Below are 72,089 nucleotides of genomic sequence, written 5' to 3' on the forward strand. Positions count from 1 at the left end.
AATTGTACATGTTTATGTTATAAATGTTAAGAGATTATAGGATGATCCTAGCAATAAAAGATGAATCTGTAGCTCAATAAACACACCTCCCATGATAACTTTTTAACAAAAATTATTGGAAACAAATAAGTAAGATCAAACTTATTTTACCAAGGTATTTCTTATCAAGCTTACAGATTAACGTGCTCACTCAGAGCCAGTGCAGGCAAACAACTTTGCTGATTTATTGTGCCAACTGCCAGTTAAATAGTAATATACATGAGAATAGAAGTACAAAAAAGTTCAATACCATGCTAACTCTTATATGCCTCTCAAGGGCCCATGGTTGTGTACTTGTTTGAAGGTGCGAATTTGTCAATTTATGTGATCTTTCTCTAACAATACAGAACTTACAAATAAAAGTATGTGTTCTTCCTCGGCTGGTATTGCCCCAAGAAATGAAAATTTCCACCTTCTCAGGATACAAGTACTGTTGGGGAAAAGTGTAGACTCGATATAGTCAAGATGTTACCAGAGAATTGCCTGTTTCAATGTGTTTCCTTGAAACAAATGTACTAAGAAATAACAATAAAATTTGATTCTCTGAAAAGGATTTATTGGGCCAATATACTTAAACAAGCCTAAAATGTAAACTTATACTTCCAACGTGTATATATATATATATATGACAACAAGAGTAGTTCAAGTTATCTGCAAGTGGTCTCACATCTCTAGGAATTATCAAGAAGATATTTTCTGGAAGACCCCTTAATATAAAAATAAAGATTGAAATAATCACACCCTTATGTCACAAATCATTACCGTTCTACTGTGCAAAAAGTGAAACAGCACTTAGCCTACTGTCAAAAGCTTTCCTACCTTTGGACAGTGAAATATTATATATTACAGTGTCGTCTGTCCCATGGCGTGAAACGAATGCCTTAGATGAACCCGTAAAACACTGTGTTTAGAAATCATTACAATTCAAATGGGCCCCACATCTCTCCTAAGATATTAGGATGAAATTAGACAGATTAGGACAGATCACAAAGGAAACTTTCACAATTAACATAGTCACTACTAGTCTGCAATCTCCCTAAATAGTTTGCACGCCTTTTGCTTTAGTGATGAATTCCTGCTTGCCAAAAGACTTGTCAATGTTCTTTGAACTCTTTGTCCATATTTTTCCTTCATTTCTGACACCTTCAGGATCATATCAAACAGATCAACGCACTTCTCTGAACATATACAAGAATTCAAGTTTATCAAAGGAAAAAGATGTTCTATGGTTTCAAACTGATGCAAGACTTGTACCCCATTTATAAGCATGTCTCCCTCTAACAGTGTTTCCAAAACCTCCATCCCAGCCAAAGCAACACCTGCATCATGGTCTTTCAGAGTTTCCACAATATCTGGAACTATTCCTGCCTCCACAATGCAGAAAGTGTCTTTCAAACTGCACCTCCCACCGTGAACCTTGCATTTGATAGAAGATTTCCTGCTAAGTCTGAAACTCCTCCTTTGAGGCTCTATGCTTAACCTTGGAGTGTTTCTGGAAATATTTGTCAAGGCTATGCATGCCTTGATTTTTGCTCCTTTTCTGCCAGATTGCAATACTTGTTTAAGATGATCAAATAAACCTAATTCTATCAAGACTCGTTTTGCTTCAACATGCTCCGAAGTAGTAAATCTTATCAGAGCTCCAAGAGCATATTCTTGGCCTTCCAAATCTTTCCCAGAAATCATCTTTACTAATGCTGGAAATGCATCTTCACCAATCATTAACTTGTCTACAGTATTGTTAGACGGAATGCTTGAAAAAATTCCTGCCGCCGCTGCCCGTAAGTCCATCTTGACCGAATCCTCTTTAATTAAAAACAGGAGTGCTTTTAAGAAGTCCCTATCATCACTGACAAAAGACACAGCATCCGTGTCATTGCTGCACAAGGAAAACAGCAATAGTACAGAAACATCCCGTAGGGAGGGCTCTGCAACTTTGGCCAAATGCAAAAAGGTTGCAAGACACTGATCACTGGAGCTTATTATTTTTCTGACATCATGAGAATCGGTAGGTGCTGCCAAATTCAGGAGGACCTTAGCTGAATTTGTTCTCAATGTTAAATTGCCAAAAGACCTTATAATTTCAATAACTAATTCCACTATCTCTTTGATATGAATTGGTGTTCCATTTGCATCCACCAGAAAACTTTCCCCATGGTTTGCTGTTAAATCTGCTAAAATAGCCACAGCACTGCTCTTCAATCTTTGCTCTGACCTGTGTACAGAATCAATTACCCAAGGAACTGCACCAGATTCTACAAAGTGCCTTTTGGCTTTGTCATGGCATGAAAGCTTTTCCAAGGCTTTAAGAGATGCAAGCTTTGATTCAAGTTGCCTTGATTTCAGGATGTCAACTAAAGCCTCTATCACATGTGCATCAATTAATGACTCTCTTCGGCTGTCATCAAGGTCAAATTTTGCAAGTGCTTTCGCCATTTCCATTTTAGATTCAGCTGACCCTGTTTCAAGAAATATTTTAACATAGCGTCTAAATTTCTATGGTTCTTGTAAGTTTATTCAATTTTTTAAAAAAATCATATTCAATCTGTATGGATGAAAGTGATGAAACTAATGAAAATTAATAATTTTGTTTTAAATGTAAAAAATAAAGCCAAAGTAACATAACGTCACTAATCTTAAGGATTCCCATTCTCAAACCAAAAAATGTTCAGAGGTTAAATTTGCCAAAAAACACAAGGAAGTGGTACAAGATGTCTTACATTAGCAGAGCATTTACTAGCTAGGCAACTTGAATTGCAAAGGAACTAATATTTTGTGATCATTTGAAATTTTGAACTGCTAAAAAGAAAAAACATCTGCAAGTAACACTACTATATTGTCACCAGAATATCTGGATTGTTTTTAAGGCTGATAGCAATGGCAACATACATAAGTATATTTCTACAGTCTGGACAAAATACATTGGCTTTTTACATCCAAAAAGAAGCACCTTAAGTTTTATAGGGGCCACACATCAAGTCTCCTTTGGATGCCACAGTTGCCAGCAACAAAAATGACAAATCGGTAGGACCACATGCTCCATGAGCCTTCCATATCTCATGCTAGCCCTTAATTGGCAATTCTTTGGCCTAGAGAATCTACAAGCCCTCTTTCACATTCTAGAAGATTCTGTCAGACATGTATATTCAGCTTCCTATCTACAATTTAAGGACCATCGATAATGGTCTTTACATTCCTCCAGATTGCCTAGTTAACAATTCTTACGTTGGTACAACGTGACGTTATCTTCTCTCCCATGTTTAGGATTTATAGATTCTAGATTCAGCTAGGCCGATAACTTACAATCTTTACTGTCAAGTCTTTAGCTTTCAGCTTGTAGGCATGTATTCTTCTGAATGTTTTCCCTTTTTGGTTCCATTGTTATTGCTTGAAGTCCCATTTACCTGTTTAGATCATTTGTGGACATTAATATAATTTGTTTATTTTTCCCATTAAAAACTCTGTATCATTGTTGGTTTGAGTGCCAACATCAATTTTCATCCACTTGATCGTTGTGATTGTACTTTCAATCTTTGCAAGTTTATTCACTTTGATTTGCAAAGAAATGCACATGTGATTATCTTGCATTGAAATTCTCGATGTGTGGCTTGATGATATGTTTTCAACAAAAAAATGTCACAATCAACAAGCAAAATTGTCTCAAAGTTCCATCTATCTGTATTTTTCAGTCTTTCATCCATTTGAGTTTAATTGAAAAAAACTAGTTTTTAAGGACAAAAATGACTCCATTTTTATATGATAAATTATAAATATGACTTTAGTTATGGAGAGATGGCTCAAAAAATTTAGGTGCAATCAAATGATAGAATTTTTATATGAAATTTTGTATACAATAGGCATCAGATATATTAATAGTTTAAAAACTTTTGGTCATTGAAAGAGTGGACACTAATTCCACTTGCAGTGGACCCACTAGGTCTATTTCAGGATATCTGTAAAGGGCACATAAAAGATAGAGTATTATATTATAATAAGAAAAGGATGGAGATGCATTGTCTCATACAAAAATCAATAGACATGAAATGTGTGTAAGTCATCCCTATAAATTATCTCAAGATCTATTCATTACATATTCAGCATACAATCCTCAAAACAGTCAAAAAAAAACAATTTTCCTCACCATATCCAGGTACTTTATGGGTCAGTCCTCATGGGCAAGACAACCATCCTCTTAGTTGTAAGTTTGTAACAAATTAAACTGCCCTAATCTTCCATGTAAGGGCAGGTAGGAGTTCAATCTGGCTTTAAGAATCTATTTGGACCCATGATCTTCTGGGAAACCCTACATATGTGAAACAGGAAGATTAAATCAGGTCAGGGTGAACAGGCACTGCACTGTTATGGTTCACAAGTGTTGGAAGGAGTCAGCACTCACAGAACATTCACAGAGCTCAAATCATCACATTGGCATTAACAATGCTAAGATTATTGCCAAAGAAGACCACTATAGAAAACTTCAGAAATGAGGAACTCTCAATATTAACATCAAAACAAACATGATAAAATAATAGCAGTTAAAAAAGGGAAGCTTGGAAAACATATATAAACCTGAGAATTATAACAAATTAATTAGAATATGAATCTTATTTTTTGGCCCATCTTATGAATAATAGTTTCCTGAGTGCCTGTAGAGGCAATGATATTTTCCATAGTTCCACGGAGTTTCGTGACAGGGGAAGCATGGATGTGGGAACGGGTTTCAAGGACAGGGGAACCAAGAACCTAAGTTGATGGACAATGGGTGGATGGCAGTGGTGAGGGGGGGCGACACTGAAATGTATTGAGTACTTGAAAAATAGTTATAAAAAGACGTATAAAAATTACAAATGAAACTTTGGCAAACTAGTAAAGCTTAGAAATTACTGAACTTTTAAGTGAACATTAACAATTTAACATTGAACCATAGTTAAAAAACTTGGACTCGGCAATGACTCGGCTAGCCCAAAAATTCTAAAAACTCGGGACTCATCAAAAAACTTGGGAAAAAATTGGCAATAACTACGTAAATTTATCAAACATTTGAAAACATATAATTTCTTAAAATATTTTTAAAAAACGTACATATACACCGAATTTGTAAAACTTGTACTGATTTCCATCATATATAAATCAAATTTTGGGTTTAATAGATATCTGTTGATGTGTTTTTTATGCACTTCATAGACAGAATAAAACACCAAGTATTTTATCCTCTCTTTAACAAAATCCTCTCAAATGCTTAACTATGTGATCATACAAGGTGACTCAAAGGTTTCTAATGTCAAGTCTTGACGTGTGGATAACTCAATGGTTTGATGTGATATTGCTGGAATCACAAGGGGGACTTAAGTTTTGCTCAAACTTAAATATGGCTGGAACGTGGAAATTTACTTGATTTGAAAAAAAAAAGACAAAAGGATTGAGGGTTTAGATAAATCTAATCTAATTCTAAGAATTTAAGAGACTGAATGACTAGGTGAAACTCAACCATGCTTTGTTTTTCCATGCAAGGAACAACTAGGAAAAGCTGGTTTGATCTTCTAAGGAGAGCTAATGATGTTCAAATTACTACCAACAACATAGACACCATTAATGTAATGCATATCAATGAGTGAGTACCAATTGAAGTTAAGATTATGTAAGGAGTTTAGTTGACCACGCAAAGTATCTAGCAATCAGCAAAATACAAATAGTATGAACATGCAAATTTCACCATTAATCATCCACAATAACTTCCATCCATCTAATCAACATCAAAACAAATGAGAAGTAGAGAACATGCAAAATGTTGAATCAACACATGAAATTCACCATGTCTTCAACGAAAATACTATGTTTCTTGCAACGAAGTCTTGGCAACGATTCTCCTTTTCTCCTACTCTACTCTATTTCTAATTGCCTTCTAATATCTATTAACCATTACAAATGAGGAGAGCAAGCCTTTTATAGACTTCCCTTTACAAATGAATGGCCGGGATCAAATCCAAATCAACAACCAAGATTACAAGATAAAAGCCTAATTGGGGTTAGTTACAACTAACTATGCAATACTTTTAATGCTTGACCAATGATAAAATTACATCTTTTGGACACGTCCTTCCTTGAATTATAACCAATAGGAATCGAAGCTAGGTAAGATAAACAATATTTGATGAAGTGGCATGTCACTTGTTCCACCTTTGAATGAGCTAGGTTCCCTAGACTTGGACATGTTGACCTTGATTGATGAATGGAGGTGAGTTGTCACCACCTCAGCATGTGCCATGTATATCCCTTTGATCATTGCAAGTGTTTGTGGTTGAGCAATATCTCTTGATACTCAACATTTCAAAGCCCGTGATGATGATCTTATTGCTCAAGTCGACCTCGTAACCTTGTTTGATTCTTTTAACTTGTCTTGATCACTTTCATAATTTATCTTTCTTGTATGTTGAACTTTCATCTTGCACTTAACATTTGGGTATCTTCATGACGTACTAGTCTTGGATCTTGGATTTCCGGAGGAAAATCAAGATAATTGCAAAATTTCCTCATCTTCATTGCAATATCTTGATGTTGTTCATCTTGATGCTAATTTGCCTTTTCTATGCCAGTGAATCTCGACCCCTTCACCATCTTGCTAAGCCTTGCATCTGGATGAGCTGCACCTCTTCAAGCTCTTGAAATGGCCTTCTTCATCATTACTCAATCAGTCCATGCACTGCCCTTGCACTCCTTTATTTGTTGATGAAGCTCTCCTTGAATGTTCATCTTCTGTCTTGATGTTGATCGCAGCCTGCTCCTTAACTCCCTTTATTAGTCACCTTCAAAACAAACAAGAATGCTATCAAACACACTTAATATATCTGATATTCCACTCTAAGTTTTCTGATTTTCATGTCTAGTTTTAGTCACTTCAAGTCTGATTTTCCATCATCTGAGATCTGATTGGGGTTCTAAATCTAAGATTTTTAACATTTTGAAGTCTGATAGTGGATATTGGCAATTGGTGGACAAATTGTTGCACTTCACCAAGAGGTCGTGGATTTCTTCAAGCCATGGATGATCTCTTGCTTCCTCAAGATGGCGGTCTTTAGCACTTCATCACTTCAAGCACTCATTGCCATGTTGCTGATTTAGCTAAGGAAGAGATAAAGTTGATTTCCAGCCTCAAAGTCAGTGATCCAACAAGGTCGTGAATTTGAGCATCACTCAACTACGAAGGTGGGGGATTTTGGAGACCCAAGGATAATTTCACTTGCCTTCCTCAAGTTGTGGATTGCTTTGGTCGCTTCACTCTTCATCATACTTAGTTGCCTAAAACATCAAACATCATCATGTTGGGAACATATTCATCAAATCGTGGATTTTATCCACCCAAGGATAAAATTGCTCACATCCATCTCCAAGTCGTGGATTTAGGCAAGTGGAGGATGATCTCGCTCACTATTTAATCTTGCCAACTCCAACACTTAGTCTATCAATTCACCCTCAATTTGATCTTCATCTTCATTCTCCAAGCAAGGATTGGGTTAGTTCATCGTTTCTTCTTCACTTCATGGATCAACCTTGCCATTTTCATGCTTGAGGCGTGGATTTTAGCAACTTAAGGATGTGCTCAAATCATCGATTGATTGTTGTCATTTACCTTCAACATCAAGGTCTCTTTATTCAATTCGCTTCAAGACATGTTCATCATTATTTATCAAGGCATTAGGATAGCATTACTTCCACTCATCATCGCTTTCAAAGTTCTTCAAGCATTGGACCTCCACAAGTCGTGGATTCAAGCAACTCGGGGATAAAATCATCACCTCGTCATCTAGGTCATGGATTTGAGCAACTCAAGGATAAAAGTCACTTAGGTTGTGGATTTGAGCAACTCAAGGATAAAAGTCACCTAAGTCATGGATTTGAGCAACTCAAGGATAAACTTTATCACCTCCACTTCAAGTTGATTTCGTCATTCCTTGCTTCATCATTTGTCTAAGTTGACCATTTCAGCGCCTTTGCTTGCAAACTTGGAGGATTTGAGGGGGTAAACTCACTCATTGCTACTTCCATTTAACCTCATCATCAAGACCTTTAAGGTCGTGGATTTTGGTGAGTCATGGATAACTCCCTTTGACCTCCTCACTTACTGATTTCACCAAGTGTAGAGTGACTTGTTCATAGGGTTGACTTGGTGTATTCTTTCCTTTCATCATCACTTAGACCTTGAATTATCTCACTTCCTTATCTTAACCTAAAGGCATCCACTTGTCTGCTTGACTGCTCATCACGCCTAAGACTCATCTTGACCTGACCTAGAGGTTGCATTGTGAAGCATCACCCAAAGACTACCTTGACTCTCACCTATCACTCAAGCACTTAGAGTTGAGAAGACTCCAAACTAGCATAGAGGGGACCTGAATGCTGCTAGATTGCCCGACTTTATCACATCCTGAAGACAAGGCATTGCATCCCCTCACAAGCAAGAGGTTAAAGACTCGAACTATTGCCAAGCTAGACAACTAAGCTAAAACAACAACACTACCAAGCAAAAAAAAGTAGGGGTCCCCATTTGCAATTGGATGATGTGTGAAAATATCACAACAATATCATAGACCAAAAACAAGTGCAACATCTGAATAAGTTTGAATTAAGAGTTACAACCTCTTAATACATACCAATGAAAATATTGTAATAATTGAATAGAAAATAAAAATATGTATTCTGTTTGTCTTCATATAGATAAAACTAATATCAATAAAATATTATTTTAAATAAATAATTGTTAAAGAATTAAAATGTATGAATAACCTCTACCTCAAACATAATAACATAATCTATACAAAAATACAATCTAAAAATTATAAAATTAAATTAAAAGATTTCTATATAGATTTCTAAATAAAATAATTTAGAAAGATTTTTATATAATTTACACTTTACACAAAACAAACATAATTGTTTACTGTTAATGCATGATAGCCTTGGTAAGATAAATTATTGAATGAGAGATAAATGAAGTCTCTCATTCAAACATTTGTTATCGTGAGGGGGCACGATCAAGTGATATCTTGATCAGCCATGTCCAAAAGACATGGCCGGTCAAGGCATCGCTTGACCGTACCCAGCCCACTACATATACCAAATGAAATGTGTGAGAATGGACATCGAAATAAAAATGCTCCTCCTCTCCTGCAACATAAAAGAAGACAATCAGATTTATACAACAATTCAGTGATAGATAATACATAGAACAAGATAAATGTTAATTCTGATCCACAAAATTAACATGGTATCAGAGCCAGGTTTCCTTCTATAAAGCCTAACCACCTGAAGGAAGATCCGATTAAGATCAGATTGATATCTCCTTGAAAGTCTCGAATATGGCCACATTGCAAGAACTTGTCCTCTCAAACTTAAACTACAAGCGTCCCTTGCTGAAGTCAGAAATTCAGACGTATGTTCAGAAAAATATGTTCTCTAGAAGAAACTCAAGATACCTTGTGATTGAGAGGGAGCTTACTAATCAAGATTGAGCACTTCTGAGGTAAAAATTGTAAATATTGATTATTATTATTAATACTAATAATTATTTTATGGGCCTTGTGTAAATCATAAGGAAGTGACGACTTCCAAACGATTTCCACTTGTATTTTTGAGGTTATTGGAAGGTGACGATCTTACAATAACTCAAGATTGTGGATAGAATCGCCGACAGAGGCAATCCACACAAGAGCTCATGGATAGAATCGCCGACTAAGGTAATCCACGTAAGAGCTTGTGGATAGAATCGCCGACTGAGGCAATCCACACAAGAGCTCATGGATAGAATCGCCAACTAAGGCAATCCACGTAAGAGCTCATGGATAGAATCGCCGACTGAGGCAATCCACGTGAGAGCTCATGGATAGAATCGCCGACTGAGGCAATCCACACAAGAGCTTGTGGATAAAATCGCCGATTGAGGCAATCCACACAAGAGTTTGTGGATAGAATCGCCGATAGAGGCAATCCACTCAAGAGTTTGTGAATAGAATCGCCGACAAAGGCAATTCACATCTTGAAACTATGGTCCCAAGATAAGCATCATACGATTTATGAATATTGCTCCCAATACCTTTTACATTTATCTTACCTAGCTAAGAGGGAGTGTTAATGCATGATAGCCTCGGTAAGATAAATGATTGAATGAGAGATAAATGAAGTCTCTCATTCAAACATTTATTATCGTGAGGGGGCACGATCAAGTGATGTCTTGATCGGCCATGTCCAAAAGACATGGCCGGTCAAGGCATCGCTTGACTGTACCCAACCCACTACATATACCAAATGAAATGTGTGAGAATGGACATCGAAATAAAAATGCTCCTCCTCTCTTGCAACAGAAAAGAAGACAATCAGATTTATACAACAATTCAGTGATAGACAATACATAGAACAAGATAAATGTTAATTCTGATCCACAAAATTAACATTTACAATTAAATAATTGAAATAATAATTGCGAAAAACTATATAGATTTAAATCTTTTCAAATATTTGAAATCTCAGATCTATTGTTTGCATTTTTGATCTATCGTGCTAAGCAACAATTTTTAACTATGCACTGCTCTGAACACAAAGTCCATTACAAACAGTTGTTGGACTTCTACTCCCACTGCCATGCCCTAGGTCCCCATCACGCATTAAAAAACCTCTATGCTGCTGTTAAAAACGATTGAATGAGCTATCATTAATTTTAGGTTTTCAAAAAAAAATTATTTGGTTGTCTTTATCAGCGAGTTTGCAAGCGATTGGAGACAATTTTTGGCGATTTTTCAGCACAAATCGCTGCGAGTTTTAATAAAAAATCAGCTGCAAGTATTTCGGCGAATGACTCACCTGGAGATATGCCTCACAAGTAGTCGCAATTTCTGTGAGTCGGCCGAATTTTTCATCTATTCATTGAACAACGAAACTCTCAAATTTAAAATTTCTATTAAGATTTTATAATAATGATTACAAATGTTCAAAAGATATCAAAATGGAGTGAAGTGACGCCTCTAATCATCCCAAAACTCCTCATCACTGGAACTGGTGATGCATCTTCTTGCTCTTCTTCTTGCTCCTCCTGAACCCTCTTGCACTTCACTCTCACTCTTTCACCTTGCACTTGCAGCTTTCACTCTCGCACTCACATTATCAACTTGTTGATTTGTTGTTGTGAGTTGAAAAGAGGATTTGAGGGTCCTTTGTAGGGCTTGTGGTGTTTAGGTGGGGCCCATAGGCCATTAGGGTTCAGCCTTGGGCACAGGGATTGAAATTTTTTTATTATTTTTAAATGCCTTTTCAGTTGTCTAGTTGTAAGAGACTTTGAGGCATCCCTGATACTTTTGGGAGACACCTAGGAGTCCCCCGAACATCTCGAAGTCCCTGAGGTCCCAACTACAAAGATGGTGGCAATGTAACAGGGGGAAATTCCCCCCCAAGCCCCCATGTCCTAAAAACATAGGACATTTTTATTTTTATTTTTTATTTTTATGGGGGGGTGGGTGGACGGCAGGGGAGAGGGACACATCCTCGTGGAACACTAGATTGTTTTCCCTAGATCTCAAAGTAAATGGGGCATCTAAAGATTAAGTGCTCTTCAATCTCCTCCTTGAGGGAGCAAAGACATCAGTCTAGTCCTATAGAAGAATATGATCCATCTCAACTTGTAACTAGTGGGAACACAACCACAACTGACAACAAGGAAACCTCAAGCCATGGGACCAATGATGTTGGAGATAGTGAGGGCAACGTAAAATACCCATCCTCCACCTATAAGAGATACTCTATATAAAAAGAAAGCTTTGAGTTCAATGGCACAAGAGGCAAGGTCTAGGTGTCCTAAATGTATTACTAATGTCTATAAATGTCTTCTCTAATAGCTCTCTCGTGATGATATCCTTCAAAAGGAGTTGAGTAGGAACATCCAAAAAATACATGAAAAAAGGTAGCATATCAACAAAGATACCAATAAAATAGAGCAAGCTAGTCTCAAAGTACCAACAATGTTGGCATTTACAAATGCCCAATGAAGCAATCCAATTAAAGGAATCAAGAGCTAAGTGTGGATACCTTTCATGACTAGAAGCTAAATCTCCCATTGAGCTAAGTATGTGGATGTATGAAGTAAGTTTGCATATTGTCTCTAGACGTAGTGGCTGGGTGGCAAACTTGGTATGGACTATGGTCTAAGGAATAGTCCACCTGCAAATGATCGTTTGCTGCAGCATGAGAACCTAGACCCTCTCAATATGTGCCCAATGGATTGATCCCAAGTTAGGTCCCCAAACCTAAGACCCATATAAGCCCATAGAGAGAACAATAAATCTGATAAAAAACCAAAAACTCATAGAGAAGTACATTTTTTTATCAAGAAATACAGTATTGCCATAACTAAGGTATCGTCATTTTAGGAAACAATAAGACTGCATTTAAGACAATCTACAAGCCCGGGGCATTAAAGAGACGTGTATTAAAAGACCCAGTCATCCATGCAATTATTTCATGCAAACAAAATACAGATTGGCAATATTTAATTGTAAAACAGGGCTAGAAAATTATGATTTCAGCTACACTTTCAAAGGGCTAAACAAATACTTTGAAGGACTCTCCAAAATCCTAACACTTTCTGCTCATTACACATATGTCCGAAATCCAGAATAAGTCTAAAACTAAGCTTAACAAAACTTAGAATTGAGTATGGTTATCATATAAAAATGCAATTTTCCAAACATCCTAAATAAATACGTGCATTTTATTGAAAATATATGCTTAAGCTTGCAGAAAACAAAAAACTCTCTAAAATTCTAAACTTAAAAATCAGATTTTCAAACCCCATTTAGCCTAATACATTACAACAATGATTTTACTGGTGATATAACAAATTTCTATGAATGGGAACATCTACTACTACTGAAAATTCATTAGTGAGTGTGAGAACTTTGTACAAAAATATTACAGATGGTCAGACTAGCATTTCAGTCCTAAAGAACTAGTATTTCCCTTATACATGCACATGAAATCATTAACAAAAATATTACAGATGGTCAGACTAGCATTTCAGTCCTAAAGAACTAGTATTTCCCTTATACATGCACATGAAATCATTAAGGGGCACAAAAATTACAAGTACAATGGACTGCCATACTCATGACTATTTCCAATAGGATTATACTGGCGTGATAACAAATTTCTGTAAGTGAGAACATTTACTACTACTTAAATTCATCAGTTAGGGTCATAACTTTATACAAAAATATTATAGGTGGTCAGAGTAGCATTTCGGTCCTAATGCACTAATATTTCCCTCATACATGCATATGAAATCATTAAGAGGTGTAAAAAATTACAACTACATGGATTGAAACTATATGCTTAAGCTTGCAGAAAACAAAACACACTCTAAAGTTCTAATAAAATCAGATTTTTAAACCCCATTTAGCCTAATACATAGCCACAATCATTATACTGGTGTGAACAAATTTCTGTGAATGAGAAAATTTACTACTACTGAAAATTCATCAGTTAGGGTTAGAACTTTGTGCAACAATATTACAGGTGGTCAGACTAGCATTTCAGTCCTAAAACATTAATATTTCCCTCATACATGCATTTTCATACTAGCATTTTTATACCTCTTAATGATTTCATGTGCATGTATGAGGGAAATATTAATGTTTTAGGACTGAAATGCTAGTTAGGGTGGAAACATTAATATCTCCCTTTCTGGAATTGAAATGTAAAGTTTCCAATGGCGGAAACAGAAACATTGCCAGAAAAGTTCCAGGTCATTTTGGTCAACAAAATCCAAACCCAAATAAAGGAGAGGGAAGAGAATGAAGAGTTTCCTACAACTTATGATGCAATTAAGACAGTAGTTTACATGGATCAGAGTATTTCTATTACCTTCTAAGGCCACCTAGCATCTAACAATGATATTTTACATATTTCAATGTTATGTATATCAGGGTATCAATGAGATCTAACTGCATAGTATAAGCGTTTCAATAATATATCTAAGTTACTGCGTTCGCTGGCTGGGCAGCTCGATCCAGGTCCGGTTCGCACCGGGTCCGTGGTACCGGTCCGGTTTGCCAACGGGTCTGTATATTTACAGTGTCATCTGTAAAAAAAAATTGCACTCATCCATCGGGAAATTTTTAATCATTTAAGTTAATTTTCACAGCTATGGAATCCATCATTCATAGAACCTCTATAAACAGAAGCCATCATTATATATTTTATAAGCTACTACTACCAGCATTGACTCAGATACTAGCATTGACTCAGATACTAGCATTGACTCCAACTTGGATGCCAAGAAAGGAAACAGAATGCAGTAGGATTGGTCCCCACCCCTCCCATTCGGTTGCTTGGGCGGTGGATGGGGAAGGACTAGCTACCGATGAGCTGGACCCCTACTATTTGAAGGGGATGCCATCAATGTCAATTGAAGGAGTCAGCATCTATGCATGGGTGATGGCTTCTGTTTATACAGGTTGGCTATCATTATTAAAATATACGAATGCACCATGGTCATTCAATTAAATTAAATTAACTTAAATTAAATTATATAATATAATAATAATATTGTATATTAATGTATATAATATTATTAATTTATTTACATTGTTTTTGTATTAACGAACCCAAACCCTTTTAAAAATTTTGTTGAATCGGTGAACCAGGTTCTCGAACCCGAACCCGCAACTTAGCAATATATGAAAATCTTGATAATATTGATAATAATAAGGAAAATATATACAAAAGTTAAATGTGCTTAATATGGGATGGGAACAAAACATGACATGTATTTACAAGTTAAGCCTATATTATTTAGTATTTACCACTGCAAAAAATTTAAAACATGTATAGAGCTCATACAGAAGTTTAGATAACCTCCTTCTAAGAGATTGATCACTTGATTTCATTCTAAATTTGGTTGTACCACAATCAACCACTCAAAAAAAATCGATTGGATAAAGTATAACTATAAACCTAGATTAACAAATTACCAGGAAAACCCTGTGTTTCTGGGTGCAATACATCCCGGAATCAGTCAGTTGCAATTCCACTGCGGAAAAGAGTAGGGTTTAATTTTCAATGTTTAGAATCGCATGGTATCATTTGAGGGCATAGTCAAATAGGTTTTGAGTGTTTAACTGCTTGCAGCAACAGCAAACAGGGATTTCGTGTGTGATAACACATTGCAGAATCATCAAACAGACATTGCCGATTTTGTGTGAGGAGCACTAACAGATACAAGACACAGATATAACAGAACCTGACTATATATAACTTAAAGTCTTGATACATATCGTGTGTAACTTTATATTTTCTACAAAATGGATTTGAAAGAGGTAAGGACCTAATAATTAAATATTACATTATTAATCATAATTAATTTTATATGTTGTTAGGATATATATTGTTTTATATCATTATTAACTTTAATATTGATCATAACGTATTTTTATCATACTAATATAAATTTTTCAGTGTATTTTAATATAAATCAATATAAATTCTATGATAAATATTAAATTAAATTAATAAATGGTACATAAATGAAATAAAAACAGTATATATTTATGATTTTTATATATTTTTTATATGGATGTACCCAAAACGTACCCAACCCTCAAATGTTTTTTGGCATAACAGTGTACCATAACCACATACCCATACCTGATTCCAATTACAATTCCGTAACTTAGCTATAAGCCATAACTTTTTCCATATTAGCTTCAAACTGATTATTGCTTTTGGAAGTCAATCATATCTTCAAGAAAAATTACACTTTCATCTTAAGTTTTACAGGATCTATGCTAACTTCCTAAGTGGTAGCAAAACTTCAAATTCACACCCTAAAAGTGAAAAACAATGACATACTTGCAGGTCAGTGCTCTTAGAAGATAAAATTCAAAACAATGTCATTAGTCACATGCTGCGCAACTATGGGCACTTAGAAGCTAAACCTTCTCATTGTAAACAATTGCACTCTATGTCAATAGAAAATCTTTCTTCTATTTATCATACTGATACATTCTTCTAGTATTGAATCAGATCCAGAGCTTGATACCTCTTATGGGCCATACATTTGTTATAACTTAGAGTGAGTTCCAATACGCACAAATCAATGAGGAATAAAATAGTGCAAAGGAGATTGCTAAACTAAATTCCAGCTTTTTCAGGTTGCAAAGCAGGGAAAGGAAGTGAAAGTATTAGCCATTTGGAGACCAAGGTTAAAAAATCATTGAAGTCTCACAATTTTTCTTTATTGAAACATCCTCGAATCCCTTGCTAATGATTGTTTGTTGAAGCAATTTATAGAGAGCTGTTGGCCATGTGATTTGAACAGAAAGCTAACAATTATTTACCAAGTTGGAGCATGATGATTTCGCAGGGTGTTTTTGAAGAAATTTTACATGGTTAAATTGCTTGTGGGATGTGAGAAAAAGCGGATTAAACCCTGGCAAAGTGTTAGGTCTTATTCCAAATTATATGAAATTTCGCAGAAAAGATCTCATCCAAGTCAGCAAAAATCGAGTTCATGCCCTAGAGGCTTACTGAAGTGATTTGAAACTCTAGTTTGTATCTTAAACAGTCCTATTGTTGCAGAGATTCATGTGGCAATAATCAAGAATCCCATGCATCAGATTATGTGGTCAGATCATATATGTTATTATATTATAAAATTATTAAAAATCATATTAATAACTGCTGTTGCATTTATTCAAGTCACAACTTGATGAATGTCATCCCGAAACACTTGTCACAGAACATCTGAAATAATGCGATCAAGAATTTTGTTTTAGAAGAAACAAAAGCCTCAAGTGACCCTACAGAGAAGAGGCTACTTGCTATTAGATAAGAATTTTCAATTTTCTTTTTGCAAGTAAAAAACTATTCGAATATAAGAACTGAAACCACATCCATGCCCAAAATGCATAAGCAACACCATTGATGACAGTGTGCTGGGAGATAAAGTTTTGAAAATGGTTGATGTTTTAAGTTTAAAGACTTTGTTATGAATTAGGGAGACCAGAAGTACAATGTTTTGTCAACATCTGTGCACAAGCATTAGTCTGCTTACTTGTGCTTAGAAACCCCAAAATGGACATTTGTTCCAAACAACTGTGAAACCCCTGTGCAGACAGTGAAAACTTTGTTTCAGATCCCTTAGGTAATTTGCAGAAGATATAGCAGAGATTTCACATGTCATAAGGTCTCATGTCCATGCATATTTGCCTCTGGTTTAAAGAAGGTATATTCATGCATGAACCATGAAACTCTCCATTAACACCATCATTGGAACCTCATTTGATATTCTTTTGCATTACTTTGCTCAATTCGCACACATTATAATCAATCACGGTTCCTAAATATTACAGACTGTTCAAAAGCACCAGAGATGTATTGAAGTCATAAAGGAAAGAAATTTATAATGTGAATAATTTGCAGATTTTTATGAAAGCGGTATGTAACTTAAAGTAGCAATTTAAATAGCGTACATGGCAGAAAGGAACAAAATTCTTTATGAGAAAGTTTGAAGCAGGTGTTATTTCAGACAACAGAAACAATTCCATATAAAACTTGGTTGTAGCATCAACCTCTTGCAGACATTGAACAAAATGTAGAAGAATCGAACTAGATTTTTCAGGCTGTTACAAGCCAACTGACAATTTCAAGAATATGGATGTTCAGCAAATAAAGATGTTTGTCATATTTCGTAATCCATATCGAATTTGCAGTGAGCTGTGTTATATTTATTCCACCAGTAATAGAGTAAAGATTTGCAGTTAAGCACAGCTGCAGTATTACAAGGTTGAAGAGTGTTTTCTGAGTTTATAGGTTTAATAATTATAGAGTTCACATAAACAAAATGTAAGGAAAACAAAGAAGACATAAAACTGATCGGCAGTTTAAGATACCAAAAGTTATCATTCAGAAGTGAAAGCATGTAAGGAAAAAACCATGTAAAACTTAAGCTTACAAAGCATCAGGATTGTTGGCTCGATTAGGTTATCAGATTCAGTGATACAAGACTTGACAAGTAATCGGCAGACTTGCTGAATCCCGAAAAACAAGGCCTATTGACTTGGCCACAAGTCTCTATAAGACTTGCTAAGAGTCGTGTGTCCCATAGATCAAATTTGACCACATAAAACCCCCTCAAAACCAAAGAGAAGCATAAAAATAAATTAAATGACTTTCTAAACCCTAAAAAGCGAAAAACTAACACAATTAACAGAAAGAGACATCACTTGCAACCAATAACAAAGACAAGGGAGACCACTGAGAGCGCAGAGAAAAATTATAGCAAAACAAAGCCAACAGAATTGGCACCAGACAGTGATCAAAGTGTGTATGTGCAGTTTCATAGAAACCCACGGTGCTTTTAAAAGAGCCCACAATGCATTTGGAGCAGCCCATGGTAAATTTTGAGCATCAAATTTGAAGAGATACGTCTTTCTTTAAATCTTTTCCTTTTTTCCTTTTTTCATTTGTCATTCCATTCTACTCTTTTTAATTCAATTTTGAATTGTCTTCATTGTTTCCTCTTATTTTTTGTTTCCATAATCCATTTTTTCCAATTCATTTGTCTTTTTCTTACTAACAAGTACAAATGTTAAATAATTTTCCCTTTATTTTCTTTTGCAGCCTACTCACAATTTAAAGATCGTTATGATGTCAACCCCTAAGAAGGACCTATGTTAGGTTACAAATATGGCATGCCATGGGCTAAGAAAGGATAATTGGTTTGCAATTATTGCAAAATGATAATTAGTGTGAGAGGTATTGATCACCTAAAACTTCACCTTACGCCATTACCTGGCTAAGATGCTTCTTTGTGCACATAAGTGCTACCTAAAGTTTTATAAAAAGTCCAAAATTGGTTAGAGTCCTTAGAGGAAAAGGACCTCAGAAAAAGATTAAGGGAAGAGATGGCAGACATGGGTCAAGGAACTCTACCACAATTCCTCCATTCCCTTCAAGTTTGAGCCTACTGTTGGACAGAATTCACAAATCAAGATTAAACTTGTGTATTGTACCACACATTTCTCCAAGTTCTCAACCATTACTTCAAAGAGCATGGATTGAAATAGAGATAAACACCATGCAACAAGGAATCTAGTTGGAAATTTTTGGTTCTATAGTAGGATGTTTCACATAGCTACATTATTATTTTCTTATATTTTTAATATGATTATTTTATTAATTTATCTTTTGAATTTTAAATTTAATGATTTTCCAAATTTACAATACCTTTTTATTTTGTTTTAAATCTCCTTATTGGTAAATTTAGTTGGATATTATTGTTGTTAATGGTTTTGAAGCTCCTATTGATAAAGAGATAAAGAGATAAAGAGCTCAATTTTAACTCAAAGGTGGCATATGTGAAGTCCATTATTGATGAGCAGTGTAAATTATGGTGAAAGAAGGTTCACCATCATGCCTGATGGTTAGACATATTATAAATATATGACATTGTTGAATTTCCCTGTTTCTTCCTCAGGTGGTACATTTTTTTTCAAATTCATTAATACCTCAAGGAAAACAACAAATATAAATTTTCTTTGCAAGATTTTTCAAGTCATGGCCAAGGAGAATGAGACTGATGTTGTGAAAATGAATATAGATAATATAGAAAATTATGTTGTGGTAGGTAGACTTCTAATAGAGAATCACACATCCCTTTCCTACATTATTCCACTCATGGCCTTGACCTTATATTGGAAAGATCTTAGCAAACCTTCGTGAATAACCATTCTACATCATGATTCAAACTTGAAATATTTGTTGATACATATACAACCATGTTTGGGTCGTCAACTTAATGAGAAAATACATAGGAGTTGGTCTATCCTAGTATAGCTTGATTTACAATAAATTTCATGACATTGCAATCTTTGCTTCAATTAAAGGCTCTAAAGGATATATTTGTTTGTGAGGAGTGGTCCCAATCTTTATATTTGAGGACGATTGTTGAGGTTCGCATTACTAACTGAGTTCTTGCTAAGCAACTTTTGGCTTTTGACAAAGTAGATTTTAGACATAAGTTGCCTATTTACCATTTTAATGGTATATATATATCTAACAACTGCTTATTTATTTTATATTTTAACAAGTCACAAAATCTTTAGTTACCTTCTTTCGTGTTGTTAATGGGGAGAAGCCCAAAATGGGTTGTATATTATGGCAATGATAATGCCAACAAGACCATATGGAGACCAATAAAGCAATCTATGGTATATTTTAAAGCAAATATTGTCCCATACTAGAAATCATTAATTGGTGATCACACCATCAGCTTCATAAGTCTTTACATATAACTGATTACTCCTTGATCCAACATTCTAATCAGGCTCAAATTTCAAAGCTGAAGTGAAGGTTTTGTGTGGGCTCTACATAGTCACAAAGTTGATGGAAGTAGATTCTTAATTTAAAGTGACAATTGTCTCCAATAATTGAGATCTTCAGACTTACATAAGGGAACCTATTTGGGCGAGATGTATTTAAGGAAACTAGGATGACATTTTGCAGCCAAATAAAAGTTGTTTAAAAAATAAGATTGTAATTTAAAAATTTTAATTTTTTTAACAAGGAGATTAGATTCATTTTCATTATGTTTTTTCACTTTTTCCATTTCAAATGCAGGGTCCAAGAGGCTTGGTGTCAAGTTGTCAAATTTTCAAAGGATTGCCATATGCGTCTTGAGCTAATCATGCAGCATTTCAAAAAGCAGGCATAATGTGAGCATGTTTAACCACATACACTCCAAGAAGCACAATAGATTGCTGGTGCAACAACTGAATAGCCTTATCTATGTTCATTACAACATTTGCCTCCATCACATGCAAATTCGAGGCTCTAATTTATCTCCCATTACTTAGAATAGGTTGATCCCTAATCTAGTTTGATCACCGAAGCTTAGGATTTTGTCTCTACTGAGGATGATTGTGCATGGGTTAATCAAGTTAATCTTGAGGAAGGCACAATAGCATGGTGAAGGAGGAGAATAAAGCACTAGCAAACCCCTTGGATATTGTTGACAAATGCACATATATCATGGATGCAACAACATCGAAAGCCAATCTGTGACGCAAGCACACAACCCATTGTAGCGCTATTGATATTGAGTCAAGTGATACAAACTCCTCTCTCCCATAGTGCACGAGTCTATGTTATCGTTTCTGTTTTTTATGCCACTGACATCATAATCTTTAAGTTTCGTACACCAAAAACACTTGAGAATATTTATATATTTAAAAATCTTGTTTCTTTCAGCTCGCTCCATTGTTCTATGTATATTTTGTATGTGATCAAAGTAGTTTGCAATTGATTAGTATTTTTGTGTCTTTAAAGCTGATCTAGAGAAGTATAAATAGAAAAAGAAAAAGTACTCCTTAAAAATCTATGTATTTCATAGTTTTTCCAATTTATTGAGTCTAAGTGCCTAGGCCAAAATCAGCCAAATCCAGCATTTACAAGATATTTACATAACTAAATAAGATAGAACTCTACCTCTAGAGTGACAAGATTTATGACATATTGATTAATCTACTTTGATGAAGAGCCAAAAGATAGTACATATTTAAGAGTGCTGAGAAAAGTTTGACAACAAAAGATTCCGAGACAAATAATTTTAACTCAAAAATCATTCCAAGTTTTTGCAATGTAGATTCTTAAGAGAGAATTACTAGTAGTTAGAAGTGTTTCAAGTATATGGAAGGTGCAAGGAGATAACACTCAAAGATGTAATTGGTCACATGACAAATTTTACATGTTTGTAAGTTATGGGCAATAATAATTAAAGAAATGGAATAACCTATAAAATAGACCTTGTTGTAAATAATTGTACTACGTCAAATAAATACTTCATATTATCTTTTATATTGCTGTTGTTACGGGTTTTATAGTGTTGTCGCGCTTGTGGTGTGTGAGTTAAAGTAGACAAAGGCACATGAGCTAGTAGGAGAAAACAAAGGTGAACAAGCAAATGGGAGAAAGCCAAAAGTGTGGCAAGCAAAAACCAACTTGAATGAAGAAAGAGCTAGCAAGGAGTAAGAAAGATTCTCAGAGATAGGTTGTAGGAGAAAGAGTGTTGTAGGGCATAGATATGCCAAGAGTCCAAGTCAAATTGGGAATCAACCCAGTTGATCAAAGAGGAACTAAGGATTGTGGAGTTCTATCTCCCTCACAAGTATAGCTATGTAGAGAAGATGTTTTTTGCATGTGTTCCACTCCACAAGATCTAAAGGCTACTTAGAGTAGCAAGACTTATATCATTAAGTGTCCATAAATTATCCAAATTTTAGCAAGAAGAAATGGTGCTATAATGTTGCATCAACAGACAACTCTATCCTATTTGGGATGAAGGGAAAATATCCATGAAGATATTGCTTAGAAGCAATCAAAATAGATTTAGGAATTTAGCAAATAAATCTATTGATTTCAGGATACTAGATCTTTAATCAAGGGCCCCAATTGGGAGGTTATGGAAACTATGGTCAACTCAAGAGCAACTAGAGGATTGGGTAAATGAAAATTAGGGAGAGGAAATCCAAATTATGTTCTTGTCTGGGACTTTCTTCACTACTATCTTGATAGATCTTGTCTAAATAGACAAAATTATAGCATTAACGTCTTACCTACGAAGTCCCAGGCCTGCATTAACGCCTTACCCGGTTCTGGAAGCAATAAATGAAAATCTCTCCTAAATACCTATCGCTAGTGCTGAAGGTGATCATTTTGGCGATTTGGGGTCATCAACATTCAGTCTGATTGGTATCGCAGCCTGATTGAAGGGTTTACAGCACTCAGTACAAAGGCTCTAGTTCGCTGCTAGTACAGACCAGACATCAACAGCATCAGCAAATCAGACTGTGAACAGCCATTCTCAGCGTCTCATTTATATTAGCACATGTCAGGGATTTGTACCCTGATTTTGGAGCGATATTTGGTATGCCTTGTGCTAAATATTCTGAATTGATTAATCATTCGAATTTAATACTGTCTCTGACTGTCGTATTTGTTTAATGGAAATTGTATTGGAGAACCCTTGTTGTATGTCCATAAATATTGCAGCGAACTGCCTGTAATTTGCAAGAATTTCATGAAATAAATTATCTCTTGGTTTGGCTTCTCGTTTATATCTGTGATTGGTAAAAATCTCTAGCAAGAATATTTCAGATAGCCATGGTGTTGAAGAACTTCCCTGAGAGGCAAGATGCACAGAAGAACACCCCAGAATTCTTCAGTGAGTGATGTAAAGCTCACAAACTTGGTTCCATCAGGCGTGCCAAAAACTGTTGTCAATTTAACTACACCCTTAGCTGGATTCCAAATCTAGCTGCTCAATGAAACATGGGAATGGCTTAATTGTGGGACCTTGCCGGATGAAGCCAAGCCTCCAGGTTAAGGGTTGGTTTCCTCTCTATAAAAGTGTAGCAGTGTTGGTCCAACCCAGCACAGGGTAATTCTACAACTAAACCTATTCTAATAGCTTGCTAAGGAAAAGGGTAAGAAAGAAAACAAAAATGAAGAGAGCTGATGCACCAAGATTAGAGAGTTTCTTCCTGCCCAAAACACACAAAGAATCAACAAGAAAAAGCTAGGGAAATCCACACAATTTTCTTTAATATCATTTCTTGAAGGTATTCATGGAGGTTGTTACTTAACAAGGGAGTAAGAGGAAAACTATATCCACGGTTAGGTCTGGAAACTCATAACAACACACCATACACACACAGAAATTGATAAAATATTAAAATGCACTCATACATAGAGGCAATGAAACATTACACAGCATGTAGGAGAAAGAGAAGAGGTGAAATAGCTGTTTGTTATTGATATAGAGGCACTAGGCCAATTTAAAGTTACATAAATTTAAAAATACGAGTCTTTGTTCCAAAAACCCAGGGAAGAACCCTTACAAATGAGTAGCAAGCTGCTTTTTTTTATCTTAAACAAGGGGAGAGAGAGAGAGAGAGTACCTGGTGAGAAGGAAACCCTAGCCACCACCTACAATATCTGACACATGCATAAAAAAATCTGATACATGGCTAGTAAAGAACATTCCAACAACCCTGATAGTCCTACATTAAAGGAAAAGGGCAATCTTGGAAAAAAAATCTCCCAAGAAATCCATGGAAAATGTGATTGGGAAAGGTCACCCGTCCAAAAGGAACCTGACAATGTTTAATGCAGCATGGATATTGCTTTTCTCCTTCAAATTCATATCAGAAACCATCAAAATCCAATATGAAGCACCCCTGGACCAAGATCCAGCAGTTAGGAGATTTATCGCAACATTTATGGCACTGCAAGGGAGTCGTTGAAAAGACCACACAAAAATGGCCCTTCTGTAGCTAACGGACAAACTTCTAAAGAGTATCACTACTGACAAGTAGACTACACTCAAAAATATGAGATTGAGGGGGTAAAAATCCCTCCTTGGGCACGATGAAGGTCTTTTCATGGAATGTCAAAAGCATCAATGCCCCTAACAAAAGAAGCTTGGTTACACGCTATTTGAACCTCCAAAAGGCTGATCATTTTGCTACAAAAAGAAAAAAATTGAATTTATCAAATGCTTCCTCTTTAATTTAATAGTGGCAAAGATGGAAAGGTGTGTGTTTATTTGTTGAGGCTATAGAGCCTCTAGCAGATTGTGGATTTTATGGTCTCCCACCACCATACAAGCGGATGCTATGGATTCAAGGCAGAACTGGAAACTATGCAAGGTATTGATCTACGCTTCAAAATTCACTTTTCTGATTTTCAATGTCTATAGACCAGTTGGAAGTTATTTGAAGAAACTTTTGTGGGCTCAGCTAGATGCCTTCCTTGACAACAATCAAGAAGAGCATATCATGTTGGGGGGAGATTTCAATGCCTTTTTACTAGCCAGTGATAAGCGAGGAGGGGCTTGGCATACAACTCAGTCCCAACTGAATTTCCAAGCTTTTATAAAGAATTATAGCCTATTTGATGTCCTACCCAAAAAAAGGCACCTTTACCTGGTCTAATCACAGAAGTGGATTCTCCTAAATAGCTGAGAGCACAGATCACCAAAGAAGTCTGCCTTAATGTTTGAATTAATGTGGCTCAAGGAACCATCCTTCATGGACAGAGTAAAAGATTAGCATAGCTCAGCCCCAAAACTTCAAGTTTACAAAATGTTCCAATTAACTAAGAAGTTATCACATATCAAGGGTGTTATTTTTAAGACTGGAATTTGAAGGTGTTAAAATACATTTTCAAAGAAAATGTTTAAGGTTGGATGATTCAAATAGGTGCAGGATGCACAATTACTATTGAGATATTTCAAAATTTCCCTCTGATTCCAGCATTGTGTTGTTAAGTTGATACCTGTATTGTCCTTCCAAAAGTTTTATGGGATTGATATTGTTTATCATAATTTGTTTTCAATCTTTCCATTGGCTTTTTATCCATGAATGACAGCTGCTACTGTAATTGAGATTGTTCAAAAGCATGATAGTTCTCAATTGTATATTAAAGTGTAAGATGCCCAAATTTGAAAATTTAGAGATTCCAAAGAACCATGTAAAATGTGAAATGAGAGCAAAGTCCAATGCCCTATGAGGTGTTGGATTCACTGACATATATTGTACATAAATTATGACATTTGTTATAAGGTCAAGCACTTTCATGAATTTTAACCATCATAATCTCAACAGGGATAAACCCTAATCATCATATGAGTTTCATTGATCTCATTGTTAGATATTATGTGTTTCAGCTTGTCTCAGAAATTCTAATCTTTCTTCATCGTTTGCTTTATTTGTTTTTCAATTAGGTGGAAGCAATGTTTGCAAATCCCCACTCCCACTTTTGACTCAATTTAAAATGACATGTTATTTGGTTATTTTAAACTGCTCATGTAATAGAACACGGACAGTTTTCTGATTTGATTATTCTCTTTAAAGCAAAAGCAACCTCCTATGCAAAACAATGTAATGAGCAGAATTTGCCACATCCCTCCTCATACCAATCTGGCTCAAACTTCAGCTTATGCGCCTTTAAAATTTTCAAAGGTAAAAAACTATCGTTGATTGCCCTGTGTTCCACTGCAAATTGGCTACATGGATCAGAACAGGTGGCTGCATGATTTTAAAAGAGTTATATTTTCAGATGGTTGAGAAATCATGCAAGTATCTTTTGAACTAGTCTTTTCTTCAGTATGATTTCACTCTATCTATTTGGACAACCAGAGTCCATGATATTTCAGGTAACGGAGCAGCAAGGAGTTTAAAGTAGAAACCAAATTTTCATTCCAGGCTGAGGTCAATAAAGCAAAGCCTGAGCAACATAGTGTGAATTTGAAGCTACTCCAAAGAGTTGTTTGGTATTTTCCAAGCTATGGTCGGTTTTGAGAAAAGACCAAAAGAGAGAGGCACAGGCAGCAGTCAAAAGAATAAAGGCACAAAGGATTGCATGTTCATTCAGAGGACAACAGACAAAGAAGCCTAAACATGGATCAAAAGGTTCTGAGGGAGTCAAATGACCTTCAAATAGCAGTTTCAATCATATACAGGCAACAGTAGACGGTGATATATGCCTACTGAAACTGGCATGAGAATAACAAAGTCTCTAAAACTTATAAGAGGCAGCTGCCAGAGTTGTTCAAACAGAATCTCATGAGAAACCTTCAGGCAAATTAAAGATCTAAATAGCTCAAAGGGCACTGCGAAACAAAGTTAATAGTTGCACAATATTTTTAATGGCTGCAGCAGCATGGGTTTCAATATGGGATCGAAAGGCCTTCAAAGGGATTAAAACCACATTCTCAGATCCAGCCTATTCCATGTCAAAAGGATGCTTGTCTCTTCTCCATCCAATTGAAACTTTTAACCTCCAGCCTAAAACTTTGTATTATGGAGAACCACACCACCTTAATCCTATAACCTGTGAGATACAAGGTGACTGTCCCTTCTTTGCCTACTTGCAACTTTGTAAAGAAACACCACCTTATCAGCCATAAAACTTTCTGTGAGGTTGCATGACAAAGGAAAACTGCCATTTCTCCAGCAAATGTACATTCTGAATCGCCAATCTTCCAGCAAACATCCATTCTCTGACATATTCGAGAAAGTTAATCCCTCTTTCTTCCATCAGGCAAATTTTTATGTTCAAGAATTAAATTAAATGCTCCAAGTATTATATTAACTTACTAGATATTAACAAAATCCAACAAAGCATATTAAAAAATTAAATGCTCTAAATATTGAAAACCAAATATTATAATACTAAAACAAATTAAAAAAAAAATACTGCATGATTCCATATACTAAATACAATAGATTACTAGATTGTTAAATATTATATTGATTTAACTCTCGGTCAAATATTTAAGAGGGTGTATTTGTTATTTGTAAAATGTTTTAACAATAAAAAACTATGGATAAAGAAAACTGTGTACACGTGATTGCCCTCTTCCTTTCCCTCTCTCTATGTATGGTCTCAATTTAGCCAACATACCTCTTAATAATATGTGACCACCTTGTGGGGAGAAGTAGACAATTTTACTTTATCTTACATATTGGCCATATTGTGTAGCCATTAGATTTTGAGATGGTGACCAAGTTCAGGAATAAAGCGGGCCTTATTAATCCACCTATTCTTCATTCATATGTAAAAAAAGAGATGGGAAAAAATAATGTCATTCCACTTACCCTGTTCCATTGAGATAAGGCCCCTTACTTCCAAACAATATTTTTTCTATATTTGGCTCCTCTACTTGGACTAATTATGCACCTAAAGTTTGTGAGATATGATTAGTTTAGGAAATAAGATTATTCAAACAAATCTTGTATATTTCGGAAGTTTAGTTAACCATCAAAAACTAGAAAATATTGTTGTTACTTGATCTTATCCTGATTGATCAGGAGTAAAGTAGATTTGGTTGATTAATCAACCATATCATATGGAATGAGTACAACTACAGTGTTTTATAAGCTTTAACTAGTGTCTATAATTGCAGACTAAGTAGCAAAAATCATTTTTGGGATTGCCTAGTGAAACCAAAAGATTGAGTTTTTCAATTAATCGGTTTTAATCAATAATAACGTGGGAACTTTTAAAAAACTAAAATTTTCATTAAAATTGAGAAAAAAAAAGAAAAAGTGCAGCCAATTTTTTTTGTCAATAACTCACAAGCCAAAAACTTATGATTAGAACTCTAGTTTTTGCAAAAGCTTAATTGCCATTCCAATTAAATCCTGATTTTACATGCCTTGGAAATTATGCCCAACTTTACAAAATAATCAGTGGCCATAAGATGTAACTAGATTATTCCCATTAGTGAAGGCTCTCTGCGACCAAAATCCTTTGAATCTAGCCAACAAAGAAAAAGATAGTCCTCTACACATTAAATCCTTTAACTAAATATAATTCTGAAAGAATTTTGTTCAAAAGGAAAAAAGTTAAGTAATGATTATTGTTGTTACATGAAATTGCATCTTGTTGGACTGAGTCCAACATTCCAACAACACAATGGAAACAAACCCAAGGTGTGGGACCTTTGCGAATGAGGTTGAGTCTCCAGATGAGTTGGCTTCATTTCTAATCTAGAAGCGAAGTGTTGAACCAACCCAACACTTAGAAATCTTATTCTAAACCTATTCTATGAACCTGCAAGAGCAAAGGGTAAGAAGGAAAGCCAAATATGAAAGGGAGGTGATACACTAAGACTAGAACATGTATCTTCCTACCTAAAATAGCACAATGCATCAATGAAACAACCAGAAGAACTTACACAGTTCTCTATTTTACTAGTTTCTAGAGGTAGATATGGAGGTTAGGTTTTGGTAAAATGCTGGAAGGAAAGGGATACATTCACAACCAGAACCTACAAACATAATTAACACAGCATATAAACATAGAAAATAGGAATGCATTCAGACATGAAGGTAAGAGAGATTTACACAACATATCCAAAGGAGAGAAGAGGTAAAATGATAATTTTTTATTAATACAAAGGCCAAGCCAAATTACAGTGACAGAAGTGCAAAAATGCACGAATCTCTGTAGAGAACTAAAAGGAAGAACCCCCACAAAGAATTACAAAGTTGCCTTTATAGTTCAAGGATAACTGAGATAAGGAATTACAATCAAAGGTTAAACCCTAACTATGCTAGAGTTAATCAAAAAGGAAATTTGATCTGTAGATAAAAATAAAATATCCGACCTATGATGCATGCAAATTATCGTCCTAGGACGGAAATGATGGATTGCAATTAAATATTTGGTCATTGGAAGGGACAATCACCAACAACAAATCAGCTTTTGAGATCTTTTATGATGCATTGATGGGCAAAAATGACCCTTGCAAGCCATGAGCAAATCTAACCTACAGGGAATGGAGAATGATAAATGTGTCATTTTGTAGTCTCGTGCCCAAGAAAAAGGTCACTGGGGCGATTGGAGCAATAAATTTTGTCCGTTGTGTCAAGCTTTGTTGCAGACAAAGATTTTACCGCCATAGTCGTTGGCACTTAAATATTGGTCATCGATCAGACTGTTGGCGAGCTATCAAACAATATGAAGGGCTCCAATGTAAGTTTATAACCAGGTCATCAATCAACAGATCGACGACCATCACTTCTCTCAGTCGCCCAATTGAAAAGTCAAGGCCATGCATTGAAACAATGAGGGGCAGCCATGGTGCGAGGATGACACATGTCATAAAAGCACGCCATTGCACTTGGGAAGTGAGCTAGTCTTCATGTCCCTGTGAACATGCACAAACCTGACATGTGGAATGCATGTCCTTCATCCTTCTAACCTTTTTCTCCTCTAGCGAGATCACGTGGAATGAACAAAGGTTCTTGAAACCTTGTCAATTCCCAAAGAGGTTGCGAGAACCTCATTGAGACCCAACATAGGTTTGGAAACCATATCAAAACACCAACACCCAAGAAACTTTGCTAACTTGCAAAAAGGTGGTTGAGAACTTCGCCTTTTGATGAGATTGTGAGTTTGCAGTTGGCCTCCGACAAGGTTGCAAGAACCTCATCGGCCTCTGAAATGGTTTTGAAAACTAACGCAAAGTGAAGAACAGTTGATCTTTTCAAAACATAAGAACTTCATCAAGCCTCGAATAGTTGTGAGAACCTTGTCAACAACCGACATAGTTTTGAAAACCTTGTCAAAGTCCAATACAAGTTTTGAAACCAAAAATAGGATCGACGCAAACTTAAAAAAAATTCAAGGGAAGAAATAAAAGCCACCAACTTGTCATGAGTCGAAGGAGTTGTTGAAATCTTGTCAAAACCCGACAAAGGTTTCGAAACCAATTATGATTGCCGACAAGACTAAGGACTAAGAAAAAATCGAAGCTGAATAAAAACATAAGGCAAATGAAACCAAGGAAACCACCAAATTGTCAAGACTTGGAGGGGTTACAAAAACCTTGTCGGGGCTCAACAAAGGTTTTGAAACCATGAGTTTTCGCCGACAAGACCCCAAACAACCGTTTGTTGGATTTTCCCAAATGTGTTTTTTGACTAAAGCCTAGGAGGAGGACCCATTAAAATTTCTCAAATCAGTTACAATTCATGGGTAATGAAGGGTGGGGCATAAAATGTCAATAATTACACTTCTAAATCCTTTGAATTGGTTACAGCTTGGAACCAAACTCAAAAAAGCAATCAATTAAAGCACGGCATAGCTATTTTCTTCATTTTCCCCATAAAATAATGATGCTCCACCTTGTCACACAAATCTTGGAGCCAAGAAAAGGTTTGTCAAATTTGCTTGAACCTCCCTAGAATGAAGAGGACTAAATTACACACAAAGAAAAACAGTTAGAAATGTATCATGTCTCTCCTCTAAGGTGATTTCTTATATTTACAAAAATAGATCAAGTGTGCACATAACTTCACTTCCACAAAAAAATGAGTGTACATCAGGTTCTCATATACTCAACAAGCCAACTAGCTACTTCAATTGGCACCTTAACCATGCTTGATATTTTTCATTCTTTAATATACTAACTCAAGGCCGCAAATCTTGGCTCAAAACCAGTTTACAAATTCTTTGATCAATCAAAGTGTTCCTTTGGTTATTTCAAACTACTTAAGGGTTAAACTCAAATTTGTATGAAAGAGGATATGGATATGGACACTGTTTGATACGAATGAAGACATTTTGAAGACCATTGATATAGATGGATATATCATTGATTAATGAAAAATATATATAAAATAGAATAAAATGAAAATCCCCATTCAATAGGGTAATTGACAAGCATATCAAGAGTTCAAAAGCTTCTTGGAACACTTTTCTTCCAGAGTTCTTGAAACTAGATTTTTCTTTATGGAAACCAGTGTTACCTGAAAACGCGTTTCCAGCCTAAAGGCACACGTTCTGGTAATGGAAATTGTTTCAGGGACTTGGGGACAGCCGGAAACGTTTCCAAGCCGTCTCCAATCCCCGAAAATTTTCAGAAACCGTCCCGGAAACTCGGAAACGGTCAACCTTTTTTTGGGGACCGTTGATCGTCCCCAAGACAGCTGGGGACGCCCAAGCCGTCCCGTGGACGGATGGCCGTTTCTGGCGGTAGGGACAATTAAAAAAAAAAAAAAAATTTATAAAAAATATTTTTCATTTTTTAGACGCTGCCATTAAAAATTATTATTAAAGAAAGCAATTGAATTTTTTTAAAGAAAATCCCTGATTGCTGATAGAAAGCCAGTAAATTTTTCATTTTTAATAATTAATTTATTAACAAATATAACATAATATAATAATTTACAAACTCAGTAAGCGATTAAATTTTTTTTTTTTTTTTACTTTCACATTTTCTGGTTTCCGTTTCAGTGTTGATTTCCATATAATATTATATCAATATACCATATGATATCGATATAGTATCATATTTGGTATCAATATAATACTATATCGATATCATAAGTCATTCCCAAACCAAAATAATAAAAACATTAGCTTGGACAGGAGGAGCTTTCACGGCAGCGCTCAGGGAAGAAAAATACTGGTTAAAGCTGAAAGGGTTTTTAACTTTTATGATTTTGTTCTGAGCAAGGGAAAAAAGATTATGAAGTGTGACCTGTGATTTTTATTGCTCAACTTCACCTAGGGTTTGAAGAAAAGAAAACAAGTGGATTACAACATGATAAGTAAGCACACATCTAAACCAAAATTGTCCTTCAGCTAAGGAACCATGAGTAGGGGGATCTTGTCCATCAAAGTCACCCACAAGCAAACTTATTGCAATTGTGCCTTTTGGGGTTTGAACCTCGATGGTTGGCATTATCAAGGAGCTAGATTGTGATGTTGCTGCTAGAGGTAATCCTGGTTTGGTCAGCACAAGGCTGTGGTGTTATCTCCTTTGGGTCTCTTCCTTTAGAGTGAATCTTTCTTTTTGGGACCCAAGACAGATAATGAAGATACAAAAGTAATATGGGAGGGCCTTAAGCTGGATTCAGTTTTGGAGTTTAAGACACTGATTGTAGAAGGGGATTTGAGGCAGTTATTTGAAGAATGTCTAAGGGCTCTTCGAAGGTTTAGAAGCTTAACAACATTCTTGCACAAGCTTGCCCCATGGTTACGAAATTTGAGGTGAGCATTTTTATACAAAGTTTCAAGGAATGCACCCATGTGGTGGATTGCCTGGACAATGCTGGGATCAATCAGTTCCACTACTCCACAAAAAGGCAGCGATCACATGGTTGATTACGAAGAGTACCCAGCTCTTCTCCATGCAGATCTCCTTCCCCTAGGGAAAGTCTGTGATCCTAATTTATGCTTCCCCTAACCTTATCCAATTTTTGTGTGATTATCATTTAAGGTAGTTTCTGTGGGCACAATTATTTTACTCTGCAATTTGAACCTTCTGTGTGAGCAGCCTACATGCTGTAATAATTGTTGCTTGCTGGAGATTTGTACAATTTCAGGTTGGCTCAATGTTAAGTGTGTGATTTGCCATTTAAGGCAGCACGGCCAGACCCTTGCCCTTTTATTTTGGTGTCATTTTGGCAGGTAGGAATCTCTCAAGAGGCAGGTTTTTTCCTTCAGCAAGCAGCGCAGCCTTCCTTCCCAAGACTTACCCTATAGTGTGGTTGCCTCTGATTGCCGATTGAGGGACATTCATTATCCCAAACATAGCTATAGTGGAAATCTGTGAGGGGGATTTTGGAAGTGAATGACCTGAGCAACAACACTTGTGTCCTTCACACCAAAGTGTTCAATCATGGATGACTTAACTAAAAATTGGGAACCAGGATCCTTAAAAAAAAAGAATAGAACTTAAGTCAGATTCTACCTAGGAAGGAGGATATTTTTCTGTGTGAGAGTTCACTGTTAGATGCAAATGCAGACCTTACCCACCAGCACAAGAATGAGGAGGAAGCTCTTCATATGGGATTTTCAGTCCTTAAGAGAAAGTAGAGTTGGCTTTGTACTGTCAGGATTTGGAGTAGTACTTGGATGGTATGCATTTTATCTTGCATGACAGTTACCTGGAAATATCTAGCCTCTTCACCCTACCCATGATTTCTGACAGTGGTGTAATTCAGGTCAATAAGCGATCTTTCTTAAGCTCGTAGCCCAGCTGGCAATCAGGGATAACCAGCAGCAGGTCCCGGACCCTTCAATTGTTGAATTGGCCGTGTGTCTGTCTGCTGATTGTTTTGTTGCAGGTTCTTTTACTTGGGAACGATTCTTCTGGTTCCCTTGGGGTTTTCCTTTGTTTGTATCATGGGAAATACCTAATTAGTTGAGTTGTGTCTTGCTTTGCCAAGATTTTGTTTGGTTAGCCATCAGCCACATTTAACCAGCTTTTATTGTCTCCCAGGTTTAAAGATTCCTGCATTATTGCATCTATGCTTTAATGTGTGAGGGCTCCAATCAAACGCTCAATTTACCATTTTAGGAATAAAAACAATATAACCTTCATTAGTCTTAAGAATCTGATACAACATAATTAATTGCTGTCTTGACATAGTTTTAAACTTGTGATATAATATGTAATGTTATTGCATATTGCTTAACAATGTAATGCTTAATATAAAATATCATATTTATTATCTTAAAAGTTCAGTATTATGTTTAGTATTGTCACTTGTATTAAAAAGAAATAATATTATTTCTTGTTATCTTTGATATTTTATACAATGTTTAATATGAATTTTCTACTATTCTAATGTTTATTATAGGTCAGTATATGATGTTGGTTATTGTATTATTACCATCTTTAAAATTAAAACTAAATGTAATGTTACAAAATGTCTATAATTATGTTAAATTTTTAGTTTTGTACTCCCTGCTTTAGGGGTTATGACTCTAAAGCTCGACTACAAGGGAATAGAGAAAAGTAAAATAAAATCACCCAATATAGCTGAAAATAAAACCTAGATTTTACAGTATCTTAGTGAGCTATATAGGCCATGCTCAATCATCTGAATCTGCTGTCACAATCACTGAAAATGGCAAGCACCAATAGGTGAATGAACCTCAAATTTGCAGGGCACGTTACAAAAGGTCACATATCTATTCAAAAACACTAAAAACCCTTTGGCGGCCAACAGACATCAGAGGTCTTCTTGTTTTCAAAATGAGGACTTTATATTTCTTCTTTTTGTCATATGATTGTTGTGAAATATTGCTTTCTTATTATCTTAAGTTTTAATTTTAAATTTTGTATGAAAATCCTACTATTGTAATGTTTATTATACATCTATTCAAGACATTGATTATAATGATATAATCATCTTAAAACTAAATGTGGCATGATGTAATATTATTGTGTTAAAAAAATTATATATAATTCCCTATTTTGAAGGCTATGACACTACACTTTTATTGCATGTGAAAAGATTGGCCCTATTGACACCCAAAATAAAATCACCCAGTACTGCTGAAAACAAAACCTAGTTTTTGAATAAGATCTGCATTCTATTAATAATTTTGAGATCACAATTAGCAAAAAATAGCTGCCTCAACAACCAGACCTTGGACAGATGCACTAGAAAAGATCACGAGTCTGTAAAAAATCCACGAGAATACCTTCCACAGGCAACAGACACCAGAAGTCTTCTTGGTTTTCAACTTAAAGCTTTTTCTTTCATTGTTTTTGTTTACTGACTATTATGTTTCAGAATTTAAGGTTTTCACTTTTTTCCTCTATGTTTTTTTATTTTCTCAATAAAATAAAATAAAAATAGGTCCTTTTTTATTTTTATTTGTTTTAAATGCATACAACTGGGTAGTTACATCTAGGCATATTTGAAATGGCCCAGGTGTAAGCTCATGTATGGATATGCTCATACAATGTATCCAAGCTGTATGTCAGCCATATCATGTCTCCACCACCCATGCCAGGTATGCAGATGGGCCGAAGTGGACCCCAAATATGGATACTCTGGTTAAATTTGAGATGTTCTCAGAAATTTCTATCCATTTATCCCTAAATTGACTATGTTTATATTTTTCGCTAGGTCATAAGATACACTTCGTGTTGAGAATTTCAAGAACACATAAGAGACATCAAATTTCCAGAGTCCATAATAATGTTAGTGAGTGCTTCTTGATCTAACAGTGTAGTCTTTTGTGGCATCAACATTTTCATTTTGAATCACATTCCATGATCCATAATCAAAAATGTACTTAAGAAAAATATAGAAGTCACGGGCAGAAATTAATTTAAAAATAGAATTAGAAATCAAACCATTCTTGAACATATACCAACTTTCACTCAACTTTTTCCTTCAAAGAAAATCTCCTCTAATTGATTTAAATAAAAGATATAAACCATTTACAAAATAAGGAGCAAGCTTGGAGGAGATCCTTATGCTTGATGGCATTATAGATCCACAGAATGAAACAATGAATCGAAGAGGAATAGTTTTCATCCAGCAGCTTCCAAAGGCAACAGCAGACAGATGTCATTATTTCTATCTATAACTCAATAATTACACAAGTCACGGGATAGAAACCAAAAGCATGCTTCTGTAGCTGATCACTGCACCATATTGCCAATTATTATGAGAGACAAAGGAACGATGACAACAAAAAACTTAAATTTGAGAAAGTATCATCAGGCAAGATCATTCTTTCAATCTTTTCACACATTTCGAGAATCAAAATGTGTTTTTTGCAGAACATTGTGATGATGAGGAAAGGGAAAATGATGCATATAACTGAAATATGCAGCTATCAATGCTGTAAAAATAAAATTAGGGAGATACCAAGATTATTATGAACATGGGAAACAAAACAAGACAACTTTGTTAAAAAAAATCACTTCAGCCAGGAGCAATATTGATAAGAACTGCCTAGAAAAAAACTTTCCTCTGTAAGTACATGTAAACTGTATATGGACTTCTTAATTAAAGTAAAACAAAAGAATGATCATGCTCACCCCTGCAAAGGCGATCAACCAATGGTTTACACCAGTTTCCCATCACCATAGCTTGAATGTTTCCCAGATTGTCTGCCAGCTTATCCAGCATTTGCTCAATTTCTGATCCCCTGTCTGCATGGTCGCCTCTTAATAAAACCGTTACAAGCAACAAGACTGCACCACGCTCCTGACCAAACTGAGTGAGAACAACACTTTTGTTCTTGATAAATTCTAACAGCAGTGATATGGCTGCCCTTGAAACAGAATGTCCACCTGCTGATAAATTTTTAACTATATATTTTAGCCCTCTAGATTGAAGTAGCTTATCCTGATCAAAAAAGATAAAGTTGTTCATCAGAGAGAATAGATAGCTTAGAAACACAAATTTCAAATGTACACAACAGTCACTCAGTATGATAATGCAAAACAATTATTTATATTTGTCAGAAAATAGTTCTAAATTGGAAGAGCTAGATGCAGAATCAATGGCAGGAAACCTCTAATGTCTAATTCAGATTAGCGGCCCAACCTTGGCATGATCTCTGTCTTTAACAACTAATTCTAGTGTAGAGAAGCACAGCACTCTTAATTCCTTGTTCCGAGCCCTTACCACTTCCAAAATAATTGGAACTAGACCTTCAAAAACAATCCAGTCTTTACAATCAGGATTTTCCTTGCAAAGAGACATCAGATCATTAAGAGCTCTTTCCTGATCTGTTTCCAATTTATTCCTTGCTTGAATTATTCGGGCAGCACAATTTTGCTGTCTCCATACCTTTATGGCACGAGCCAATATATAATTTGGCCTCAGATCATGATCCTGAAGAGGCTGACCAGAAGCAGGATCGGTAAAATCATGTGCATCAAAACGAGTTTGGATAGCCTTTCGTTCATAGCTCTTGCCACTAGCTTTTAGTATAACTGGTTCATCCATAACTTGTCTTGTTAGAGAGCATATGAACTGTGATGAAGGTTCATTTACAGATAAACTTTCTACAGAATCAATAATTTCATGTTTCAGCTCTTTGTAGTTTCTTTCGGAGGCTTCCAATTCCAGTGCAGAATCTTCAAGAGAAAGAAGAGACAGCAATTGCTCCATGTACTTTACCTCTTGGCGTTCCTTCCTCTCTTTTGCTTCTTCTATATCTTTTCTGAATTTGGAAAGTTCACTGTCCATCATTCTGGGTTCAGGCAGCACACCATGAGTATATGCAATTTTTTCCAAAAGTTCAACAGCCATAATCCGGTCTGCTCTTTCTTCAACGATTGCAGCCTGCAATGCATCTAATATCTGCAGAGACTCCGAAGAAACACGAACTTCTGCTCGGATCATCTCACTCTCCAAAAGCATTAGTGCATTCCTTGTGGAATCCTTAACCCCCACATCATAGACATTGCAGAGATCACCTAGCAACTGAAGTGATTTCCCTATGTCCCTCATTGCCTTCTGAAGTGTGTCACAAATTGACCGACAATGTAATATATTTGAGAAAAATGAACTGTCTCTATACCTGAGTACAAGCCTTTCTGCTTTATCTAATTCTCCTTTCAAACTATTCAAAGCCCCAACAAGAAGCGGGCTTTCATTGGGAGCATCCAATTTTGACAACAGCTTTCTTATGTTATTTAAGTAATCTCCAAGTTGCTTGAAACTCTTCTCAGAACGTATATCTTGTGCAGCAAGAGCAATCTTGGCAAGCTGATCACACACTTGAGATACCAGTATACCGACAGGAACCAGTTCAAGGCCTGTGCCCATCATACAGAACGTCAGGTAACCCTAGTGTAGCCCAGCTGTTTGTGTTCGTGCCACCAAAATAGAGATCACAAAAAGAAAACCTGTTGAAGAAATCATAAACTTCCTACCGAAAGTGGCCTCCGTGCCATCAAATATCCTTTAAATGATGAGATTCACTTGCAGCTGGGGAGTACTATACACTGTTGACTCCAGAGTTCAGCACAAAAAGAGGGCTCAAGATTCTATGAATGAAATGGCTGCTGCCGTGAGATGCAAGCTTCAGATGCCAAAACCAGAGAATGGAATATCCACAAATCATGTGGATTAATACTGATAAGAACACAAATCAAACTAGCACAAGGCCCAATGATCCTTCAATCATGGTCCCATGTGATATCCATGTGTCATCATCTGAAAATAAGTAGCTTGCAGAAGAGTCGAATTCGACTTTAAAAGCTATAAAATATGGAGCCAGGTAACTGGATATATATGTCACTGATCGCAGGACCAATTGGAATCAATAAATGGCAACTGCAATGGCCTTGAATGTCCAGCAATTGATCATCTCCGATACTGAATCAAGTGCAAAATAAAACAATCAATTCATTGGCAGCAAACCTGGTACAATTAACCTCAAATGTCATTCATCAATCACAAAACTGTAGGAATATAAGACAATTGGGTGTGTGAAAACATTTGTGTGCATGTCAACTTCATATGAAAGCATAAACCAAAATTCAAACATGCATCTAAACAGCCCAAAATTAGCAGTCACTCAGACAGCTATGAATAGCAAGGGCAGTATAGATGAACCAAAAGACAAGGAACATCCTGCCTGAAAATGCACCTGCATCATTTCAGCAGAGTCTCTGTTTAGACCCCTATAGAAAAGAAATTTCTGTTCTAGTAAGACAAACCATCACTTCAGACTCCCATAGGAAAGAAATTTCTGTTCACAAAAAAATTGTCAAGAAATGAAAAAGTACGAAAAAATCTTAAGCAACTGTCTAAAAGACTCTTTCTAATCAGCAAAGATAACTTTCAATTTCAATTACCCTCAGTTCTAATAGAAGCCTTATCAGCATCAATGACTCAATTTCAGTAATCCTCCATTCCAATAAATAAGAAGTTATTGATGTAATTAGATGACACAAAACACATCAAAATTTCAACCAAATTACCTTAAGAATGCAATCCAAGATTACCCTACACCCCATTGAAGACCATCCATTGACCCCACCCAATAATTTACCAAGAAACGGATTACAAAGCACAACTAAATAGTCTTAGAAATGTTGCCCAAGCTTATACCCCACATGAAATTAATGGCAAGCACATAACCTCACCCAATATTGACTTAAAGAAAAATGATTGCTGCTATGAAAATCAACTCTATATCCCCAAAGACTTTTATGTCCCTATTGCTTCCAATTCCACAAAACCCTAAACCTAATCCCTAATATGAAAGCCAGACCAGAAATATCCAACGGCACCAAGAAAATCAAACCCCATAATGGTTTCCAATCATATAACTGCTATTACTTAGACGATCGCACAGTCTAATTCCAGAAAATCTCTAATGAAAATCGTGCACTGCTTAAAACTACAACCTTTAACTATAACAATTTTGAATTTCCAAAACACCATGCACAAAACCACAGAACTACAGTTCTTACCTGCAATTCCGATGAAATTCTGGCACTCTACCTAAAATTCAGCATCAAACGAAATCCTCAACCACAGCTACAGGAACATCTCAATTGAATAGGACAAGCCCTCTTGTCCAATTCGCAAAAGTGGTACTATTGGGCTTTCACCCTTGGCAGAACTGGAGTAATTCCTCCTAAAACTCCCTGTTGAAGATCTTCTCCAGCAGCTCTAAGTTTCAAACTTAGGCTGCTAATACAACTGAGCCTGCCTTTGACCCGTGCGCCCCACCAGCCATAATATACACTGGTATTGGAAAAAATAACAAACCCTAGCTATAACATGAAAAATCTGAGAATTGTTCCCCTAAATAATATAAAAGAAAATGCCGCCAATCTTTGAACCCTAATTTATCAGCCATTCTCATAAACTCGCTGAAGAGTTTTGACGACCGCAATGGGCAACTCCCGCGCCCAAGCAACTTGAATGCAAAATATCCATATCCGATTTGCAGATAAATTGCGGCCGTCTTTAAACACAGAATTTAGGCAGCACAATTTTTCATTACCTGGGTCTGATCCGACGGCTTAGGAAGCGAGAAATGCGGGCACAGTGAGCAAACTTATCGTTGAAGTTGCCTGAAGTTTATGCTGCGTGGAAAAGTCTCGCCGTGGAAGTACAAGTAGAAGTATTTATCTCTGCTGTAATTATGATAATATGTAATAAAATCATAATTCTCCTCTCTCACCGCGTATTAGATGACTCTCTCTCCATCAGACCAAAACTTTCGCACGTCAACCATTAGACCTCATGTCCAATTTTGACTTCAACATTAAAATGGCAGCCGAATTCTTCAACATTTTTGTCGTTTCATGAGTTCTGTCATTTATTAGAAACAGTAAACAACTGTAACTCGATTTGTCCGTGGATTTAAAATACAAACTAACTCAATCACATCGTGTGAGAACTAGCAGAGCTTATTTTTTTAAATCTGAATAGTATACCCAAATTCAATCGTGTGGAAGTTGAAGTTCTTCCATATTCAAATCCAATCGTCTAGATTAAACCAGCGTGGAATTTGATGGTTTCTACTTTTAGAAAGGCCATTTCTCGCTTGAATGTTTTTTCCCAAATTGAACAAAGTTGAATTATAAAAGAGAAGGCAGACGTAAAGATTTTTTCAAAGGCTAAAATTTAAAAAAAATATTAACAAAAATTCAACTAAACAACAAAATGAACTATGTTATTAGGAAAGGTGAACATCTAGAAAGTCATTAGTATCACCAACAAGGTCAATTATGACACTTATGTCAACATCAATAACAATAGAAAAAGAAGAAGATAATTTTAACATTTAGGAGGTTAAGGATAGCTTATGGGATAGCCCCTCCAATCAAAACTCACATCTGAAGATTAGTTATTTGCCTACACAAGTTGATGATGAGTGCTCCCAACTTCTCCATATACTCCTTGTTGGATAATTTATATCAAGAGCTAGTGATTAAGATATTAATAGACTTATCCTTGTTGTCCTTGAAGGCATCACATTCTAAGATAAAATGCTTTCAGTTAACATTTTCTCGAAGGTGCAAAAAGTGCAAACCATTTCTTCCCAAGCTTCTTTTGGCCTTTTCCAACGTCCAGTCTCTCAACGGAGTTGATGAGAATTAGTTCTCAGCTGAACAATAAGAATTTTAGCTCTTCATGAGATCTAGGAGTGTAAGTGAATTGAAGTTGTTGTCAAAATAATTTTGTAAGATCCTTTGTTGGTTGATTTGAATATGGCTAATTTGAAAATCAATTTGTTCTAATTGTGAGCAATCTCCTTTTTATTCTTTGTCGGTGCCTGTAATTGAGTAGAAAATAAAACAATCTAGAAAAAAATGTAAAAGCAAAGTCTTAAAATTGTAATTTTCAAATAAAAAGAAGAATTTAGAAGCACAACTAAACCTTTGGTTCTTCATAAATGTAAAAGGATAACATGCTAAATTAGCAACCACGTTATTCTTCAACCCTATTCCAAATAAAGCCTCTTTCCTACTTAGATTATGATTAAATAATGCAAGTAGGTTTCTATAAATAGCCAACCATTATTGTTTTAGCAAACATGCAACACCAAAACAAATCTTTCATAGTTTTGATAGTATGGCAAAATAAATTAACCAGTTCAACAAGTAGTCATTTTATCTCTCTTCAGTAGGCAACTTGTAGTGTAATATATTCCGAGCAAGCATATGAGTATCAAAAACAACCTTGGACTTCCAAATTTGAGCAATCAAATTGGCCTTATATCTATTACTAAATTTACATTTCCACCTTATATTGAGACCAGGATCAAGGGATATTTTGGGAAGAAGATTCTGATATATATTTGTTTTAAAGGGAAGAATAAGAAGTGCTAGGAGGACAAAGAATGTCAATCATTAAGAAAACTACAATGGATTAGGATGCATAATTTGATAATTAATTTGGTTGGAACTAAAGAATACACAAAATGGAGAAATTACTTAGAATTATTAAACTCGAATTGCTCTTTAATAACCAACCAAAAAGACTATTGCAAAGAAGAAAAGTTGCATTTATCATGAATTGTCTAACTCCTTACTTAAACAAAAGATAAGCTTTTCTAGGAAATATTATAGTAATATTTTTTTAAAATTAAATGTGCTTATTCCACTAGATGAAAAAAGAAGAGTGAAAACCATGTTGTAATGAAAACTCCTTCCAATTTGAAAAATCACATACTTTTTGCCATGCTTTTCTAATAGATTGGATAGGAAATAAGAGTCTAATAAGAAAATAATGTTAGAGTATTCGGGTATTTACTTGATTAATTAAACATTCTTTGTTTAATTATTTAAGTTCCCTTTATCTCTATTACACTTAAGCTAACTTTAGGTGCATATAATTAATTGTTTTAATTAATTATTATGTGCAAACCTAGGTTTTCCCTTTTTAGGGTTTCTTGACCTATTAAAGGTTGAGTTCTTTCTTTTCATTGTAAGAATCACATTACATATTTTTGTGAATATTGAGCTCTCTCTTTTTGAGCATATTCTCTGTGTTTTGTATGTTCTTCAGATTTTGCTTCATTGCTTCTCCTTGTAACAGGTTATTCGGCTTACAGAAGATCTTCAGGCTCCTGTGGTGTTGTATTTTCTCAACTCCTATATGGTATCAGAGCGTGGATCTGCAGCTGCCTGTTCTTGTTTTGAGTTTTTTGGCTTTGGAAGCAGATCTGGGGTTTCAGGAATTTTTTTTGTGTACCTAGGGTTTGAGCTTTTTTTCTGAGTACTTTGGGCCTAAACGGACCTCACCATCGTGCTCAGAAGGCCCGAAAACCCCTATGGTCATATAAAATTTGACCTATTTTGGTTTCTGAGCCTCTGGGAGCTATTTTTTTCTCCGATCCAGGGCGTACGGCCCTGACACGCAGATCGAAAAAAAAAATTTGAAAAAAAAAATTATTTTTTGCCTTTTTACGGCATGCAGGCCGAAATTTTCTTCTAAAAAATATTTCAAAAAAAGGCGAAAAAAAAAAAGAAGTTTTTGTTTCTTTTTAAGAAAAAAAAAAATTTTTTTGGGCAAAAGAAAATTTTTTGGGGTTCCCACGGTACGCAGGGTACCGTGGGACCCCTGCAGGTGTCAGTACGGCCCTGCCGCTGCCTGCCCTCGGGCCCCGTGCCGTCTTTTACCGGCGCTTTCGCCGGCCGCTGCTGTTTTTTTCTGGCCCCCGCCGGCCCGGTCTCCGGTCACCGCCGCTGGTCTTTCCTTTCGCCGGCTTCTCTGTTCACCGGTCGCCGCCGTCGGTCTACCCGCCCGCGCTCAACCCTGCGCCCTGCTCGGCCGCTGCTTTCCTTCCGGCCACCGCCTCCCTATGCGCCGGCCGCCGGCCGCCGCTTCCCTTTCGGTGGTCGCCGCCGGTCTCGCCGCCTACGCTCTGCCCTGCGCCCACCGTCGGCCGCTGCTTCCCTTCCGGTCGCCGCCTCCCTACGTTGCCGCGCTCAGCCCGGCCCGCCGGCCACCACTCCGCCACCGGGCCACCACTCGGCCGCCACCGGTGCGCCACCGGATCTCCGCCCACTGGCCACCGGACCACCCATTGGCCACCAGACCCCTTTTTTGGGCCTTTTAAGGGGGGGTTTGGTTTTTTGGCTCTATCTTGGGCATACGGAGTCGGATTTTGGCGAACGAATAGGCGTTGGAAAGCTGGTTCCAAGACCGACCTCATGGTATTGGTAATTTATTCCAATTTTGTTGTTTGACTATTTTTTTTACATTCAAAGTGCGGTCTCTTTTTTGCACTCCGGGAGACGTAGAATGAGCATCCGACCTCCGTTTTTCGAAAACTTTATATTTTTGGAAAGCGTGTTCTGTGTCCTTTCCAGAAAAATGAGTTTTTTTTCCAGATTTTGCTCCATGCATATTTTATTCAGTTTTTTTCTTGTCAGCACTCTGGTGGATATCGTGGTTGTTTCAGGTCCTGGGATCTCTTTTCTGAGTAGGGTGTCTCTGTTTTGATTCTCGTTTCTATTTTCCAGTCTTCTTATCATTGTAGCTTGTAATTATGCAAACGCACTGAGATAAAGTGCCATCATGCATTGTTTACTTGGAATCTTGCATATCTTGTGTCTTGTTGTACATGCACTGTTGATCAAGTGCCATGAGGGGGTTGATGTTTGCCTTTGTTTGCCATCTTCCTTTGTCAAGTGAGTGTTCCTTCCACGACATTCGCCTCATGATGATGTGTCTCAGCACCTTTGATGTTCTTGTTCTTCGTCATGCAGTTGTTTTTGGCTGTCCTTTTCAGTGTTCCTGTCCCTCTCCCACTTCTGCATTATGGGGAGGTTTATCATGTTGGTTCTAATGCTTCCATGGTTTGATTGATCAGCTCTTCAGGCTTTGGTTTCTCATGCCATCTGTATCTTCGATTTCAGTTGTTTTGCCTTATTTGCCTCCTGATTCGAGTAGTGTCATTTGAGGGCACTCATGCAGATTACAGTCTTCTCTACCTGGTCATGTTCTAGTTCAGTGGATGTTCTTCAGATCAGCAGTTATTCTTCGACAGAGTTTGCAGGGTCTTCATGCTTCAGTGATATTTTTTCCATCTCTTTTTGGAGTAGAGTTTTGTTCCCACGTGGTTTTCTCTATTTCTCCAGTTCATAGAGATTTCATTGTATTTGGGTACCTGATTAGGCCTTGTTGCCGGGACCCATCTTTCATGCTTTCAGTAGTTGTTCTAGGTTTTAGCTTCTCCATAAGTCTAGCTTAAGGGGGGGCGTTAGAGTATTCGGGTATTTACTTGATTAATTAAACATTCTTTGTTTAATTATTTAAGTTCCCTTTATCTCTATTACACTTAAGCTAACTTTAGGTGCATATAATTAATTGTTTTAATTAATTATTATGTGCAAACCTAGGTTTTCCCTTTTTAGGGTTTCTTGACCTATTAAAGGTTGAGTTCTTTCTTTTCATTGTAAGAATCACATTACATATTTTTGTGAATATTGAGCTCTCTCTTTTTGAGCATATTCTCTGTGTTTGGTATGTTCTTCAGATTTTGCTTCATTGCTTCTCCTTGTAACAGGTTATTCGGCTTACAGAAGATCTTCAGGCTCCTGTGGTGTTGTATTTTCTCAACTCCTATAAATAAGGTGCAGGGAGGATCTTCTCTAGCTAACTAACATTTCGCTAATCCCTTTTGATGGGAGCAATAAAAAGTCTATGTCAATAAGATTTTCCATGGTTTATCACATTTAGCTCAACGCTAGTGATCTATTTAGCAACTAAACCAACTCCTTGAGTTTTGCAATCAATAATAACAAGTATGTTGTTAGCTTTAGTTTGTATGTATTGAGACTAAGAAATATCTCTATAAGTAGTAATAACATCTCATTTGGTCCATAGGAACTATCAAATAATTTTACACATATTTGCACCTTTTTCTCAATAGCATCCAATAAGAGAAGTGTTGGCATTATGGATGAATTGATTATGTGTTGCATTTATGTTTTGTCATTGATGTCAACACTAGTTGTTATGGTTGGTTACCGACAGACAGGTTTTGGTTATCGGTAGAAGATCTAGCGTTACCGGCAGAAAGGACTATCTGTTGGACACTTCCGGCATGTTTGGATCTATGGAGTATGTTTGATTTTATGTGTTACATGTTCCTGGAGCATGTTTTGGTTAGTTGGTATTGACTTGGTAATTGGATGCTATCATACACTCTTGTAAACCCATACCGACATTGGTTTAAGGTTTAACCGGCAGAGCTTTCACTAAGGAATCTTGACAGGATGCATAAGTGGTGTTTGTGTGGCTTCTAGATGGATTTCAAGATGTTGAAGATGTTCTTTGATCATGCCTCAAATGAGTGAAGACATTGCTTTGGTGTGGTGGACCCAGAATATGTGTGATACCTATCTAGGTTATGGACTGGTATCATGTTAACGTGTTGATGCAGAGTCCCGATATAGGTATAGGATAGGTTCCCCTAATCCAAGAACACACCAAGGACCCTAAAAATCACACAAAACTCCCACAGGTTAAGGAATATCAATTTGACAAGTCCCACATCCCTTTCTTCCAAACAAAAGACTACCGGTACAAGGTCTATTTCATTGATCAGTACAAGGACTCTATGGTCAACAATGGTTTGGTCCCTTCTCCAATGCAACAATGGCTATTTAAGGTTTAATTTGAAGTCCTCTAAGTTAGGGAGACCTCCTTCAATCATTGAATTCAGGTTCCCTCTACCGGTTTGGGTAACTACTGCAACAAGGCCTGCACAACCTAGTAGCCCTGTCAGACCGGTTTTCCACACTTAACTCTTTATTTCTCCAAAAAGACTAGACAAAAAATCCCGGATTAGGATACCCTTTTGGGAGTTACAAAACATATCCTAAGGGTTCTTACCAGTGGGGAACATAAGAATCCAAACCCTACTTTGGTTAGGAGATCGGTATAGCCCAATTAGGCCTATTTTACAAAGGAGTGTGAAGACACAGACCTTAACTCACCAAAAAAACTCAAGGAATACTCTTAGGCCATTTCAAATACACCAATTCCTAAGTCTTAGGCCATTATCAGACCTTTAACCCCTGATGTGAGACATGTTTACGTACACTTACACGGTGGCCACATGGAGTTGCCAACCTTAATGCATCAAACCCTTGCCTCCAACTGGTCTTAACTTGCAAAAGGCCTTCAAAATACTAGAATACATTGGCCATACTTGCATCCCCCTCAAAGCCATGAACCACCAATGAAGGATCTGCAAGGTAAGGCCATTTCTTTGCAAAATCCTAGACAAAACTGTCAAGTCTAGACTACTTCTAGAAAATTGTCGGTTTATACCTTGTCTTGGCGAATTAGGACCTCAGACTTGATGAATCTGAAAGGTGACTGGCCACTCTAACACATCCCACTAGTTTCCTAATTCCAAAATGATCGTACAGTACGGTACACCGCATAGTATAACGGAATTGCAGGAAATTCTCAGAAATATATTACTTCAATGATGTCAAAAGTTTACAAAGTCATTCTCTCCTCCCAATGATGATTGGGGATGACATTTAATACCTTCCTCAATGGTTATCACCACCTTTCGAACCGAGGTGACTGTTGGAAGTAAGTTGCTATTTGCAACCGAAAGTTGTTATTAAAAGTTGTCAAGTTTGAACAACTTTTGACATATGTTAAATCCGCTTACCTAGAGGTGCTTCAACATGTCCTAAACCTTCCCAAGACATCTCCAACACACAAACACCTATAAAAATACTCAACCAAATGCCCCCAAGCCCATATGCCCATGGTGGCTTATCAATTTGCCAAATCCATGTCATTGGGTAACAAGGTGGGGTTTATTACAAAAATCAAACAAACAAGACTACCCTATTGCATAGATTGAAAGGTCACATTCTCATGTGTGTCCTTTAGCCTTTATTTCTCTTATTATCTTAGTCATGAGGTGCTCCTGCACCATACTCCCGGGGTGAATGAATCTCAAGTCCACTTGAGATGAGGTCATGTAAGGTAGTGCCATGCTTCTTGATCTGATCTTCATCCATCCAAATGGCTTTAGAGTCTCGTTTTCCTTTCCATTTGACCAAGCATTGTTTGTACTCATTGTTCCTGGTCTTCTTTACAATCTTGGTGTCCAACACTTTTTCAAGTTTAGGTGGCTCATGTTTGGGAAAATCTGTATCTGCTACTTCTTCTAGGACTTGTTGTGAGTTACCTGCATTAGAGTCACCTTTAAAAGGAGTTAGATCACAAACATTAAAAATAGGAGATATGCCAAGGTCTAATGGTAATTGAATTTCTTAAGCATTGGTGCCAAACTTCTTCAAGATTTGACATGGTCCTACTTTCCTCTGCATGAGATTCATGTGTTTGCCCTTGGGTAACCTTTCCTTCTTCAAATTTGCCCAAACCAAATCTCCAACTTGAAACTGTGCTTCTCTCCTTTTCTGATCTACATGTTCCTTGTACTTTTCTGATGACTTTTGAAGTTGTATTTTGATCTGTTCATGAACTTCTTTTATGGTTTTAGCAAACCTCTCACCATCTGCACTTATGGGATCCGTACGGGGCAGTTTTGTCAACTCCAATACCCCTCTTGGATGTAACTCATACACAATCTGAAATGGTGACTTCCCTGTGCTTTTGTTTACAGTGTCATTGTAGGAAAACTTAGACTGAGGTAAGATTGAATCTCACTTTTCACCATGTTGCCTTGTAAGACATCTCAACGAATTCCCTAATGACCGGTTTACTACTTTTGTTTGCCCATCTGTTTGTGGATGATAGGCTGATGAGAAGGACAGATTGGTGCCAAGTTTCCTCCACAGAGTTCCCCAAAAATGGCCAACAAATTTGACATCCCTGTCAGACACTATGTTCAATGGAAGTCCATGAATCCTTGCTACTTCTCTTAAAAACAAATCTGCTATATAAGATGCATCACTAGTGGACTTACATGGCAAGAAATGTGCCATTTTACTAAACCTATCCACTATCACAAATACACTGTCAAACCCCTTTTGGGTCCTAGGTAAACCCATTACAAATTCCATTGACACACTTTCCCAAGGTCTTGAGGGAATGGGTAAGGGTTGATAGAGACCAACATTGGTACTTCTTCCTTTTGCCTTTTGGCAAATGGTGCATGTATCTACAAATTTTCTTACATCAACCTACAATTTGGGCCAAAAGTAGTGCCTTCTTACCAATTCAAGTGTCTTGTCCAAACCAAAATGACCTGACATAGCTCCACTATGCTTTTCCTTGATGATATTAGTCCTCATTGAGCACTTTGGTAGACATAATTGCCCACCTTTGAAAAGAAGTCCATCTTGGATCAGAAAATCAGAAAACTCCACATGATACCTTTCACCAAATTCAGTACATGCCTTGTAAATCTCCTTAAAGTCCTCATCTGCAGCATACATATCTTTCATTGCATCAACCCCAATGCTTTCTAATTGGATTTCAGATATGGTTAGCACTCTCCTACTCAGTGCATCAACCACTTTGTTGGCTACTCCTTTCTTGTGTTTTATGGAAAAGGTATAGGCTTGTAGGGATTCTACCCACTTCATATGCCTATGGCTTAACTTTTCTTGGCTATTAATGAAACTCAAGGCTTGGTTGTCAGTATAGACCACAAATTCCTTTGGTAGCAGATAGTGTCTCCATTTTTTCAATGCCTGAACTAGTGCATACATTTCTAGGTCATAAGAAGAATATTTTCTCTTTGCCTCATTGAGTTTTTCACTAAAGAATGCTATAGGTCTGCCTTCTTGGCTTATGACTGCTCCTATGGCCACATGACTAACATCACATTCAATCTGAGACACTTTGTTAAAATCAAGTAAAGCAAGTACCGGTTGTTGAGCTGCCTTTTTCTTGAGAGTTTCAAATGCCTCATCCACCTCCTTTGTCCAAGAAAACCTGTACTTTTGACCACCTTTTATGGTTTCCAACATTGGAGCACATATCTGACTGAAACCTCTTATGAACTTTCTATAAAATGTAGCTAATCCATGGAAACTTCTAACTTCACCAATAGTCTTAAGAGTAGGCCAAGAAATAATTGCATTTACCTTATCCTGATCCATCTTCAAGTGACCTTTGGAGATCACAAATCCTAGGTAGATGAGCTCTTCCTGCATGAACAAACACTTCTCCATATTGATCATCAATTCCTCTTCGCTCAACTTTTTCAAAACCATGTCTAGATGCCTCAAGTGTTCTTCCTTTATCCTACTAAATACTAGGATGTCATCCAAATACACTATTACAAACTTCCCCGTGAATTCTTTCTAAACTTCATTCACGAGTCTCATGAATGTACTTGGGGTGTTAGACAAACCAAATGGAATAACCTTCCATTTATACAACCCTTCATTTGTTTTGAAGGTTGTTTTCCACTCATCACTAGGCCTAATTCTAATTTGGTGGTATCCACTCTTCAAAATAATTTTAGAAAAATATTTTGCACCCCCCAAACAATCAAGCAAATCCTCTATCCTAGGCAGTGGAAATCTATACCTTATGGTGATCTTGTTGAGAGATCTTGAGTCAGTACAAAGCCTCCATGTTCCATCCTTTTTGGGTGCCAAAAGTGCAGGTACTGCACATGGGATAAGACTCTTTCCAATCAGATCAGAGCCTAGCAACTCTTGAATCTGCCTTGCCATCTCTTCATTTTGTTGTGGTATGAGTTTGTATGTAGCCTTGTTAGGCAATGTAGCCCCTGGGATCAAGTCAATACAGTGATTGATCTCTCTCATTGGTCGAAAACTCCTTGGTACTCCATCTGCAACTATTCCTTAGTATTTGCCAATGATCTCCTTCACCTCCGGACTAAGATCCTTGTCCTTTCCTTCTTCCCTATCATCTGCAACAAGCTTCCCCTTTGAGTTTGGTATTGGAAGCAATGCAAAGCATATTCCTTCTTCCATCTTTATCTCCTTGAGGAATGGTTTTCCCTCCATCATCATCACTTTGGACTCAGTTTCTTTCTGCTCTTAATTTTTTTCAGTTAGGGGTAGTATCTCTATGACCTTGCCATTCTTTGTGATGGAATAAGTATTCCTAAAGCCAGCATGGCGTGCTTTGAGGTCATACTGCCATGGTCTTTCAAACAAGAGGTGACAAGCATCCATGTTAACAACATCAAACAAAATCTTATCTTTATATGCTCCTATCTGGAATTCTACCCATGACTGCTCTTCTACAAGAGTTTGTTGCCCCTTTGTGAGCCAAGACACCTTATAGGGGTATGGATGGGGTATCCTCCTCAATTTCAACTTCTCTACCATTTCTATTGACACGAAATTCTCAATAGACCCTGAGTCAACCAGAACTTTACATACCTTTCCTCCTGATTGGCAAGTGGTGCGGAAGATAGACTTCCTCCGAGGTGGCTCCATAGGTGTTGGTACCTTCAAGAGGGTTCTTCTCAACATTAGTGTCTCTCCTATCTCTGGATAACCATATGGATCAGGTTTGTTATTGCCTTGGTAATCTGACTCTTGGGTTAGGTTGGCTCTCCTTTCTCCTTGGGAACTAGACCCCATCTTCTTCGGGCATCTGCTAGCAATGTGTCCCTCTTGGTTGCAGTTAAAACATTTTATCAGTCTTGCTCCTCTTCTTGATGATCTTCCTCTAAAATTTTTCCTTCTACCTTTGAAGTTTCCTTTGTTGTTGTTGTCATTCCTTGAGGAGTCTTGATTGCTCTCTCCTTGAAATTCAAAATTTTATCCTCTTCCTCTAAAGTTTCTCCTTCCTCTTGGCTGCTTACCCCTTCCTCTTGGCTACTTACCCCCTCCTCTATTGCTCTACTCTTGTCTTCTTTTGAGCTTCTCCTCTACTTTTCATGCTAACTGATAGAATTTATGAACAATGTCAGGGCACAAGAGGTTCAACTCTTTTTGTATGTTCCACCTTAGACCGTTTAGATACCTTGCCACTCTTTCACTTTCATCTTCAACCTTCTTAGACTTTATACTCAATTTCTGAAATTCTTCAGTATAGGCACACACATCCATCTCTTTCTGTCTGAGATTTTGCCTTCTCTTGTGTAATTGGACTTCATAGTCCTCAAGTACATATACTCCCTTGATCTCTGCAATCATCTTCTTCCAAGAGGTGATCATTCCTCTTCCCTCTTTCACTCTTTCTCCTTGCACAAAATTCCACCATGTCAGGGTTGCTCCCTGCATTTTTGACTTGGCAATCTTCATCTTTTGGTTGTCAGCAATGTCTTCACATTCAAAAATATTGTTCAAGGACTCTATCCAGTCCATCACTCCATCAACATCCATCTGCCCACTGAAAATAGGAAGGTTTTATTTCTGGTCCATGGTTCTCCTCTTACAGACTTCAAGGCATTGACCAAGTACATATGCTCTGTAGGAACTTCCTCTTCTTCTCCCACTTCTTTCGAGCCATTAGGTCCTCTCTCCAGCCTGCCTTCCAAGTTATCAGTCAACCTTTTAAGCCGATCATTTTTTTCTCTGTTCTCTTGCACCATCCTGGCAAGTTCCATATTTGTCATCTTTGGAGGCATTCTTCTAGCCTCACCCTTTGATTCTTTTGTTGACATGTATTGTTCTCCTTCCCAAAAGGATTCCTCCTATGCTCTGATACCAATCTGATGCAGAGTCTTGTTATAGGTATAGGATAGGTTACCCTAATCCAAGAACACACCAAGGACCCTAAAAATCACACAACACTCCCAGGAGTTAAGGAATATCAATTTGACAAGTCCCACATCCCTTTCTTCCAAACAAAAGACTACCAGTACAAGGTCTATTTCATTCACCGGTACAAGGACTCTATGGTCAATAATGGTTTGGTCCCTTCTCCAATGCAAAAATGGCTATTTAAGGTTTGATTTGAAGTCCCCTAGGTCAGGTAGACCTCCTTCAATCATTGAATTCAGTTCCCTCTACCAGTTTGGGTAACTGCTACAGCAAGGCCTGCACAACCTAGTAGCCCTGCCAGATCGGTTTTCCACAATTAACTCTTTATTTCTCTAAAAAGACTAGACAAAAAATCTCAGATTAGGATACCCTTTTGGGAGTTAAAAAACATATCCTAAGGGTTCTTACTGGTGGAGAATACAAGAATCCAAATCCTACTTTGGTTAGGAGACTAGTATAGCCCAATTAGGCCTATTTTACAAAGGAGTGTGTACACACGGACCTTAACTCACCAAAACAACTTAAGGAATACTCTTATGCCATTTAAAATACACCAATTCCTAAGTCTTAAGCCATGATCGTACCTTTAACCCCCGATGTGAGACATGTTTACGTACACTTGCACGGTGGCCACATGGAGTTGCCCACCTTAATGCATCAAACCCTCACCTCCAACTGGTCCTAAACTGCAAACGGCCTTCAAAATACTAAAATAAATTGGCCACACTTGCATCCCCCTCAAAGCCGTGAACCACCAATAAAGGATCAACAAGGTAAGGCCATTTCTTTGCAAAACCCTAGACAAAACTGTCAAGTCTAGACTACTTCCAGAAAATTGCCGGTTTCTCCCTTGTCTTAGCGAATTAGGACCTCAGACTTGATGAATCTAAAAGATTACTAGCCACTCTAACACATCCCACTAGTTTCCTAATTCCAAAATGATCATACAGTACGGTACACCGCATAGTATAACGGAATTGTAGGAAATTCTCAGAAATATATTACTTCAATGATGCCAAAAGTTTACAAAGTCATTCTCTCCTCCCAATGATGATTGGGGATGAAATTTTATACCTTCCTCAATGTTTATCAACCACCTTTCTAACTGAGGTGACCATTGGAAGGAAGTTTCTATTTGCAACTGAAAGTTGTCATTAAAAGCTGTCAACAAAGTTGTCAAGTTTGAGCAACTTTTGACATATGTTAAATCTGCTTACCTAGAGGTCCTTCAACATGTCCTAAACCTTCCTAAGACATCTCTAACACATAAAAACCTAGAAAAATACTCAATTAAATACCCCCAGGCCCATATGCCCATGGTGTCTTATCAATTTGCCAAATCCATGTCATTGGGAATAAGGTGGGGTTTATTACAAAAATCAAACAAACAAGACTACCCTATTACATAGATTGAATTTTCATATTCTCATGTGTTTCCTTTAGCCTTTATTGCTCTTATTATCTTAGTCATGAGGTGCTCCTGCACCACATGTACTCTACACGTTACCAGGATGTTTCAGGATGTTCTATGGATTGGTTATTGTTGTTTTGGTCTTAAGCCGACATGGCATATCATTGTAATATGGATTTATGTAATATCTTTTAGGTGACAAACCTAATTGGTTTAGGCCTTAGGGTTGGTATAAGATGATGTAAGATCTCATTGTAGATCAGGGGGAATATGTGTCATGGTCTTGGAATGCAATATCATATGCGAAGGAGATTTGGTCGATCATAGGTGATCGGATTGGGCTTAAGGAAGAGGTCAAAGGCCTCTGATATTGAGCTTAATTGAGACTATAATCAGGCATGGTAGATTCTATCTCTGGCAGTTCACTCTATTGGATTGTTGTCCATTTATATTGAGATGGTTATTACCTCTCTCTAGTCAGTGAGACTCTTTTGTAATGAGAAATATGCTCTAGGCAGTGTGCCTTCTTGCATGTGCAGACCCCTCATTGTATCACATACTTTCTACAGAAGTATCATCTAATTGTGGGTAGGCTTTCCACCGTGGTTTTTCCCTTTCTGATTTTTTCACATACAAATCATGGTGTTATGTGGTATGGTTGCATTGTGTTGATTATATGTTTCATTGCTTACTGGTATTTATTTCTGCTATTTCGGTACTTAATTTTTATATGCTCCGATTTAAGGTTATTAAGTGGATTAATTGATATAATTTGTTAACAACTGATTCACCCCCCCCCTCTCAGTTGTTTTCACCAGTTATCCTAACAATTAGTATCAGAGCTTTGGTCCTCTTTTGCATAAGCTTAATCACTTGAGTTAGATCCTATGGCAGATAACACTCCAAATCCACTGGCAACTATTTTCAGAAGAGAAATCCCTAAGCTTGATGGAACAAATTATGGGATATGGAAAATTCGAATGGAGACTCATCTTATATGTCTTGGCAAGGATATTTGGGAGATCACTGAGAAGGGATACACACCTTATGATCTAGCATCCGACAATCCTGCTCCTGCAGACCTGGACAAAAATATTGAAAATGATTGCAGAGCTAGAGTAGCCCTCTTGTGTGTACTTACTGATAAGCAAATCATAGGATTGACTGATAAGTCATCAACAAAGGTTATGTGGGATAATTTGCAAACTCTTATTGAAGGTGATCCTATTTTCAAAATTGCTAAATTTGATGGTTACTGGGTAAGATATGAAAACTTGAAGATGGAAGATAATGAAGAATTGTTGTGTTTATGGAAAGAGTAAATGAGAATGTTATGGGAATTCAATGTTGTGGAGGATCTCTGAGTGAAGATGAAATAGTTTCCAAAGTCTTGAGAGCCCTTCCACTGGCTTACAAGATGAAGGCAACTGTAATTAATGAGTTGAGAACAATGGCAAACACTTCAGTTAACAGAGACATTCTGATTGGGAAATTATCTGCTTTTGAGCTTGAAGAATTTGGATCTTCTGGAGCTGTAAAGTCTTAACCTACTTTTCATGCATCATCATCTACCATAAAAAGTGATTGGAAAGCCTTATATGCAAAATAATTGGAAGATATGATGAAAGAAGATGAAGAATTTGAGCAACTTGAAGCCTTATTTGCTAGAAGAGTACCTAAAGGACCGACATGAAGTAAGTGTGAAGGAAAAGCACCTTTTAAATGTTTTACATGTAATAAGATTGGTCATTTTGCATCTAGATGTCCTGAAAGGAATGCAAGATTTGAGGAAAGAGTTGAGAAATCATTTAAGCCTAACCAGAACAAATATAAATTCAATAAAAGTAAACAATGCTACATAGCGGAAGAGGAAGGAGTAAGTGATGACTCTGGGGATGAACCGACAGAAGACACTGCTAGTGGATCCAGCAATGGAAAGGAATGGGTGTTCTATGCTTTAAAGGAAGATGAACCGGAATCGACTATCATGAATGACGAAAAGGCCGTGGCAGCAAAAGTTGAAGATAAGGATGAATGGGTAATTGATAGTGGATGCTCACATCATATGACTAGAGATTAAATTAAAAAAATTGTCCCTGCAAGAATACAATGGCGTTCAAGTTAGATTTGGAGATGACAAAGCATGTATGATCAAAGGTAGAGGTATTATTTCTTTGGATGGAAAGCATAATATTGATAATGTTTATTATGTAGAAGGTTTAAAGCATAATCTTTTGAGTGTTGGTCAATTGGTGGACAAGGGTTTCCAACTTCGGTTTAAAGATAGAAAATGCAAAATCATTAACAAGATTGGTTTGGAGATTGCAACCGATATTCAGACTGGAGGTAATATCTTTCACTTGAACACTGGTAATAAGACATGTTTGATTGTTCATATTGATGAAAGTTGGCTATGGCAGAAGAGGTTGTGTCATGTTAATTTTTATTGTATTGTTAAGATCAGTTCAACTAAGGCAGTTAGAGATATACCTAAGATTATGAAGCCTCATAATCTGGTATGTAAGGAATGTCAATTGGGAAAGCAAGTTAGAACTTATTTTAAGAGCATACATGATAAATCTAATGATGTGCTTCATTTGATTCACACTGACTTATGTGGTCCTGCAAGGACTAGAAGCTTTCAAGGTGATAGGTATTTCATGCTGATAATTGATGACTATTCTAGGATGATGTGGGTGACTTTTCTTTGGGAAAAGTCTGAAGCCTTTGAAAAATTCAAGATCTTTAAAGCAAAGGTTGAAACAGAAACTGGATTGAAAATCAAATGTCTAAGATCAAATCAAGGCGGTGAGTTCACTTCTCATGAATTTAACAGTTATTGTGAGACAAATGGAATTAGGAGATAATTATCTGCACCTTAGACTCCTCAACAGAATGGAGTAGTGGAAAGAAAGAACATAACCATTTTAGATGCAACAAGATCTATGATGATGGAAGCCAAATTGCCTCACATCTACTGGAGAGAAGCAGCGAGTACAATAGTCTACACATTCGATAGAGTTCACATCAAAGGTGAAACCGGTAAGACCCCTTATGAATTATGGTTTGGACATACACCCACTGTTAAATATTTCAGAATTTTTGGAAGTAAATGTTATATCAAAAGGGATGATTCAATTGGGAAGTTTGATCCTAGATGTGATGAAGGGATATTTCTTTCATATTCAATTCAAACCAAAGCATATAGATGTTATAACAAAAGATTGCAGAAAATTGTGGAGAGCGCTAATGTGAAAGTGGATGAGCAATACAGAAATCAATATATATCATATGACAGGGAACCAGTAGTGGAAATGATCATAACTGAACCGACAATGCCTCAACCGGCACAAGACACTGAGATAGTTACACCAGTACAATCAGAAAATTCAAATATGACTGATGATCAGAACAATGAACTTGAAGTTCAGAAGACACCAAGGTATGTAAGATTAAATCATTCTGAAGATCAAATCATTGGAGATAGGAACAAGGGAGTTATGACAAAAAGAAGACTGACAAATGAAGAGGCATGTCTTATTTCTCAAATTGAACCGGCATCTGTTATTGAAGCTTGTAAAGATAAACATTGGTTAAAGGCTATGGAAGATGAATTAGATTAGATAGAGAAAAATGAGACTTGGACTTTAGTTCCCCAACCTAAAAATAAGAATGTTATTGGAATTAAATGGGTTTTTAGGAATAAACTGAATGAGGATGGTCAAGTTGTAAGAAACAAGGATAGACTGATTTGTAAAGGATATTCTCAAATGAAAGGAATTGATTATGGCGAAACATTTGCACCTGTAGCTAGAATTGAAGCTATTAGACTATTTCTTGCCTATGCAGCTTATAAGAACTATAAGGTTTATCAAATAGATGTTAAATGTGCATTTTTGAATGGTGAACTTGAGGAAGAAGTATACATTGAGCAACCTGATGGATTTTCACTGTCAGATGACAAAGATATGGTTTGCAGATTGAAGAAAGCTTTATATGGATTGAAACAAGCTCCTAGAGCTTGGTATGCAAGGTTGGATAAATATCGTTTGAAGCTTGGTTTTACTAAAGGCAGTGTTGATAGTAATTTATATTATAAGATCACCGATGATGATATTCTGATTATTCAAGTATTTGTTGATGATATCATTTTTGGAGAAGAAGATAAAATGTGCATGAAATTTTCTAATAATATGAAAAATGAATTTGAAATGTCCATGATTGGTGAGATGAGATTTTTCGGTTTGCAGATTACTCAAACTAACAAAGGCATTTTTATCTGTCAAACTAAGTATTTGAGGGAATTGTTGAAGAAGTTTGGTATGGATAATTCCAAACCGGTAAGTACTCCTATGGTGACAAGTGAGAAATTATCTATCAAGCATACTTCTACATCGGTAAATCCGACAAGGTATAAGTCTATGATTGGTGGTCTGTTATATTTAACTCAGACTAGACCAGATATTATGAATGCAATAAGTATTGTTTCAAGATATCAAAGTAATCCTAAAGAAAATCATGAATTTGTAGTAAAGAGGATATTCTGGTATTTGCAAGGAACAACAAAATATGGCTTATGGTATTCTAGAAATGATGATTTCACTTTATGTGCAGATACAAACTCGGATTGGGCAGGAGATACTGATGACACGAAGAGCACTTCTAGTGGAGCTTTCTTTCTTGGAAAGAAATTGGTCTCATGGATTAGAAAAAAATAGCCATGCATTTCTTTATCTACTACAGAAGCTGAGTATATTGCAACAACAACTAATTGCCCTCAAGTCTTGTGGATGAAGCAAATGTTGAAAGATATCAAGGTAAATTGTAGTGAACCGGTAGTTATCTACTGTGATAACTTTGCAGCTATTGACTTGTCTAAGAATCCGGTATTTCACTCTAAGACTAAGCATATATCAATAAAGTATAACTTTTTGAAGGACAAGGTAGAAGGAAAGCAAGTCAAATTGGTTTATGTGAACACTAAAGAACGTATTACAGATATATTCACTAAACCACTGTCTAAGGAATCATTTGAGTATTCGAGAGACGGGTTAGGGGTTTCTGCCCCTCCAACAAAGACTTGATTGATGCAGTTTGTCATCAGTCTGGCATGAATTATTAAAAGTATTATTCATTTTGACATTGATGAGTGGTGCTACTACTCAGGGGAGTAGTTAGCTTTGAGATTCAAAGGTTTATATTCTTGCTTTGATATTTGTGTCAGATTTCTGGCATTGATGTCAAAGGGGGAGAGATAGTGATGTGAAAAATAAATTCAAAACTTTACAGAGATATTATTCATAGGGGGAGAGTTATTGATTCAAGAGATTGTTGGTCATCTTCCATAAGGGGAGACTTGTTTGGCATTTCTTGGTACTTAGATGTTTTTCATATCTAGTGTTGCCATCAATGCCAAAGGGGGAGATTGTTGGCATTATGGATTAATTGATTATGTGTTGCATTGATGTTTTCTCATTGATGTCAACACTAGCTATTATGGTTGGTTACCAACAGATAGGTTTTGGTTATCGATAGAAGATCTAGTGTTATCGACAGAAAGGACTATCTGTTGGACAATACTGACATGTTTGGATCTATGGAGTATGTTTGATTTTATGTGTTACATGTTCATGGAGCATGTTTTGGTCGGTTGGTATTGACTTGGTAATCGGATGCTATCATACACTCTTATAAACCCATACCGATATTGGTTTAAGGTTTAACCAGCAGACCTTTCACTAAGGAATCTTGACAACATGCATAAGTGGTGTTGGTGCGGCTTCTAGATGGATTTCAGGATGTTGAAGATGTTCTTTGATTGTGTCTCAACTGAGTGAAGACATTGCTTTGGTGTGGTGGACCCAGAATAGGTCTGGTACTTATCTAGGTTATGGACCGGTATCATGTTAATGTGTCCTCTACACGTTACCGGGATGTTTCAGGATTTTTTCTTATGGATTGGTTATTGTTGTTTTGGTCTTAAGCCGACATGGCATATCATTGTAATATGGATTTATGTAATATCTTTTAGGTGGCCGACCTAATTAGTTTAGGCCTTAGGGTTGGTATAAAATGATGTAAGATCTCATTATAGATTAGGGGGAATATGTGTCGTGGTCTTGGAATGCAATATCATATGCGAAGGAGATTTGGTTGATCATAGGTGATCGAATTGGGCTTAAAGAAGAGGTCAAAGGCCTCCGATATTAAGCTTAACCGAGATTGTAATCAAGCATGATAGATGCTATCTCTGGCAGTTCACTCTATTGGATTAATGTCCATTTATCTTGAGATGGTTATTACCTCTATGTAGTAAGTGAGACTCTTTTGTAATGAGTAGTATGCTCTAGGCAGTGTGCCTTCCTACATGTGCAAGCCCCTCATTGTATCACATACTTTCTATAGAAGTATCATCTAACTGTGGGTAGGCTTCCCACCCTGGTTTTTCCCTTTCCGGGTTTTCCACGTACAAATCATGGTGTTATGTGGTATGGTTGAATTGTGTTGATTATCTGTTTCATTGTTAAGTTTCATTGCTTACCGGTATCTATTTTTGCTATTCCGGTACTTAATGTTTATATGCTCCAATTTAAGGTTATTATGTGGATTAATTGATATATTCTGTTAACAACTGATTCACACCCCCCCCCCCCCCCCCCCGCCCCCTCAGTTGTTCACTAGTTATCCTAACACAAAGTACATGTGTGAGGAAATAAATTATTTGTCACTTGAGCTTTTCTAGCTAACAAAAGTGTAGATACCTAAATTTGCCATCTTATCAACTAAATTCATTGTCATCCTAACCGACTAACTCCATCACTCCAATTGATCAATTTTATTATCATTTGCCAATTGATTAATTATGGTGTCTCCATTGTATCATCACATGATTGATTTTATCGATTTTACATTGTTAATTCACCTTGTTGATTAATTGATTATATTATATTAATTTACTAAACTCACTAGACTCCTTATATTGCCCATGTCTAATCAATTGATTAATTATTATTAATTAACTAGCTATGTTCTAATTAATTCATATTCATATATCCAATTAAAAAATAAATAATCTTAATTATCTGCACCCATATTTCACTCGTTTCAAATTAGTCAATTCTAAACTTTCACTCATCAATTATATTAATTAAATAATTTGTTGATCAAGTTAATTCTTAATCAAATTAATTGAATAAACAATCAAATTAGTTGACCAAATAATCAAGTTAGTTCACTAATCAATCATGCTAGTTATTTAATCAATTAGCTTTGTTAGCTAAACAATAAATTGAATCAAACTAGTTAACTCTAAATCAAATAGCTAGTCCTCAAGATTGATTAATTCAATATTTGACATCCATTTTTTTACCTTAAAATCTATAAATCTACTATTTCTTTCAATAATTGAGGAACATCTCTAAATAATCTATTTTATATTTCTTAATATCTGAATTATATGTTAGTAATAACAATTAAATTGAGTCTAAATCAAATATCTAGTCCCCATCCATATTTTCACCTAGAAATCTATAAATTCACCATTCCTTTCAAGAATATATACCTCAATAATGTTTTCCATGATTTGTCACCTTTAATGGCTCTACTAATCAATTTAGTAACGAAATCAGCTCCTCAAATTTTGCAATCAATAATAAATAAAAATGTTGAACACCCGGTAGGATTGAGAGGGGGGGTGAATTTGTCTGAAACTTCAAAAGCAATTATTAATAAACATCATTAGCTTATTTAGCAATGGAACATTAATCATCAACACATAAGCATCAAACATCAACACTTCAACACCAAATTTACATGGAAAACCCAAACCGAGAAAAACCACGGTGAGAATCTAACTCACGATATGAATTACAATGTTTACAATGTTTTAGGCTTACTGCCAAGGAGCACCAACACATGAAGGACTTGTAGAACTAAGGCGCACAACCTTGGGTAAGATACAAAGAGGACTTGCACAACTGAAGAACACTTCCTCAGGACAAGATACAAACTAGTGTTGAAGGACTCATTGTTAGTCAACAACGAATGAAATAGCTGAATCAAAATTGAGAAGGATTATCCTGATCATGAAATTGTCCTTGAACAATTGAATCAAGCGACCAACATCATGGCAAACATCTCTGATAATATTTACTATTCCAACACACTGTCTTGCATAATATACTACCTTCAAAGCTCTTCAAACCGACCTTCGCATCTCCACAAAATCAAATCTACTTGCAAATCATTTGCATACACTTCTCACACAATTCACTTTTCATCCACACACATTTCATCAATCCACTTATCTTAAATATGAAATAGAATCTTGAAATCCTAATCAAGGATTGACCAAGATAGAATAAACAATATTACACAAAATAAGCCACCCGGACCTAAAATACTTAGTTTGGTCCACTCCAAGAGAAAGAGGGAACCAAAACATATCACAATACATCCTTCCACGATTGATCCAACAATCTGCACACACTAACACATACTCCAAAGAGTGTTACCAAATGTAATGTGTAGACATAATCAACCAATAGGCCACATAACGTCTTATAATGCAAAATACTCCATGTGGATCTCCACACACCTTAGTGAGACCCAAATTAACATCTCAATGTAAATATTCCAACACATATTCAGATCAAAATAATATTCCACTAAACCGCAATACAAAATTTAGAAACATATCCCAAGGGCACCAAAATCATTCTAGACCACCCTGAATACAGGATGACACAACCAACACCAAAAGCATATCCAGAACAACATCCATCCAGATAAATAGGTTTGACAAAGCATATCTGGATAACCATGTTTGACATCAATGACAACCATACAAGTTCATGCTATCAACAAACTCCAACAATCACCCCTTTGTCATTGATGACAACACCAATAACAATAACACCAATAAAAACCTAAAAATCTCACAACAATTCTCTCTCTCCACAATAATCTCACAACAACTCTCTCCTCCTTTGACAACAATTACAGAGGACTCTACAAATCAGATGGAGCAACTCACACCACTTCTCCCCCTGATCTCTTAAGAAATGATAACGGATTGAAATATGTTTAGTTCTTGAATGCAGGAATGGATTCTTCGAAATGCTTATAGAACTAGTATTATCACACATAATAGGAATAGCTTCATCATAGACTACTTTGATATCCTTAAGAGTCTGCTTCATCCACAAAACTTGAGAACAACAAGATGTTGCAATAATATATTCAACTTCCACATTGGATAATGACACTGATTATTATTTCTTATTTCTTACTCATCCATGAAACCAATATGTCTCCCAAAAAGAATACACCACCATTGGTACTTTTCCCATCATCAATACTTTCGGCCCAATCAACATCTATATATGATTTCAATATGAAATCTCCATCCTGTTGGCAATTAACACTCATCCGGTAAGAGTTAATGGCATTTTGGGTTGTCATTGATGGCAACTCATCATCTCATGGGATTTCATCTTCAAGTGTATACAATCTCTATTTGGTTTCATTGTCTTATATCTTTTGGTTAGTCAACATTCATTACACTTCACCAGCATTCACATTGCTTCACAACTGGCACCGACATTCACTTTGCTTCATACCTGGTTAAAGTTTCACGTGCATAGCATAACCGATAGCAGAACAAGGCAGAAAAGAGCATCAGACAACTGATATGCAAATTTGGTTATCAGAGCTTGAACCAGAACTTATTCAACATGGTCAGACGCATTTCATAAGTTCATTTCAGTTTGTAATTACTTTGTAATACTTTGTAAGTCAGTGAGACTTCCAATTTTGTGTTTGAGAAGTGAACTCTAGGCGGTTGGCCTGATTGTATGTGCAATCCCCTTTATGTAATATTTGTATACCTTGATCAAGTATATAGATATTGTGGGTATCAGCCCCACCGTGGTTTTTCCCTTTGCAGGGTTTTCCACGTATAAATATTGGTATTATGGTGTTTCCTTTCTATGTGTAATTTGGTGTATGTATTTAATTTTATTTATTGTTAACCGGTTAATTAGTAATAAGTTCAAAACTAGCATTACTGGTAGAACACTGATTCACCCCCCCTCTTAGTGTTCTTGGATTCCAATAATTGATATCAAAGCTTGGTTCCTTGAAAGAAGTTTAACCACTTGAGGAAGATTCCAAATTTAGAATCAATGGATACTGGTCTGCAACAACAACTTCGACTAGCTCTTGAGGATCTTGATAATGAGCAGATGGAGAACAGTAAAATGAAAAATAAATTGAAGCAATCCAGAGAACACATCATTTCATTTCAAGGAAATCTTTCAATTGTCAAGGCTAAGAGGAAGGAACTTTGTGATCAATTGCAAAATTAGAACAGTGATGAGGAAGATGATATGAAGGATCGTTGTCAGAAAATTACTCAGGAGAACACTATCTTGAAGAATGAGATGCAAGATCTAACTATGAGAATGTGCAAGGAGATTGAGGACATAAATAAAATTGAAGAAAACCTAGCTCAAGCATTGAAGGATAGATCTAAGGAATGCAACAGATTGACTCATGAGAATGATATGCTGAAACTTGAACTGGTCTAGTCCCGGAACAATGAACAAGATCTTGAGAGACAGATTATAATCATAAGGGATGATTTGGTCACTGCAAATGAGTACAAGGACAAATTTCAAGCCATCTCTACGAAACTTGATGAAATGCTAAAGAATCAGAAAGATGCTAATGATAAGAGAGGTCTTGGTTATGGAAAAGGAGAAAGCTCTGATATTGCACAACAAGATCAATCATCTAGACATAGGTAGAATCATGACAACCAGAACCAAAAATCACCGACAAGACAACCTAATGCTCACAAATTCAATGGTACATGCTTTATTTGCAATAAATATGGTCATATGGCTAGTCAGTGCAGAAATAGGAATAATCAAAATAATGCATCATTCGTTGGTCTTGGAAATGTAAGATGTTATGCATGTAGTAGATTTGGACATATGGCTAACCAATGTAGATCGAAGGGAAATCAAGGAAATCAGAGGGTTAACAAGGCAATTTAGAAGAACAATATTGTCTGTTTTGCATGCAACAAGATTGGGCATATTGCTAAATATTGCAGAAGTAAGAACCCACTAGGAACTAATGGAAATGCATATGAGAAGGGAAAGGCAAAAGTGGAAGACATCAGAAAGAAAAAGAGAAAAGAAGAAAGGGAAGCCTCGAAAGAAACTCAGGCCACACCAAATATGGTCTCAGTAACCACATAAACTTTTAAACAATCGGAAGAATCTTCAACTGAGCCTGCTAGTCAAAAATCGACAGAGCCACCTAAGAAGAAGCAAAAGGCTACCCAACAATATATGACTGTTTCTTCTAAAGAAACAAAATCCGATGAAGAGGTGAAAGGAATCCCTAAGAAGAAAGGAGAAATGAGGGGTAAGAAAGAGGAATAAAAGAAAGAACCAATCAAGGAGACTCCACAGAAGCCAAAGATCACAATTATACATAAGCGAAAACCCAAATCAGATGAGCAGCCCAGACTGGAAGCAAAAAGAAGAACCAGTAAGAAGAAAATGGACGCTCAAGATTTGATAGATCAAATTATAAATGATGGTAACTTAGATAATATTTATTCATTCTTTTATGGTTTTGAGGAAAAGGACAAGAAACAAATAGAGGAGGCCATTCTTTTATATCTTGATTCTTTTAGTAGGGCATTGATAGAACTAGAGAAAAATTTGCCTAAGGAGTTGTATGACAAATTAGAGGTCATGAAACTTCATGCTCAGACTTTGGACCGACTGATTAAAGAGACCAAATTGGTCAATCTTTGCTCCACAATAACTCCTCTGGAGATGGTTGACTTGATTAATAAAACTGGATCATCATAATTTAACCTTAAGTACAGAATAAACAACCTTATGTTGGAAAGATTTGAAGAAATTAGAAAGGAAACTATTGAGATATGGGTCATAATTCTTTTGAATTTAGGATATGAGTTAAGTTCTAGTTTTAAATAGTCACAAAATATTTAGTTGCCTAAGGATAAGCAACCGACAGATCGACAAAGTTTAGATACTGAGAAATCGGCTAGTACTCCACCGGATACCAATGTATCGGTTACTGAGTCACATTTTATAACAGAGGATATATTGGCAATAAATGTACAGACTGCAGAGGATATAGAGGCTGATGTAAATAAGGATTTAGAGAATAAGGATACAAAGGATGTACAAGTTTTGGATAAGGCACCAAGTGGCGAAGCCACTGGTGCACAAGAGCTAAAAGATTCAAAGGTTGCCTCACCGACTGATAAGGGTAAGGAAATTGTGGTAATTTTTTCTTTTGGCTTGGCAATTGACACTTCTACTATAGCCAAAGGGAATTCATCACAACTTTCCATCAGTTTTGACAAACCCTACCACAAGGCAGCAATAGCTCTTCAGGCGCAGGCGACTCGGGAATTGGCTCAGGAAGAGTCAAAAGACAAAAAATTGATTGAACACAATTTTGAGGTTTTGAACCGGTTAGTCCCTGAATTTCAAGCTCAAGAAGGTGCAAGCTCTTTGAGTAAACTAGAGGAAATTATTAATTTTATCCCCAAGCACTATGATTCTTTATTGAAAATTTCACTAATAGAGGCTAAAGAAAATTTTGTGGCGGCCCAAAAGTTAACATTTTTGCGAATGATTGAGTTTGATAAGGAGAAACTCCAGACCTGCTTGCAATCCATTGGTGCAGCTTTGGTAGGAGGCAGTGTATATAAGACTTGTCTAGATTTTGATAAGCTCATCGGCTCCATAGACAAGCAACTATCAAACTGTAAGAAAAACTTAATTCAAATTTATAACTCTTATAACCTGATAATCAATCTAACAAATTCTTTGGATGGTCCAATTTTGGTGGTTATGGATCAAATTTTGAAATTGGAGAAGGATAGGGATAGTATATTAAAGAGAGCAAATGAGCTCCAGAATCTTATTGGTCTCCGACTAGATAACTTACTGTTTCATAAAATAGAGTGTATTTATAATATGCAGAGAGAGGATCCCACCACGTCAGATGAAATTGAGTATTATGCCAATATCTTGAATGGTTTCATCTCCATTCTTGAATATCTTAAATAGGGTTGGGATACCTATTTTTCATTTTTGAAGACCATGTATGCATATATTTTGAAGTTTGTATAGAACCGACTCATGTTTATAACTATACAAAATTCTTTGAGGACACCCTGCTTTGTCATTGATGTCAAAGGGAGAGGAATAAGTGAAAAATGTATATATTTATTGGGGGGAGCATTAGATGTATATAGCAGATTCATGTACAGGTCAGGAGGTTATGTAGATTCAGAGGTAGATTCAGGGTTGACACTATTTTTCACATGATCATTGCCATCAATGCCAAAGAGGGATATTATTGGCAATTGACATTTATCCGGTAAGAGTTAATGGCATTTTGGGTTGTCATTGATGGCAAATCATCATCTCATGGGATTTCATCTTCAGGTGTATATAGTCTCTATTTGGTTTCATTGTCTTATCTCTTTTGGTTATCCGACATTCATTACACTTCATCAGCATTCACATTGCTTCACAACTGGCATTGACATTCACTTTGCTTCATGCTCGGTTAAGTCCTAATCCTGGTAACGTGTATATGGAACCCGGTAATGGATAAGACCCAAATAGGAAATATTTTGGTCCTGATTATTTCTTTCATGGATTTTGTGGTAATGTGTGATGGTCGACATGGTCATTAGGATTATGTTTAAAACTCATTATGTACCGGCAACCGACATGTTTATATTCTCATTGAAGTCGACATGGTAAATTTGGAAGGATATTTAAGAATATCATTTAAGTGATAGATCATATATGTTATGGAATGCAAATTTTTGGTTGTGAATGTTTCTGTGAGTATTGGTATACATTTTGGTTAGCGATTAGAAGCATCTGTGTGCAGTTTCACATGCACGACATAACCGGTAGCAGAACAGGGCAAAACAGAGCATCAGACAACCTATATACAGAGTTGGTTATCAAAGATTGAAATGAAACTTATCTAGTATGGTCAGATGCATTTCATAAGTTTATTTCAATTTGTAATACTTTGTAAATCAGTGAGACTTCCTATTTTATGTTTGAGCAGTGAGCTCTAGGCGATTGGCCTGATTGCATGTGCAATCCCCTTTATGTAATATTTGTATACCTTGATCAAGTATATAGATATTGTGGGTATCATCCCCACCGTGGTTTCTCCCTTTGCAGGGTTTTCCACGTATAAGTATTGGTGTTATGGTGTTGCCTTTCTATGTGTTATTTGGTGTATGCACTTGAATTTTATTTACTGTTAACCGATTACTAAGCAATAAGTTCAAAACTAACATTACCAGTAGAGCACTGATTCACCCCCCCCACTCTCTCAGTATTCTTGGATTCCAACACATCCCTCTTCTACCATAAACCAAAACCTTGAGTTCCTTTCAAATATCTAAGAATCCTCTTCACTTATTGATCATGTGTTTGCTTCGAAATAACTTGAAATCTTGCAACCAAACACACAACTTGCATAATATTAAGTCTAGCAGAAAGATACAATAATCCTCCAATCATAGATTTGTACTTCTTCTTATCAACATCCAATGATGTATCATCTTTTCCTAATTTACGTCCAATAGCTAAAGGGGTAGTAACATGTTTATAATTTTCCATATCCAAATTCTTTAACATACTTAGCTTGAGAAATAAAGATTTCATCATTCAACTGAGTAACTTGAAGACCAAGAAAGAATCACAACTCTCCAAACATAGACATCTCAAATTATTTCTGCATCTCTTCTGCAAATTCTTTACACAAACCATCACTTCCTCCAAAGATAATATCGTCAACATAAACAACAATAATCAACAACTTAATACCTTCAACCTTGAAATAGAGATTGATGTCTATAGTACCTTTCCTAAAATTTTATTGTAACAAATATTTGTCCAGTCTTTCATAGCATGCTCTAGGTGCTTGTTTGAGTCTATACAATGCCTTCTTTAATATGCAAACCATGTTTGGATCATCTAACAATCTGAATCCATTTGGTTGTTCAATGTATACTGTTTCTTCCAGTTCTCAAATCAAAAATGCTAACTAAACATCCATTTGATATACTCTAAAGTTCTTGTAGGCAGAAAAAACAATAAACATTCTAATAGCTTCCATCCTAGCAATTTGGGAAAAAATTTCTTCAAAATTAATACCTTCGTTCCAACTGTAAAAGGAACACACAATGGTATACAATCCTACATGTTGAACCTTTGTAACACTGAATTCACATACTTACTCTATCCTAGCCATAGCTTTTTGTTCATTCTATCTCTTCTAATTTCCATCCCAAGAATATGTTTTGCTGCACCAAGATCTTTCATTTCAAATTTAGCAATGAGTAGAGACTTAAGTTCTGAAATCACGCCTTTCCCTTTACCAATGAATAACATATTCTCAACATACAATGCAATGTACAACAAATTATCACCATCAAATTTATAATAAACATAGTGATCTGATTTAGAACGCTCAAATCCCAAACTCAACACATATGTATCAAATTTTTGGTACCACATCCTAGGACTCTGGAAAAGAGCCGTTACATACCAATCTTTCCTTGCTTCTTGTGACTTGTCCTTGTTCATTCAATTTGTTCTAGAACACCCACTTAGTTCCTATCACATTTTTATCCACCAGTCTAGGTACTAGCTCCCAAGTCTGATTCTTCATTATCTAATTAAATTCTTCTTCTATTGCTTTAACCCAACTTTCTTCCTTTTTTACTTCTTCATATGATTTAGGTTCAATAAGTGAAAGAAAACAACAATTAGTTTACTTTGTTCTTCTTGTATGAACTCGTTTGTTCTTGTCTCTCATTATCTAATCTTTTGAATGATTACTCCGCACATATTTTGAGGGCTTAATTGCTTGCTCTAGTTCTTGTTTGTCTTCTTCTTCTACTTCATCTAATTTTTTTTCATTGTTTCCTTCCAAATTCGTCTTTTCTTCTACAACAATAGTAATAGTCTCAGATTCAGTCTCTTGAATAGGTTTAAGGGTGGTCTAATACCATACCTCGCATACTTTCACATTTATACTCTCCACTATCTTGTTTAATCTATTATTGTAACATCGGTAGGATTTTCTATTTGTAGCATATCCCAAGAATATTCCTTCATCTGATCCGCTATCAAACTTTCCAAGGTCATTCTCATCTCTTTTGATATGACACTTACAAAGATTCTAAAATAATTCACAGTAGGTGGTCTTCCATACCACCTCATAAGGTGCCTTTGTATGATTTATTCTTGTATGAACCATGTTATGAACGTAAACAACAGTTTGCACAACTTCTTTCACATTAGCCATATTAGCATCTTTCATCATAGTCCTAGCCATCTCAATAATAGTTCTATTCTTCCTTTCTACCACACCATTCCACTGAGAAGTTATCAGAGCAGAAAGATGTCTCTTGATACCATATTTCTCACAAAATTTATCAAACTCAATTGAAGTAAATTCTTTACCTTTATCAGTTCTCAATCACTTGATTCTAGCATCAACTTGATTTTCTACCATTGACTTGAAAACTTTAAATCTTTCAGAAGCTTCATATTTTTCTCTAAAAAATGTGACCCATTTCATTCAAGAATAATCATCAATAAGTAACATAAAATACCTTTCTTCATTAAGTCCACTTCTCCTTGTAGGGGCACACAAGTCTGTATGAATTATCTCCAACGAATATGACATAGAATACTCCTTATTCTTGAAACTTATATATGTCTACTTCCCCAATTGACATTCCCTACACACAATGTCAATAGACTTGATAATCTTTGGTAAATCTCTTACTGCCTTAAAGTTACTGATATTTATCATGTTATCAAAGTTAACATGTCCCATCCTCTTATGCCATAACCAAAATTCATTACTCTAACTTGAATAGCACGTGTTTCCACTTCTATCATTTATATAATAAACATTTCCACTTGTCCTAATTCCTTCTACTACTACCTTTTCAATTTTAACTTTTCTAATCATACATCCAATATCTGTGAACAGAACTTCATAGATTCTATTGCACATCTGACTAACACTCAATAGACTATGTCTCAAACCTTCTACATAATAAACACCACCAATTTTATGCTTACCATCAATCAAGATACTCCCTATTCCACAAATTTCAGCAACTTCCTCTCCTACAAATTTCATTGATCCACCATCATACTTATTCAGAGTGATAAACTTGTCTTTGTATTCAGTCATGTGATTCAAGCATGTAGAATCAATGATCCATGATCTTGCTTCAACTTTAGCATGCAATGCAGTCTTCTCTTCCAATATTCTGGATATTTCCTAATACTTCTCTTCTATAGCCAGAAATAAAGATTCTTTGTTCAAGTCTTGAACATCTTCTTCTTCAAATGAATGTGCCTCCATAGAGAAAAAACTATTTTTCTCTTTGTCTCTATCATCTGTTTTTTTCTTAAAATTGTTTCATCATCATCAGATTTGTATAATCTTATTTGTATATACATTTAGAACCATAATGACCAATTCTTCCACAATTAAAGCATTTCAAGGGGAACTTACCTTTGTACTTTCCAATTCCTCTCTTCAGTCTTCTTACAAAGTTTGCTTGAATCTTATCTAGGTTCTCACTTGTTTCCAATTCATATCTTGATATCCTTGAGACATTAAATGCAACTTCTCTTTGATAGGATTTTATATCTTTCATCTTTCCAATTTCATTAGCAAATAATGTTCTGATAAGATAATCAATTGTGTAGTTATTCAGATCATGACATTCTTCAATATCACACTTCTTTGGTTTGTAGGGTTTGGTTAATGTAAACAAGATCTTTCTAATGCCATCACTTTATTTTAGCACTCCACCAACAAATTGGATAGCCTTCATGGTATCATTCACTCTATGTATGTATCTCTCAACACTTTCATCATCAACCATCCTGAAACCTTCAAATTTCCGCTTCAAGTTCAAAAGTCTTGCTTGTTGAGTCTTTAGATCACCTTCATATGCATAACACAACTTGTTATAGGTTCCACAAGCTTCTTTCATTCCATTATCCTCACCAAATACTTCATCAT

General features: G+C 36.2%; 1 protein-coding gene across 3 annotated transcripts; it reads right to left on the reverse strand.

Moving 5' to 3' along the window:
• Window positions 1–717: 717 nt before the first annotated feature.
• On the reverse strand, window positions 718–40,857 carry LOC131052162 (U-box domain-containing protein 44). 3 transcript variants are annotated; one of them, XM_057986766.2, is made up of 4 exons: window positions 39,839–40,857; window positions 37,035–38,735; window positions 36,443–36,752; window positions 718–2,498 (listed from the first exon to the last, which is right to left on the reverse strand). In XM_057986766.2, the coding sequence occupies exons 2-4, from the start codon at window positions 38,184–38,186 to the stop codon at window positions 1,060–1,062; spliced, it is 2,901 nt and encodes a 966-aa protein (XP_057842749.2). In that variant the 5' UTR covers window positions 38,187–38,735; window positions 39,839–40,857; the 3' UTR covers window positions 718–1,059. The 3 variants fall into 3 exon arrangements, with proteins under 3 accessions (XP_057842749.2, XP_057842747.2, XP_057842748.2); XM_057986764.2 differs by having other exon boundaries at window positions 36,954–38,735; window positions 39,839–40,854; XM_057986765.2 differs by having other exon boundaries at window positions 36,954–38,780; window positions 39,839–40,854.
• Between the last annotated feature and the right edge of the window lie 31,232 nt (window positions 40,858–72,089).

This window comes from Cryptomeria japonica, chromosome 2, assembly GCF_030272615.1.
Source record: "Cryptomeria japonica chromosome 2, Sugi_1.0, whole genome shotgun sequence".
Lineage (NCBI taxonomy): Eukaryota > Viridiplantae > Streptophyta > Pinopsida > Cupressales > Cupressaceae > Cryptomeria > Cryptomeria japonica.

Coding starts and splice junctions, on each gene's coding strand:
- LOC131052162 (XM_057986764.2), bottom strand. CDS start 38,186: ATGATGGGCACAGGCCTTGAACTGGTTCCTGTCGGTATACTGGTATCT. Junction 36,753..36,953: donor AAGACAGAGATCATGCCAAG/GTTGGGCCGCTA, acceptor TTTTTTGATCAG/GATAAGCTACTTCAATCTAG. Junction 2,499..36,442: donor GGTTGATCGCCTTTGCAGGG/GTGAGCATGATC, acceptor TTCTTGAAACAG/GGTCAGCTGAATCTAAAATG.